The 71,085-nt window shown below is 48.7% G+C and overlaps 2 protein-coding genes across 2 annotated transcripts; both read right to left on the bottom strand.

Moving 5' to 3' along the window:
- Positions 1-1,903: 1,903 nt before the first annotated feature.
- Positions 1,904-21,534, bottom strand: RAB39B (RAB39B, member RAS oncogene family). The gene is made up of 2 exons (XM_031945125.1): positions 21,233-21,534; positions 1,904-8,622 (listed from the first exon to the last, which is right to left on the bottom strand). Exons 1-2 carry the CDS (start codon positions 21,445-21,447, stop codon positions 8,196-8,198), a joined length of 642 nt encoding a protein of 213 aa, XP_031800985.1. The 5' UTR covers positions 21,448-21,534; the 3' UTR covers positions 1,904-8,195.
- Positions 21,535-60,635: 39,101 nt separating this feature from the next.
- On the bottom strand, positions 60,636-64,685 carry LOC116420286 (protein Wiz-like). Its single transcript, XM_031944696.1, has 2 exons — positions 62,935-64,685; positions 60,636-62,392 (listed from the first exon to the last, which is right to left on the bottom strand). The coding sequence occupies exons 1-2, from the start codon at positions 64,406-64,408 to the stop codon at positions 61,152-61,154; spliced, it is 2,715 nt and encodes a 904-aa protein (XP_031800556.1). The 5' UTR covers positions 64,409-64,685; the 3' UTR covers positions 60,636-61,151.
- Positions 64,686-71,085: the final 6,400 nt, after the last annotated feature.

Here is a 71,085-nt window from a genome sequence, read left to right on the forward strand (position 1 = left end):
AAGATTAGCTGAGATTTAACTGGGAAGGTTAACCAAAAAACACTGGCTGATGGGTCCCTCTGTAGCTCCAGTGGTAGAATGAGGGCCAGAGATGTGCAAATTACAGGAAGGCAGACTTCACATCAGCCTAAGGAAGAGTTTTCTAATGTGTAGAAAGGGATGCTTTGTAAGAAAATTAGCTTTTCAGTGTTACTACTGGGATTATATCCCAAAGAGATTATAAAGAAGGGAAAGGGACCTGTATGTGCACGAATGTTTGTGGCAGCCCTTTTTGTAGTGGCTAAAAACTGGAAACTGAATGGATGTCCATCAGTTGGAGAATGGCTGAATAAATTGTGGTATATGAATATTATGGAATATTACTGTTTTGTAAGAAATGACCAACAGGATGATTTCAGAAAGGCCTGGAGAGACTTACACGAACTGAGTGTAATGAACAGGACCAGGAGATCATTATATACTTCAACAACAATACTATATGATGTGATGGACCAGGCCATCCTCAGCAATGAGATCAACTAAATTATTTCCAATGGAGCAGTAATGAACTGAACCAGCTATGCCCAGAAAAAGAACTCTGGGAGATGACAAAAAACCATTGCATTGAATTCCCAATCCCCATATTTTTGCCCACCTGCATTTTTGATTTCCTTCACAAGCTAATTGTACAATATTTCAGAGTCCGATTCTTTTTGTACAGCAAAATAACGTTTTGATCAGGTATACTTATTGTGTATCTAATTTATATTTTAATATATTTAACATCTACTGGTCATCCTGCCATCTAGGGAAGGGGGTGGGGGGTAAGAGGTAAAAAATTGGAACAAGAGGTTTGGCAATTGTTAATGCTGTAAAGTTACCCATGCATATATCCTGTAAATAAAAGGCTATTAAATTAAAATATATATATAAAATGTCAAAAAAAAAAAAGAAAAGAAAAGAAAATTAGCTTTTTAAGTGAAATGAGCAGAATCGGGAGATCATTATACACATGATACCATGATCAATTCTGACGGACGTGGCTCTCTTCAACATTGAAATGATTCAAACCAGTTCCACTTGTACAGTGACAAAGAGAGCCATTGACATCCAGAGAGGCCTGTGGGAACAGAGTGTGGACTCTCTGTTATTTGCTTGCATTTTGGTTTCTTTCTCAGTTTTTCTTTTCCTTCCTTCTTGATCTGATTTTTCTTGTGCAGCAAGATAACTGTATAGGTATGTATACATATATTGGATCGAACATGTATTTCAACATATTTAACATGTATTGGACTACCTGCCAGCTAGGGGAGGGAGTGAGGGGAAAAGTTGGAACAGGTTTTGCAAAGGTCAATGCTGAAAAAATTACCCATGCATATGTTTTGTAAATAGAAAGCTTTAATTAAAAAAGAAAGAAAGAAAATTAGCTTTTGAGTGTTCAAGCAGAGATAGGGCTTAGTATTGGAAGGGATCTTGGAGATCAGCAAGTTTAATTCCTTCACAAATGAGGAAATAGGCTCCAGTGGAAGGGTTGGAAGTGGCAGGGGTAGGCCTGGAGACTTCTGGTCCCAACTCCAGGACCACCCCCCCCCTTCTGATAGGCATGTCACCTCCCAGACCTTTAAATTGCTGACCTCTGAGATCCCTTCCAAGTGGGACCTTTGGGAAAGAGCTCCAAAGAGGGCTGCTTTAAATGTGGAGAACATAGAAGCAGAATAAAAGCACACACACCCCCTTTTTTTAAGCTTTGAGATCTTATTGAATTATGTTATAAACAATGCGCATTGTTTTTTTTATTGGTCTTCTTTATATTGAATTTTTAGGCATGGTGCTGAACATCCATTAACACAGAACTATGACCAGGGGAAAAGAAACAGGGTTTTTGTTGCTGGATTTGTTTGGTTTTTACATGTGGAATCTCACAATCACATCATCAACCAGTTTAATAAATACAGGCATGTTTGGATTCACAGACAACAAAATACAGCATTTTTTTTTCACGTTTCACTACAGTGCATAATAGAAGGCAAGGGAAAGTATATAGTCATGTTTTATTTGGGAGTTTTTGAAATTCAGACCAGGGATCTGTGCTCCAACATGCAGTTTTGAACGTGATCCGTGGGTACCACAAAAGTTAGTTTCTGTTTTTCTTGTGTTCATCCTGACACATCTAGTGAGTCAGTTCATAAAGCTAAGTCCTTAAAAGTCCTTTAACAGCAATTCACGTCTTAGTGTCCAGTTATCAAATCACCGAAAAGTGTGCTTTGTTGAACAACAAAAGTTTCTCTCTAGTCTAGTTAGCAAATAAATTTTACAGTTATACCTGTTGGATCTTAAATGTTCTGTTTGAGTCAGAACTTGATGCGAAAGTGTACACAGAATGGATTTCTCTAGCAAGACTTTAGAGAAATTTTGCCTCTGCCCCATTTCAGAACTGGTCCCCTCTAGTCAAACTCGATTATCCTCTAGATAATCTTACTTTCAAATTTGAGTAGATGACAAAGTCTCAGGTTGGCCCAGTTGTTCCTTTTGACTTTGGTCAGTTCTTCAACCAAAACAATTCATTCTGTCAAGCTAGGGAAAATCTAAAATACAATTCAGTTGACCATGTTAAGTACCCACTATGAGCACCAAGGTTAGGTGCTGGGGATAGAAGTGATAAATGACCCTGGCCCTGTTCCAAAGGACTTGGCAGTCCAGTGAGAACAAGACAATTTATGATAACTAGAACACATTTTCTGATGTGCTAGATGCATAGGAAAATTCTCCCCAAGTGACCTGACACACTTGAGGTGGGAGTGAGAACAGGGAAAGAACCCTTCCTGGAAGGATTTCCTTCTTGATGGATGGAACACACAACCTGGGCCTCCAAGGAAAGCTAGGATCTACTCATTGTCCGCGTGTGCCTTTGTTGGGAACGAGGAGCTGACTGAAGGATTCTAGCCCAGTCTGAGCCATACCTTCCCGCTCCAAAGCTGTGTCCCACGACAAAATCTGAGCTTGGAAGGGACCTCAGGGCCCACTTGGTTCAAGCCTCTCATTTTACTGAGGAGAAAACAGGCCCACCCCTACGGGCCCTTCCCCTGTGGCTTTATTGTTTGGGAATCGATGGCATGCCCACGTTCACATGGGCATTTCAGAATAAATTTAATGCTATTTTGGATTTGGATCGTGCTCCTTTCCTTCAACATGAAAAAGGAAAATTACTAGCAGGGTGATCTTGGACATCACCTGGCCTTCGATTTTCTGATCTGTAGAAGGGGAATGAATAAGACTTGTGAGCTGACCTCACAAATGGGAAGGAGAAGTCAGAGATTAAGTCGTCCAACCCCTTCATTGGAGAGAAGGAGGAAGAATGGACTTGCCCAATGTCACAAAGGGAGTTAGTGTTAGAGCTGAGTTTGGAGGGAAGGTCAAAGGTAAAATGCTTTGTGGGACTAGACCTTCATACTGGGTGACCTCTCTGGGCCTGGCTTCTTTCTCTGTAAAATGGAGGGGGTTGGCTGAGTCCTTTCTAGTTATACAGCTATGATTCGGGGGCCCCTTGGGGAATGCCTTGGAGTTTAGGCAAGTGTGCTCTTCTCCTAATATGCAGGGAATAGTCTAAGAACACTAACATTAGCTGTTCCCTGCTGATGGGCAAGGAAACCAGCATACTTTTATGATATTCTCTTCCCTGCTTCAAAGGACCAGTTTCTTGAAGGCTGGGGTCCTTGGAAAATGGAACTGAGATGTGGAAGGTTTCATGATTATTTCTCGTCTCCCATCACCCACCAGAAGAAGGGCTGGTGGCCTGTTGTGGTAACATGGTGGCAAAGATTGAGAGCTGGCAAGGCTCAAGCCTGGCTATTTCTCCACCCCATTCCCCTACCTCTATTTCACAAAGGAACCGAACCCAGAAAAACAAATCAAGGGAGATGTTGTGGTTCCCCCCAGCCCTACTGAGCCCCATTGTCCTCATTTCTCCGTTACTCCTCATTTCTATGGTCTCTTTCATCACAGACCCAGATCTGGAAGGGACTTCATAGATCATTCAGGCCAATCCTTACCCAGAACCAGAAAACGTGTTATTTTGCTCTCAATTATGACTAACCAGCCTCTACTTGCAGACTGCAGTGAAGGGGAACTCAGTACCTTAAAAGACAGCCATTGCCATTGGTGTTGGGAGAGTACAGAAGAGTTTCTCTCACCTAGAGAGTTTCTACTTCTGCATCTAGGGTAAAGAGATGATGGAAAGACACCGGCCCTTCTTACCAGCCCCTGCCTCCAACCCCAGGCAGAAGGAGGTATGGTGAGCTCTACTTGGGGGCTGGGAAGGTCAGCATCGACCACATTAGGAGACCAGCTTCTTCGAGAAGAACTCATGCTTCACAAACCCTCTTTTACTGGGGGTGGGAGGGAACACTGGGTTCCTGGAGATGCCCAGCTCCCAGAGGTACAAACGTGGGGTAGAGGTCCAAAGGGTGGCAGGTAGCTTAGTGACAGGAGCGGCTGCTAAGGGAAGAAAAGCTCTGAATCTCAAAGATAGCCACTAGGACTCTGCTACTTTCTATCTTCCACCTTTCCATGCTGACTCAGAGATCCAGGGTCAAGTTGCTGTTCCACAGGGAGCCCAGCAGTCACACCACTTCTCATCTTCTGCCTAATCTCTGCAGTGACTTGGCTTTTAAGTTTCTCCTGGAGGACATTTGCTATCTCACTACTTCCCTCCCCACCCTGGACAACCGTATTATTGATTTGTTGACCCAAGTGTAAGTCTTCATTTATCCTCATTAAATTTAACCTAAATCTAAGCGATTGGGTCCTGGTTCTGTTGTCCAAGCTATTAGCTGTCCCTCACAGCCACATGTTGCCTTTGTGCAACTAATCGGGCTTAAAAAACAAAGAGGCCTGGAGCTATGTAACGTGCCATTGGACACATCCCTCCATTTTATCCACAACGATTGAACGGATCACTTTCATGTATCAAGATTTAGAATGAGGAGCTTAGGAGTTTGTAATAGAATCTTCACTTTACAGATGCAAAAACTGAGACCCAGAGAGTTTAAGTGACTTGTCCAAAATCACACAACAAGTGGCAGAGCTGGGGCCGGCACCTTAGGCCTGTTTTCCCAATAGACTTACATCAAAAACAAGGAAATAGGGTTTGTCTAGTTTGTCTAGATTTTTTTGACCCTTCCATATTGGTTCATACGATTATTCTCTTTGCTTAATGCTCCAAAGTGCTACTAAGGATCAAAGCCAAGCTCACTGGCCACTAGTTTTCACGTGACTGATGTGCTTCCTAATTCAATTCAAATGCGGATTCTCTTGTAAAATTGTCCACTGAATTTTAGCAAGCTGGCCTTTATAGGTTTCCTCTCATGAATTAGTTGTCTTCAGTGGCTGAACTCAGTTCCTTTGCCAGTCATTCAGTGATGGAAGTTCTCATGAAAGGGAATCGGGATTAGATTGCAACTAATGAGAGCAAGAACTTGGGGTTTTGGAATAAAAACATGGCCGTTGAATGCCAGGAACCTTTTTTTATAGAGAAACGGTTCAATAGCCTATGGTCAGCAGTCCCAAAACTTGATGGGAGAGCACAAGCTGTGGGGCCGGTCACTCCAACGCCTCTCCCAAAATCTTGTGGCTCACTTGGAAAGCTGAGTTAATTTAAAATTCAGGGTTAGCGAAATCTCAGTGTATTTTTTTTTTTAAACAAAAAGAATGCAATCATTAAGTATTCAATAAATGTTTTATCTTTTAAAAAGAATTCAACTCATTGGGGGTGTACTTTAATGAAATGCCCTGTCAAATATGAAGAAGCAAATGTTGTGATATTTCCCTACCACTTCCCAGTTGTTCAGGGGGGAGAGGCTCTAAGGTCCCTTCCACCCTTGATTGTCAGACCTTCTAGCTAGTGGCAGTGAGGGACAGTGTGATGCGATACACTGGGACCTGGACCGAAATCTCGTCTGTCAGTCTCCAGTTGCTTGATTTCTCTCTGGGGCTAAGTTTGTACCTGGAAATGGGGACGATAGCCCTGCCCGCCTGACCTCACAGAGTTGTTGGGAGAATCAAATGAGGGACAGAGTGCTTTAAAAAGGGGACATCTCGGCAGAAGTTCTGCAGTGTCCAGCAAGAGATGACAAATGTTGGTGTTGTTACGGTGAATCCCTGTTGATTTTGAAGGCAGAATTCTTGCCTGGTTAAGATACCAAACGGAGGGAGAAAGATAGGTTGATTGCTGGTGGAACTGAGCTCTCAAGCCCTCATTTCAGAAGCAACTCACCCAGTTATTTCTTTCTTACACACCAGACACTGGACAACACTGGAGGGTTCCAGCTTGCATTCCAACTGGGGAAGCCAACATAGTATTTTCCAGAGCTCTGACCTGTGCTGTCAGTTTTCTCAATTAAAAAAAAAAATCCATCTCCTTGATCATTAGGTTAGGGGAGGAGTTAATAGCAGCTCTAAGTACTTTAGAAATATGCTCTCATGCCCTCACAACAACCCTTTGAGGTTGGGGCTGTTATCCCCATTTTCCAGATGAGGAGACTGACGCAGTTAGTGATGTGATTTGTTCGGGGTCACTCAGGACTTCTCGACTCCAGGTCTGTGCACCGGGAACCTCCTCCCTATTTTCAATTTCATGCATTCGTTCCATTTTTTTTTCTGGGCAAGGACCTGGCCGGCTACATGTGTGTGTCCTTTCTTAAGGGTCTATTTTTTTATCTGTTAAAATGTGGCTGCTTCTTCCCTCCTCACTAGCCTGGGAAATTTCCTTTCAATAGTCTTTCTTTCTCCCTCTTGCCTAGCACAGCATCTGGCACACACACCAGGAACTTGGTGACTCAATATCCCTTTGGTATCTGCCCCATCCATGGCCCGAGGTCAGTCTGCCACCCCTCAGCACTTGCTCTTATAAAGAGGCCCATGTGTGGCCACACTAAGTAGTTCCCAAAGGTCCTTCCTTCTACTTTGTTCTTCCAGTTCCCAAATTGAATGACTGCCATTCCACGTTCTCAACATGCTAATGCATCTCTGCGCGATTCGGCACAAAACTTCTCGTCGTATCTTTCCCATTGGTGTGAACGACTTAAGAGGAAATGGGGACCGGGACACTCTCCCAGTGCATCTTGAGATGTTCTAATGATCTTACAGAAGCAGAGGAGCTCAGCTACTACTTGGCATCTCCCCGGCTCTCCAGGCTCCCCTGCTGCACAAGGAACAAGAAGGCCTGGATGGAAAGTGGAGACTCAGGCCTCTGGATGTGTAGGCGTATTTTCCAAACCCACAACTAGCAGCTGGAGACAAAGAGTTTAGGACTCTTGATTTGTTCATTTTTGAAAAGGGTAGGATCGGGATGAAGGAAGGACAAACTCTGTGGAAGCCAGTTTACGGCCAGAGTTCCTCTCACAGATGGCTTTAGAAACGATGGGATTTGAATTTTTCTCTTCCACTTATTGGATTAGCAATCTCGACCCACTACAATTTTGAGAGGCGTTGTGATACGGTGGCTAAAGAAAGACCTGGGTTCCAGACCTGCCTCTGACTCATGCTGGCTGTGGAATTCTGGGCAGATTATTTTGCCTCTCAGAGCCCTGAGCATCTATCTCGGAGACACTAAGTTGCACAACAAGGTGTTCGTCTGAATTGGTGGAGGGCGTTTCCGTGCCAAGAGTTGCCTCTATCAACAAAACTCCAGGGGCAGACCTTTGCCCTCCACCTCCCCACCCCCTCGAAAAAGGATCCCATGGCCTTACGTCTATTGGAACTGTACAATTTGGGGGCTTGGAAGGGTCCTTGGGGAGCAACTCGAGCAGCCCTCCACCTCGCTGGAGGAAAAGGTACTCTGAAGCACCAGGGCTGGGGAGAGGAAGCAGAACATGGGAGCGCTAGGGATTCCTGAGCTCAGATACTTCGCCTACAATTCCCCTGGAATCTGACAATTTGGAGGGGTGGGAGGGGGGTTGGTTTTGGTTTGGAGTTTCCTCTCTGCTCCAGCTCCCACAGAGCCTCAACACAAACACCCACCACTGCGCCTGTGTGACAAGGTCTGGATTGCCCATTTGGAAAGAGGGTTATTGGGAATGTGACATCATTCTCATCTGTGGCTAAAGTTACTCTCACCTGCTGGTGAGCACACTAGTATGCTACAACTCTCCGTTACATTTCTGTTCGGTTAGTACAGTATGTTTTATTAATAAAAATTGTGTCTGGCTTACTAGGGTTGGCTAACATAGGCATCTCCTATCTGATTTGACAACCTCTTCTGAGGAGTGAACAACATTTGGCACAAAGCCACTCTTTACCCCTTCCCAGCCTTCCTGGATGGTAATTTCCCCCTTTTTGACCAGCTCATAGATTTCTCGAGTCAGGTCTGTGAAGGCTTTCTCCACATTAATGGCGTCTCGGGCCGAGGTCTCAATGTACTTCATACCATACCCAGCAGCAACTTTCTCTGCCTCGTGTCGGGTCACCTGCCGTTGGGTGTCCAGGTCACACTTGTGACCCACCAAAACAAACACAATCTGGTAGGGCTGGACATGGACTTTGGTCTCTTCTAACCACTTGTGGACATTCTGGAAGGACCTGCGATTGGTGATGTCAAACAAGAGAAGGCCACCTACTGAGTTCCTGTAGTAGGCTCTGGTGATGGACCTAAAAAACATGAAGGAAGGAAAAAATGGCATCAAGAGCTCACAGGCCTCACTCAGCCCCAATATGGAACCAACACACACACACACACACACACACACACACACACACACACACACCACAGACTATCTGTGGGCTTCCAAGTAAGTATTAAATTGGGCAAAACCTCAAAATGTATCAAAATTCATTGATTCTCAGATTCAGCACCAGGAAGATTTCTTGAGAATTCACATAGTCCACCCCCAACTTCAAGACCGAAGTAAATATGGGAAGAACATTGGATTTCAAGTCAATGAATCTGGGTCCAAATTCTGGTTCTCCTTTCCTATGTGTGACTAGACCTCTGGCAGGGGAAAGGAAGGGAAGTTAAGTTCTATTTCCAAAATGAAGAGGTCAGCCTAGAGACCTCCAAGGTCCCTTCCAGGTTTAGATCTATGAACCAATTCATCAGCTGGCATTTATATGGTGCCTATACATGCCAGGGACTACTAGGGTGCACTGCGGTGGATAAAGCCCCACATCTGGAATCCAGAAGCCTCATCCTCTGGAGTGCAAATCCAACCTCAGACACTACTAGTTGTGTGACCCTGGGCAAGTCACTTCACCCTGTCTGCCTCAGTTTCCTCATTTGTAAAATAAGCCAGAGAAGAAAAAAGCAGATCGCTGCAGCATCTTTGCCAAGCAAACCCCAAACGGGCTCACGGAGAGTTGAACACAACTGTACAACAACAGCAACTTTGTGCCAGGCGTCAGGTTAATTAATGGGAATATGAAGATAGCCGTGAGCTAGTCCCTGCCCTCAAGGAGCTGACTGCCATCCTAATGATTAATGAACCTATGGTCTGTTCTGTCTGGCTCTAGGACACCCCAGGAACAATGGGGGGCAGTTGCAAAGAGACATGATTAAGTTGGATGTTAAGAAAACCCATTGGGAGCAATGGGTGTTGTCTCAAAGTAGCAGGGGCCACCTCAAGGGGCGGGAACCTCCCCCTCCATGGAGGTTTGCCACCAGAGGTTGGATGAGCCATCATCAGGTAGGGTAGAGGCAGGATTCCTCACGGGCCAGATGGCTTTGGAAGGGATTCCTTCCAAATCTCTAATCTTACTATCCTGATGATATATTTTCCGTGTTCTTTCTATCAGCCATATTTGCAATAGGTGGTTTTCACGGATGTTATTTTTCATTTTCTCTTAATTCTATTTTTACAATAAGTACAGATGAAATGGAGAACTTGGAAAGTTCTCTATTAAGTACATATGCCCGTAAGTACAGATGAAAGAAAGAACTTTTCTTTGTCTTATAGATTCTCCATAAAAGGCTTATCACAGAGCATCGGCACGGCCCGGAGGTGACCCTTTACTCCTCAAAGCCAGGCTGGCAAAATCTAAGTTCAGGTTGGTTCTGCCATACTGGCTTTCTACGGCCCGACTGAGCTGAGTGTGGAAATCGCCAGAAGCCTCCGCTTTGGCCACGGCAATGGATGCAAATGCAAAAACCCTGCTATAAAAGCCCTCCCCCCCTCCCCCCGCCCCAACGTGGGCCATCTCTCTGCCTTTGCTTTTGCTGGAACAGTGGCCAAGGAGGCTGAGCGTCACGACTTCCAGACTGTCCAAAAATGGGAACTTACCTCTTGGAATTCTATCCCATCCAACAAGCATTTATTAAGCACCCGATATCTGCCAAGCTCTGGGAATAAATACCAAGACAAACCTGACCTTGGAGAGCTCACATTCAACTGTGGAAAAACAACAAGGACAAGTGTGAGATCCTTGTCCGATGACCGAGGAGCCGAACAGACGAGCAGAGAAACTGAATCAGAACACTAGGGAGATTTCTGCTCTAAAGTAAACCAGAATGCAAAAAGAAACTGCCACCAAACAGAGAGAAGGCTCAGAGGAGAACTGGTGCATGTCTTTGTTATGCATTCAAAAGCAACCAGAGACATCCATTCCCAGGGCACTTATTCGGCTTGCAGAGAAGTATTTGCAAAGGGAACAGCCTCAAGAGAACTGCAGCTTATGCATCAATGCCCTCTGGTGCACCAGCTAGAAATGCCCACTCATTAAGGTGCAGAAATTTGATGACAAGTTCTCTATTATCTTCTGAGTTAAATCAAGACAAAGGTGGGCCCATGGAAGTGTGGGAAACAATATGGAAGTAGGAAACAAAAGAGGACAAAGGTTCATGGACTACAGAAAAAGTCCTCTGACTATAAGACACGAGTAGTTTCTTTTGTTGTTGTTGTTGTTGTTTTGTTTTTTGAAGCATTTGGGGTTGAGTGACTTGCCCTCACACAGCTAGGAAGTGTTAAATGTCTGAATTTGAACTCGAGTCCTCCCGAATTCAGGGCAAGCACTCCATCCACTGTGCCATCTAGCCTTTTTGTTTGTTTTTGTTCCCGAGCAGTTTCTTTAAGAAAAGAGATTCGAGGTGTTAAGCATGGGGAACATATATGGCCACATCACAAAAATGGAAAATAATTACATCTTGCCTGAAAACTGGTGGTGGCTGATATGGGAATCATTTCCAAATCTGAGAAAGTATATCCCAAGCCTGATGGAGTATATAGTAAGTCCAGTGACTTGTTGGAACAAAGATTAAAAATTAGAAAGAAATTAAAATGTGAGGATTTTGTTGTTGTTCTGTCGTTTTTCAGTCACGTCCGACTTTTTGTCACCCCATCTGGGGTGTTCTTGGCAAAGATACTGGAGTGGTTTGCCATTTCCTTCTCCGGCTCATCTGACAGATAAGGAAACTGAGGCAAACAGGGGGAAGTGACTTGCCCAGGGTCTCACAGTGCGTGTCTGAGGCTGGATGCGAACTCAGGAAGAGGCAGCTTCCTGACTCCAGGCCCAGCAACCCACCCCCTGTGTAACTGGCCCAAAATGTGGTATGCCTTGCTTAAATAACAGAGCTGGACAAGATCTCAGATGGTATCTAATACAAACTACTCCATTTATGCTTTACAGTCTGTCAGAACAAGAAGTAACCTGTCATCTGAAGCCTCTTTCTTTCTTTTGGTCTATTTTCCCTTCTAAAGAGGCGCTTCGATCTACCACCTCATTTTACATTTTACTCATTTTTCATCCAGGGAGAGAAAGGCCTGAGGGACAAAGGTCACTGAGCACATGACTGTGGGATATACGTTTACTGTCCGTTAACTTTTTGTAACTGTTATTTGGTTTCCTATTATTATAGTAAAACCTCCCTTTCATCTAGCATGGCTAGAATGCCTGGAAATATAGTTACCAGCTTTCTGGTCTGTGGGGGTGGGGGATCTGAACAGCTTGTCATTTATATAACTTAAGTCTCTAAATAGCAACATGTACATCTCTTGGTCACTGTCCAAGGTTAAGTGAGGCCTCCGGTCCAAGAAATTGGTTTTTTTTTTAAATACTCTGAAAGATGATCATTATATAAAGCAGCAACCGTTAAAAATCTTCGCTACTTGTTAAAATGTAAGAGAGAAGAGAAGTTGAACATATTCAGAAGCAACTGAAAACACAAACCCAAGGACATGCACTAGGAGGACTCTCTTTTTGACAAAAACTTCTGAAAAAAAATGGAAGGAGTTTGGCAGGAATTAGGCCAGCATCTTACACCACACTTCACAAATGGGTTTCAAACAGATGCTCAACCTAAATAGAAAAGGTCACATCATTAAAAAAAGTAAAGAATGGAAGTCTTTCACAACTTGGCTAGGCAGAGACTCCTTAGGAGGAAAATTGCAATAAATATCACTGATAAAAACCCGATATTTATGACAGGTCCAGAATTGTTACAAATATACACTGGTATTTCTCTCTCTCCCTCATTACTTTTAGTTTAAACAAAAGCTACATTCCTTCATTAGTCAAAATGCAGATTATTAATGACCATGTGAAAATATGCTCGAAATCACTAATAATAACAATGTCACTTAAAGCAACTTCTTTCATCTCATAGTCTTAAATTCTACTTCCGACTTGTGTGGGAGATTTGGGAAGGGTGGAAAAAAGAGAAAGAATTGATCTGGGTAGCGAACAGTTGGCTACGAAGGTGGTGTCATCACGGGATTTGAATTTCTTGACCACAGCTAAAGATATCAGGATGACAGACTCCTAGCTACAGATGGAGTTAATCTAAAGGACAATGAGTAAAATGTGCTGGCTGGGTAGCTTACAAATCTTACCAGAAGGTTTTAAAGCATGAGGAAAAAAACGACCTATCCTCTCAAGCTTAAAGCGTAGCTTATACATGGGTAGTCATACAAAATACATTAGTCATGGTGTAAAAGAAAATCTAGACCACCACTCCCACCCCCCACCCCACCCCCCCACCCCCCCACCCCCGCCAAGAAAAATAAAGTTAAAACACCATCAGTTCTTTCTCTGGGGATGGGTAGCATCTTTCACCCTATGTCCTTCAAAATTGTCTCAGATGGCTGTATTGCTGAGAATGGTACAGCACCGTATACCGAGAAGCTATGGACATATGAAGAAATCCAGAAGCCAGGAGGGAGAGATGGAGAACATCTGGGCCAAGATCAATATGCAGCCATTCAATCAGCCTTAACTGAAGACTTCTCACCAAGATGGCTTCTCACCACGACTACCCGGATCTCTCCTCCTACATACTGCAGCAAAATCCGGAATTTTCACCTGACTGAATGATGAGCAAGGAATGCAATGAGAAATGGGGCCTTTTCACCCCAGAATCACATCCAAATGTCACCTAGAAGCCCATAAGCAATAGGAAAGGGAGCTGCCAGCAAAGTCCGTTCCAGCAGGTTCCCTCTGCTCTTTTTGATTTTTAGCTAAGGACTGGGAGGAGAGAGGGTTAGCAACACTGGTGCAAAAAAGGGAGGGGAGGTTATTGAAACATTTTTTTGAATATGCAAAAGAAAATAAAGGAATTTAGTTCAGAAAGCAGCACGGACAAGCAGAACAGTTTTGAAAATCATGTGTGGCATGATATGCTTTTAAAAAAAAAAGTGGTACGAAATGGAGATTCTTGGCTTCATATATAATCTTTTTTGTGCTTTGCTATATATAGGGAAATATTCTCTTTTTTGGTATTGAAGGTTAGATAAAAATAAATGAATACCAAAAAAATCAATGGAAAGATAAGTGATTTTTGTCGTAAGTATATACTTCACACCACCTATACAGAAATTGAAAACAGACGCATTTGGGAAGCAAGACAGAACCTAGGACAGAGTAGTGCTGGGACACTTCAATTACCCAGGCACCTGCTGGGTCTCTGTCTGGCTCACGGAGAGAGCTCTCCGTGTCTCTTTCTCTCTGTGTGTCTCTCTGTGTCTCTTTCTCTCTCTGTCTCTCTCAAATGGAGCTAGTAAGTTCTTGACTTCCCTTAGTGAGAATTTCATCCTTCAAGTCAGTAAAAAGAGCAGATGATTCTCACTAACATGGTTGCTAGAGTAGAAGTACAAGAACATTGGGGGAGGCAAGCACTTCCTCCTAGAATCTTTGAGAGAGAGGGCTGGGGGAGGACAGATGGAGGCAACAGAGAGAAATCAAAAGTGCTCAATCCTTAACTCTGCTTGTTTTCTCCCCCAAAGAGAAATGATGGGACAGAAATGTCTCCCAGGAGTTGATCCCCAAGAGAATCTGCCCTTGGTGCCTTCCAACCCTTCATCCCAATGTCAGTGATGTCTGAAGGATCCTGGAGAGCAAGAAAGCCATTACGGCCCTGGAGAAAAACAAATGCCTCATCTACCTAGAAAAGGGGAGAGAAAAGCCTGCCAATCATAGGCCAATGAGCTTGATTTCAGTTCCTGGAAAAGCAGACCATTAAAGAGAAGGTTAGTGGCCACTAAGCAAAGGAAACAAGTGCTAACAAAGCTATCAGGGCACAAGGCTGGGACATACCCGAATGGTCTTATTTCATTTCTTTACTTGATGAGGGAGAGATCGTTTACTTAGATTTTAGCCAAGCCTTTGATAAAGTCTCTCATATGACTCTTGTGGAAAAGGGAGAAGAGACAGAAGTGAGTAATAATAGTTAGGTAGATTGGTTAAATGGTAGAACTCAAAACGTTCTTGTGAATGGTTTAAGGTCATCTCCCGCGGAGAGCCCCAGAGATCAGGGTTGGGCCTAGGGTTGTAGCACACTTTTATCAGGATGGGGATAAAAGCACAAATGATGGATTCATCAGATCTGCTGGTGACACAAAGAAAGGAGAGTCCTCAAACTTTTTAAATAGGAATCAGTTCACTGTCCCTCAGACTGTCGGAGGGCCGGACTAGAGTAAAAACAAAAACTTTGTTTTGTGGGCCTTTAAATCAAGAAACTTCATAGCCCTGGGGGAGGGGGATAAACGTCCTCAGCTGCCGCATCTGGCCCACGGGCCGTAGTTTGAGGACCCCTGGCATAGAACTCTTTCCATGTAATCATGATAGAGGATGGGAAGGGGAATCTTCCTAACATTTAGAGATGGGGGAGGGGAGCTTTTTAACATTCAGAGCTCTCCAATGTCCAGGAGATTTGGTGGCTCCACATCCAACACTAGAAGGGTGAGCCTCAAGCAGGGGTCCAATGAACAGTTCTTGTTGAGGTACGTGTCAGCTGGAGAGGTTCCCTCCAAATCTACAATTCTGTGAGTCTCTAGAATATCGACATAATGATGATTGTCTAATAAGAAATGATGACTACGGGGAATTCAGATCAACACAAGGAGTAAGCAGAACCAGGGACAACAATGTAAATAAAAAGAAACCAAAAGGAAGCCAGTGTGGTTGCACTGGACAATCTTGCTCCTGGAGACCAGATAATAAAGCACGCCTCCATTCTCTTGGCAAAGTCGTGCATTCACTGTCAAGATGCAGATAGTTCATTGGTTGGTTTTCATAACAATAAAGAAGGATTTTATGGGGATGCAGGAGGAGGGGCTACATGTGGCATGACTGATCCCAGAACAAAAGACACTGATAGAAAATGGGAGAGGTGCCACAAGACTGGAAAATGGCAAATATTTACCCAAAGAGCAGAAAGCAAAGTGTGTAAACTTAAGCTGGCTTCCTGGCAAAATTCCAGAGCATATTATTGAAGGGATCATTAAGGAGCATCTTTTTAAGGAACTAATAGTCACAAAGAGCCACCTTCATCAAAAAATCCTGCCAGAATAATTTGGTTTCCCTTCTTTTGGACTAGTGAGCAGGAAAACACCATAGACACAGCAGAGTTGACATTTTGGTGGTACCTTTGCTAACGTCACCGATGGCTAGCATCCTGGACGTGATGAAGACGTGGCCTGAGCCACAGTCCGGGAGATTTGCAACTGGCCAGACTGAGAGAGGAGTTGTTAATGGTTCGGTGTCAGCTTGGCAGCAGCACAAGGCATAAATAGCATGCATATCGAACCTGCAAAGGGACAATGCTGAGAGGGAGACGATGTTGTCATCAGAGAATGATAGGGGCAAACGATTCCGGACAGGTTAGAATTTTAAGCCAAATGTAATAATAAAAAAAAAATTAATAGAAAAATATCAAATCTGATTTTCAAAAAATCATCACCAGTAAAATATGGGGAATGTATACTTAGCAATTTTCGACAAAAGGTTTTGAGTTGTAGAGGTCTGGAGGTTCCACATGAGTCAGCACAGGAGTATCACGACCCAGAAGGCCAATGGGATCCGAGGTGCCCGTTCAGACTAAGGTAATGGGTTAAATAACCATCTGAAGCTCCTCATACAGGAAGGTGGCCTTAGTCTATTGGTCAATATCTTGGAACAGGCCAAGCAGAAGAGGAAAAGGAAGTTTAAACCAAGCAGACTCTGTCTATGATGAATTAAGCTCTATGTTGAAAACTCCTCTATGTATCTGGCCAATAGTTACCATTTGTGGCAAGTTATTTATATATTTCCTCAATGATGCAGACCGTTGATGGTGGTTCTCAGAGTGCAGTTTGGGGACCTCTTGGGCCTGGGCGACTGGGCTTTGGCCAGAACTATTTTCATGACAGTACCGACATTTCAATTCCAAATACGGTAAATAGCGATAGATCTAGCCCCATAATCAAAAACTATCAGAGGCGCCCTCGATGATTTTTGTGTTAAGAAGTCTTGAGACCAAAAGAGTTTGAGAAGCGCGTTCCCAGAACGACATATTAAGAAAGGTCTCCAACAGCTTTCCACATAGTCTTTGACTTGTGCAGGAAAGTGTGTGAGAGACCCTTACTCAGAGAATTGTCGTCACAGATCCCAAATCCAGAGACACTAAGACAATTCTGACGTATTGAGGATATGGTGATGTGTACAATTTCTTTCCCTTTTAACTGATCTCCTAACTTACATCCCCTTCTGTAGTAAAGTGGCTTTAATTTTCAACTAAGTTTGTGAATCCTGATTTTCTTGTGTTACTATAGGGTCCCTCCTGCCTTCTTAGAGGTGGCATGAACAGAATAATAATAATGATGATGACGATAACAATAAAAATAACGTTTATGTAGGGCCTATTTTGTGTCGAGTACTGTGCTAAATGCTTTACAATCCTTATTTCATTGGATCCTTACAATAACATTTGGAGGCAAGGAACCCAGCAAAGTAACCCATTCCCTTTTTGGAGAACTCTTGTTGGGGGGCAGTTTTTTCCTGACTTCAAGCCTCATTCTGTCTCTTTGCACCTCCCTCCGCACTTCTCTGGGTAATCCCCTGTGGGGCTCTGAGAACTCTGCCACCTGAGAGTTCTTCAAAGACTTGAAAGCAGCTATCTCATCTCCCAGAGACCTTTTGACAGATTGGTGGTGAGAGTGAAATAGGATATTTTCACTTTTTTGTTGTTGTTTGTTTGCTTGTCTTTTTCTTTCTCATTTTTTTCTTTGTAATCTGATTTTTCTTGTGCAGCATAATAAATGTGGAAATACGTTTAGAAGACTTGCATTTTAACCTATATTGGATTACTTGCTGTCGAGGGGAGGAAAGGAGGGAAAGAAGAGAGAAACTTTTGGAACACAGGTTTTGAAGGGGTTGAAAACTATCTCTGCATGTTTTTTGAAAATAAAAAGCTATTGTTACAAATTTAACAGAATTAAAAAATAAAAATGCCTCACAAAATTTGAAAATAAAAAGCTGTTGTTAAAAATCGAACACATTTAAAAAAAAGAAAACAATTTTGATTGACATCACTGAATATGGTCCATTTTCTCCCCATTCTGGTGTTGGTCATCCCAGTATTACCTGATTAATGACTTTTGTCTTGATATGCTTCCTTCCCGATAATAATACGGTTGCCTACAGTGGATTTAAAGCTTATCCAAGTTGATAAGTAGCTTATTTCCATAATCACTTCAAGCCACCCCTTTAAAGCCTAGTTACCATTCCTATATATCTGAAGCAAATGGTCTTTTGAAAGCTGTATTCCATTAATCTTCAATCTACATAAATTACAATTCAATTCTACTGAGAAGAAAAATGTAAAGCCCTCAGTTGATGATTTTACTCTTGAACTTGACCCCCTTCCATGAGCCACCTTAGGTACACTACTTAGCTAGTGTGTGAACTTTTAGCCTGTCTAAATGATAGAAACTTACACCTTTTGACCATAACTAGCATTTCTAGAACATTTTAAAGTTTGCAAAGCTCTTTGTCCACATCTTCTTACTTAAATGCCAACTCTGTGCAATGTTTTGCAAACCTGAATGTGCTGAAATTGGGGGGGGGATTCCTAGGCTGAATGTTGCAGAGTCTACACACACACACACACACACACACACACACACACACACACATATCCCCCCTAAGAGAGGGTAGAGGTCCTGGGGACCCCACAGCAAGATTCAGATTTCACAGAACACAGAAGACTTGAGCTGAATCTTAGAGAATGGTTGCCTAAGACTTGGATCAATGCAGGGGAGTAATAAGAAAGGCATTGCCGCATTGTGGGGCAGTGACAAGATTTGGGTTTGGGCTCAGGTTCAAATCAGAGCTTTGCCACCTGTGTGACTTTAGGCAAGCTCTTTTCCTTCCCTGATTTTCATTGCTTCCTTGGATGGACTACATTGAGGATCCTGACCTCAAGGCAAGCCTTCCCTCTGTAGGTGAGAACCTTCGGGGCTTTCCTTGGCCGATACCATTGCCTCCAAAATTTCTATTGGCTTTGTGCCAAGGAATGTTCACTCACTGAGGTACTAGTTTGTAGCCCAGGCAGAACAGAAGCTTCTGGAAGGGAGGGAGGGACAGGTTTGGTTCTAACTTGCTAAACCCTGTACCTAGTCGGTGGCATTGAAAGGGGCCTAATAAAGGCTCGGGAACCTAGCCTTGATTCCAAGTTGTCTCTGACTGTTTTTGTGACCTGGGGGCCTCTCTGGGTCCCAGCACACCCCTGTGTAAAATGGGAGGGTGGGCTGCAGTGCTTTCCAGCTCTAAAAGGGCCAAAGAATTGAAGGTTAATCTTTGTGGTTGTTTTGCTACTCGTCCCCCAGAAGGGGTGACTGTTAAGGAGGGACGGGGAGCTCTCAAGCAGTCCTTGGTCCTATCTTTGGAGTATGAGTGAAAATTCTGTGTCCTGCTAAACAGTTGACAACTTGACACTCAAAATAAAGGGTTGTGAACGGTGAATCTCTGTTTTATATTTCTCATGCCTACACACACAGCAAACTCAAGAATCTAAGTGAGATTGGGGATCTCTGACCCAGAGAATGGGAGGTAAAGGAAAACCACGTGGTGGTGGGCATGTGGCCTGGCAGTTCTGGCCAAGGAGCTGGGCACTGTTGGGCATAAGCTTCCTTGCCAGCCTGAGCCTTACCTACTTTCCATAGGCTCCTCTAACTTGGTTTCAAAAGGACTTTGGGCCTAATTAATACTTACCCTTATTGAACCTTATTATTTAAAGGGGCTCCAACTGACATTAACATTTGTAAAAATCTGCACCTGAGATTATGCCCCTGTGGGGAAGTCCCGATCCAGAAGCCCCTCCACCACCATCTGTTCACATCCTTAAGTTTTAGTCTTTGAAGGTGGCCCGACTTTTCCAGGGTCACAAAGCCAGACGGACCTTGAACTCCAAGGCCAACCCCCCAGCCATTATGTGATGCTGCCTTTTCAAAGGTGGAAGGGACCTCAGTGGTCCAAACCCCCATTTTGCACTAAGGAAACTGTCCAAGGTCACACGGGCAGGGGCGGGGGCTGCCGTTGCAATTCCCTGATGTTTGCCCTGCTCTGGGCTTCACCTATGGAAGGCCTATTCCTGGTCTCCCGGGCCACTGACTGTTCTCTACCCAAAGAAAATAGCTCCCCCCACCCCGGTCCTTCCCCTTCCTCCACCACAGGCCTGTGCGTCCCGGGAGCAGACAGCAGAGGCCCGGGAGAGCGGGCTCCCTTCTCGCTCCCCCTTCTGGCTCCATCAGGATGGGGCTTGAGCATCCTGGGGCCCACACAAGGTCTTTGGGCGTTGGAGCAATCTGGCCCTTTCTCAAGCTCTTCTGTGGGGCCTAGTGGGGGTGGGGTGGGGTCCGAGGCTATCTGCAGGTGCTGATCTATCTAATCCCTCCCTTCCAGGAGCTTTGTTCCAGCAGCCAACGTGGGGGTAGGTTATTCTGTGGAGCCAATGAGGTGCATCAGGGCAGTGTGAGGCAAGGCCAGATGTCTAGGCAGATGTTCTGCTCTTTCCTAGGCATACTTGCCCCTTGAAGAAAAGCTTGGCGAGAGGAGGGAGGTGTGTGTGTGTGTGGGGGGGAGGGATCATGGAGGCTCCGGGGCCTTTGGAGCAGCCTCAGCCGGATTTCCCTGCACGGGCAGCACCATTCCGGCTAGGAAAGGGGAGGCTTCCGGCAGGTGGCAGCCCTCTGCTGTCCCCAAGGCTTTTTGGCAGGGGGGGAGGGGGGGAGCCACCATCAGCACAGCTGCTGCTGCTGGGGGGCGGGGAGACACCTCGCTATTGCCGGAGGCTGGGCCAAGGTCCCTTCCCCTCCGACTGGCCCTTGGCTTAGGCCTGAGAATGGCAGACCCGCCGATGGCCCCAGCGGGCCCCGCAGCAGCAGGCAGGCCCCAGGGCTGTATGTGGAGCACCTGCTTCCCTCCCTCCCCGCCTCTGGGGACGGGAGCACGATGCGTCCATACATGTACACGCGGACGCAGGAGCACACGCGAGCCTGCACGAGGAGGGCCCGGGCACACACGCGTGCACAGATACGGGAGAACCCGCCCGGGACATGGCCTCCCTGCCCCACGGGCTCATTCCAGAAAGCTGCCCAGCTGGCCTCCTCCTCCTCCTCCTCCTCCTCCCCGCCCCCACAAGCCTCTGCAGCATCCGCCAGGCGGGATGCTGATGCTGATGGCCGCCGACACTACGCTGATGCTGATGCCGAGACAAAGCTCCCCGGCAGCCCTGGGCCGCCCGGGGCCCAACAACCACTACTGTGGAGACGAGGCAGAGGAGATAATGAAGCCTCCCCTCCCCCCGCCCCCTCCCCCGCCGCCCCGGGTGGCCCGGCTCCTGGAGGTGCCCACCTTCTCCGGCTCCCAGCTTTTCGGCCGACCCAAAGGCTCGGGGGTGGGGGCTGGGAACCCCAGGGCGCAGCCCCTCCCCGGCAGCGCCCCCACCCTCCCCCCCCACCCCGACAGCGCTCCGCCCCCCTGCTCGCCCCGCCCTCGACCTACGGTCCGCCTGCCCCACCTGAACCTCTCCTGGCCCGCGGTGTCCCAGATCTGGAGCTTGATTCGCTTCCCGGGCTCGATTTCCACCAGCCGGGAGAAGAAATCCACCCCCACGGTGGGGTCGGAGACCTGGGCGAAGCGGCCCTCGGTGAAGCGGCGGATGAGGCAGGACTTGCCCACCGTGGAGTCCCCGATCACGATGAGCCGAAACTGGTAGAGCCAGATGGCCTCCATGCTGGCCGCGCTCAGCCGTCGGCCTCCGAGCCGGAGCAGCGCCAGCGTGGCGGGCCTGGCCGCGGGACCGGGCTGCGGCTCGGGAGGCTGCGGGCGCCCCCGCGCGCGGGGGCTGCGCGGCGGCGGCGGGGGGGGGCGGGGCTAAGCCGGTGGCCGGGCGGCTCGGCCTCCCTCGGCCCGGGGGCAGGGGCCCGCCCCGCGAGGGCCCCGGGGCTCAGGGAGGGGCGCCGCGGACGGGGCGGCCTCGGCAGCGGCGGCGGCTCGAGTCACGGGCCTTCGAGCCGGCCCCTCGCCGCCTCACCTGCGGGCATCGTGCGCGGGGGAGGGGGGGGGCGGGGGCGGGGGCCGAGGCCGGCCAGCCCGAGGCCGCTGCCGGGGCGGGCGTCGCGCTCCGCGAGCCTTTCGACGGGGCCCCCGAGCGGGAGGGGGCGGCGGGATCACTGTTCCCCCGGAGCCTGGACAGGAGCGGGCGGCGGCAGGATGGAGGCGGCGGCGGCGCGAGCAAGAGGACAGGGCTGGAGAGAGCGGACCGGACAGGGGCCCAGAGGGTTCTGGGAGCGCAGCGTCGCTCCGGGGGGTCGGGAAGAGGCTGCCGCTACCTCAGTACCAAACATTCTGACTCATCATTGGCATCAGCCGCTACTGTAATCTCCTGCGTAGAGGGAGCGCTGCAAGCCAGGCGGCTACTTACCGCATTCTCTAGAAGAACCGCTCCCCAGGAAAATGAAACAAAGGCCTTCCTTCTTGCCTCATCCATCTCCAGGCCCGAGGCCGAGAGCGCGTTCTGCTGCCCAGAGCGTGGGAGGCAGAGGGTTGAGCACTTTCAAACCCTGGCCCTGCCACTTGTGCCCATCTGACTGGGGGGGGGGCACTCAGCTTCTCCCAGATGGACAACAAAATGAGATGACATGATCTCAGTCTTCTGGCCCAGACGTTTAGGAGCTGTGTGTCCTTGGACAAGTCACTTCCCCCCCCCCCAGCCTCAATACTCTCATCTTGGAAAAAGGAGAATGGTGCCAATTAGCTCACACTGATATGGCGCCTTTAGCCAGTGCTTTGGTCACAGCCAGGCTGTTGATCTGTACTTGAGCACTTTCAGTCTGCTTCTGTGCATTTTTTAAATTAAAATAATTTTTAAATGCACTCCTGTTGCTTTCTTGGTCAGCCAATAGCTACTCACTCACACCAAGGCAATCAGAACCATTCCTTATAACGAAAAGAAGCCAAAGAAAAAACAAAAGAAAAGAAAAGAAGCCAAGGAAGGCACAAGGAAACCTAACCTGGTTTCTCCTGCAGCTCTTTCTGCTCAAGGCCGTGGGCCACCTGCCTGTGCGGAAAGGGCCTGCAGTCTCACAGTTCTCTGAAAGCCAGGCTGCTCAGTGTGTGGCTCACAGCTCTCAGGTCTTTCAAGGCTGCTTCACTTTCCAATGGTCCCAAAGTCTTAGTGGAGCTCGGGACGGCCCTAAGATCTGGGCCGTCTTGTACGAGTCGGTCCCCAGATTTGGCTCACGTTGTTCTGCATCGGTTCGGACAAGTTCCAGATTTCTCAGTATTCGTCCCTGTCATTTTATTGCATTTCTGTGACATAGATTGTGCTGCCATTCTTTAAGTGAAGGACCCTCCCCTTAAAGCCAGAAGAGCTCCTGTAACTATAGCAAAACAGCATTTACAGCCATTCTTTAGGCCCTGGCTTTCTTGTCATTTCCCCCTCCCCTGCAACCTATAACCACATGGTAAACTAGGAATCCAGACACTCAGTCATGCCCTGGCCACACCGCTGCAAGTGCTGGGTCACTCCTACTTTCCGCCTCTGCAGAGAGGGAACAGGCCTCCCCGAGCTCAGGGCTCTGCCCTGCTAGCGATGGGGTTTGTGGCACTGAGGGGACCTTGCTCTTATTCGGGAGGCCCTTGTTCAGAGTTCTCACAGCTGTCTAAACAAGCCATCAGGGAAGAGAGAAGAAGAAAGATGGGAGAAAGAAAGAGGTAGTGGGGGGGTGAAGGGAGAAATAAAGGGAAAGACAGAGGGAGGGAGGGTAGGAGAAAGAGAGGCAGGAGGGAGGGAAAGAGAGAGAAGGAGGAAGGGAGAAAGGGAAAGGGGAGAGAGAGAGGGAGAGAGGAGAAAGGATGGAAAATAGAGAGGAAGGGAGAAAAAAAGAAAGGGAAGGAGATGGAGGGAGCGAAAGAGGAAAACAGAGGAAGAAAGGGAGAAAGGGAAAGGGGGAGAGGGAGGAGACAGATAAAAGAAGAGGAGAGGAAGATGAGGGTAAGGGAGGATGTGAAAAGATTGCATCCACTTCAAAGGAGTAGGATAAAATGCAAGTCATCTAAAAATAGGACTTCCCTCGGGTTCCAAAGCTGTCGTCATCTAGGGGAGGAAATTGAGGTCCAGAGAATGCATTTGCCCAAGTTTATACAGGGGGTGGACTACCAAAGGTAGAATTTGAACCTAGGTCCTTCGGCTCTCTTTCCATTACATCCTATTTATTCTAACCCCACATCCAGCCATGTCACCCCTTGCTCAGTAAACTCCAGTGGCTCCCTATTCCTCTAAGATCAAAACCAAAATGTTCTGCTTGGCGTTCAAAGCCTTTCACCAATCACCTAGCCCCCTCTTCCTTTTCCAGAAATGTTAAGGCTGCTCCCCTCCCAGACCGATTCTTTGATAAAGGCAAACTGGGCCATCTTTTGCCTCAGTTCTTATGCAGCCTTTAGCTATCGAATGGGTGTTGCCTTGGACAAACTGAGACCCCAGAAAGACCTTGCCTTAAACAGGCTAGTTCTCCCACTACACCTCGGGCCAAGTCTAGTCGTCCTGACCTACGTCTTGCCACTGAGTCCGATGACTCTGGAGCTGCGACGTAGGCTGATGACTTTGCACAGCTCTGCCTCGCTGAAATCCAATTCACTTGCAAGTCAAGGCATCGCCCTCCTGATGTCATTGGTCCTCTTGTAGAACAGAGGACGAACAACAACCTCACACCTCACTCCTGGACAGGTTCTTCAATCCAGTGACACTGGCCTCCTGGCTATTCCGTGAACAAGACGCTCTCCCTCTTGGACGTTTTCTCTGGTCATCCTCCATACCCGTAATACTCTCCCCACTCTGCTCCAACCACTGACCTCCCGGCTTCCTTTTGGTCTCCACTTTGAGGAAAAGCGGAGAAAGCCTGCACTGGGCTTCTGAAGGAGAGGGGTAATACTAAGCTCACGCCAGGCGGCTGGCCTTCTTCGTATTAAACACAAGTTCTGCAAGAATCCACAGATATCGAATGGCAAGTAATCCCATTTATCCAAACAGGTAGCCATTAGAAATTGGAGAAGTGAGACTGATGAAAAGCTCTTTAGACATGAAGGAGATGAGCTCTCACTTCAAACCTAGAGTGCGGCAAGATCTCATATGTGTTTTGTGTTGTGTGTGTGTGTGTGTGTGTGTATGTGTGTAACATGCATATAAAACAAATATACATCATCTACAGTATGCCACATCCACACTCTCACCTCAGAAAAGAAGGCGTCTGGGGGGGGGTAGCTGTTCACTCAGTTTGGGGTATTTTCTTTTCCAGTGTCATAGTCATTTTGTGCATTTTTTTGGCCAGGCACAAGCCTTTGAAAGAAACAAAACCTATAGCAGCGCCAAGGCCAGTGTAGGAAAATGAGCCAACAGCCGGCCGGAAAGACTCCCCCACAGAACACCTAGCTTTTGGAGCTCTGTTGGGAAGGACATCAACAGCAGAGGGCTCCCCGATTTGCAACTAGGCCCAAAGGGTCACCGATCCCTTTGACCCAGCAATATCACTGCTGGGTCTGTATTGCCAAGAGATAAACAGAGGGACCTATCTGTATAAACACATTTTTTGGGTTGGCGGCTAAGAATTGGAAATTGAAGGGCTGCCCATCAATTGGGGAATGGCTAAACAAGTTGTGGTGTATGATTGCTATGATGCAATGTCACCGTGCTATAAGAAATGATGACCAAGCAGATTTCAGAAAACCTTGGAAAGACTTGGACAAATTGATTCAAAGTGAAATGAGCACAACCAGGAAAACAATGTGCACAGTATCAACAACATCAGGTGATGATGAACTAGCAATAACTCAGCTCTTCTCTGCAACACAATGATCCAATTCAAGGATAAAGGACTCATGAAGGAAAAGGCTATCTAAATCCAGATAAGGACTGGATGGACTCCAAATACAGATCAAAGCATACTTTTGTCACTTACTTTATTTTTTACGTTTTTTTTCCTTTTGATCTATTTCTTCTTTTTTCCTTTTCTCCCAAAATAATTTATTTTAAATAATAGCTTTTTATTTTTGAAATGAATACAAAGGTAGTTTTCAACATTCACCCTCGTAAAACCTTGTTTTCCAATTTGTTTCCCTCTGCTAATGAGCAAATAATCCAATATATATTGAACCTTTGCAGTTCTTCCATACGTATTTTCACATTTATCATGCCGCACAAGAAAAATCAGATCCAAAAGGGAAAAAATGAAAAAGAAAAACAAGCAAACAATGAAAAGGTAAAAATACTATGTTGTGATTCACATTCAGTCCCGACAAATCTCTTTCTGGGTGCAGATGGCTCTCTCCATCATAAGTCTATTGGAATTGGCCTGAATCACCTCATTGTTGAAAAGAGCCACGTCCATCAGAGTTTGATCTATTTCTTTTTTTTTTTTTTTTTTTTTACAATTGTAACTAATATGTTTTACACGATTACACATTAGAAACAACATCAAACTACCTACCATTTTTGGAAGAGGGAAGGGAACGAAGAGAGAGGGGAGGGAGAGAGAAAAATTTGGAACTCAAAATCTTGTGAAAATCAATGCAAAAATTCTCTTAACATGTAATTGGGGAAAAAATAAAATCCTACAACCCTTCCCCCCAAAATAAAGCAAAAATACAACTACGAAAAAAGACATGATAAACAGATTGATTTCAGAAAAACTTGGAAAGACTTACACAAACGGATACAAACTGGAGTGAACATTACCCGGAGAACATTATATACAGTAACAATATTGTCCCATGAAAAACTGTGAAAATGACCCAGCTATTGTCAGCAATACAATGATCCAAAATAATTACAAAGGACTAATGGTGAAGCAGACTATCTGTCTCCAGAAAGAGAGTGGATCCTGTTTGAATACAGACTGATGCATGTTATTTTACACTTTCTCTCATTCTTTTTTATTCACGACTTCTTGTACAAAATGACTAATATATAAATGTTTTACATGATTGCACATGCATAATCTATATCTGATTGCTTATCATCTTGAAGGGGGATCAAGGGGGTAGAGAATTTGAAACTCAAAACTGAAAAAAAAATCATCAAATGTTAACATATAATTGGAGAAAGGGGTGTGTGTGTGGAGAAAGGGAGAGAGAGTGAGTAGAGGTCTCAGTGCTTCCAATTTTTTCTGACATCTATCTATGTTAAAAGAGTAGAGGGCTCCCACAAGAAAGCCCCAAGCGGCCCAAGTGATTAGAAACCCCCAGCTGCTTAGACTGGCACACCACAGGCAGGTCTCTGAGTCCCTCTCTTTAATTTTCATAGAAGGCTCCAAAGATTCAGGAAGTAGAGGGCTGCTGACCTGGGTCAATGAACCCACCCCAAAGCACAGGAAGGGGCAGAGTCTGGTCCTGGTACAAAGCCACAATTCAGGAAAGTTGGAAAGATAAGATAATCAAAGACACAAATCAATATAAAGAATTGTTGTACAAGTCTCTCCAGGGCTCTCTGAAATCCTCCTGCTGGTCGTTTCTAACTGAACAATGATATTCCATAACATTCATATACCACAATTTATTCAGCCATTCTCCAACTGATGGGCATCCACTCAGTTTCCAGTTTCTGCCCACTACAAAGAGGGCTGCCACAAACAGTTTTGTCCATGTGGGTCCCTTTCCCTTCTTTAAGATCTCTTTGGGATAGAAGCCCAGTAGAAACACTGCTGGATCAAAGGGTATGGATAGCCCTTTGGGCATAGTTCCAAATTGCTCTCCAGAATGGTTGGATAAATTCACAACTCTACCAACAATATATCAGTGTCCCAGTTTTCCCACGTCCCCTCCAACATTCATCAGTATCTTTTCCTATCATCTCTTAGCCAATCTGACAGGTGTGTAGTGGTATCTCAGAGGATACAACAAAATACTTTCCAGATGTAAAGGAAGACAAATCAGTGGAAAAATTTTGATTGCTCATGTTTGGTCCTTGCTGACACAATAAATGTGAGGGCTTTACCTAAATGAATTTTCTGATCTAGTGTCATACTCATCAAACTGTTATAGAGCTAGACAAAAAAAAATAACAGATCTAAAACAGCAAAAGACCAAGAATCTCAAGGGAAATGAAAAAGGTCAAGTAGTACCAGGTGTCAGATAATAGTAGGAAGCACTGATTCCCCAAAGTCTTTGGTAAGGGAGGAAAGAAATTGAAAAGTTAGCTGATGGAACACATGAGATGAGAGAGATTTAAAGCAATGAGACATGACAGAAACCTGGGGAAAAGTGGCAAGTACCCTGGCAGAAATGATGTAATGACCAACTTACCTGTTTCTGTCCAAGGTGCTATGCTTCTCTTAGTCTCCCTTAACTCTCTGTAACGTCAAATATTTTTTTGGGGGAGGGGGCAAATACGTGCATTTTTATTATGAACTTGACAGTCACCAACAAGCATGAACATTTTCCAGTGTTATTGAATTTTTAAACCCTTTAGCGGCCTGGACCTTCCCTACAATTCATTCTCATTCTTAATTCACTATTCTCCAAAAACTCTAATTCAGCTCCACTGGCCTCCTAGCTATTCCTCTGGCGACACTCCATCTCCTCTGTCCACACCTCTGAACCGTGTGTTCTCCAGGACCAGAATTCTCTTTCTCCAGCTCTCTACACCTTAGGTAGAGATACTTTAAGGTTTGACTCTAAATTGGGCTTTGCTAGATCCAGCTCCCAGAGGCTGGAGGCACTTGGGATATTTTTAGTGTGAACCTTTACCTCTCAGAAAACGGCCAATGTTAAGGATCGGGGCTTCATCGATTGTTTTGCTTATTGTCTAGATTTTAGAAAGTGATGGTGAAAATGTTAATAATCCACATTAAGCTCGAAAGCATGTTGTGTGTACGTTAGTTTTCTCAATGAGCTGGTTGTTAAACATTTCCCAGTGGACCCTACTCCAAGACCTTCTCCTACTAGTTTTCTTCATGCCCTCCCTCCCTTGCCTTTCCCTCTAATGTGGACTTTTCTTACCGAACTGTGAAAGCAGGGACCATTTCGCTTCTCTTTCTATGCCCACTGCATGTAGTTGTCACTGCCAGATGCAGTCAACTCTCATAGACTGACTGACCGAATAATAAACTCTGCCTCAAGGCGTCCCTCCTCTTCCTGCAAGACGCAGTGCAAGTGGCACCTTCCCCATAAAGCATTGCTTGTTTCCCTCCAAAAAAACCGCATTTCATTGTATTTGAATGAAAGAGTAAAACCTCATTTAGTAAACGCTTACTGTATGCCAGTGTTAGGCACTGAGGAGAAGAATGCAAAAGACAGCTTTTGTCCTCAAGGACAAGGATCACTCTTAGAGGAGATGGTAGCTGGGAGAAAAGGTAAGGGCCGAGAAATCCCAGGAGGAGCAGCACAACAAGAGAGCAGTCGCTTGCCAGGCCCTTTCCAGAAGCAATAGAACTCACTGGCGGTTTGAGCAAGTTCTCTGAACAAGAGGTAGAAAGGAATGGCGAGAACTATTTCATATTTCTTTGTATGGAAGGTTCTATGGATCCATGTAAGATATTTCCCGATTAACTATATGTAGGTTGCAAGAAGCTTTGCTAGTGTTATGTCATGGTTCTCTTTAACTGTCCTGACTCAGTTTCCCTGCACTAGTTTCCCTTGTCTCAGTTTCCTTAACTGTTCTGTCTCAATCCCCTAAACTGTAAAACTTCCCCTCTGGCCCATTAAGACTGAGGATCATTTGCTCTAAGGTTATAAATTGTTAATGCGAGCAAGATAAAGAAGAGAGTAGACCTCCTGACTCTTTTCTGTCCTCAAGAATTTACACTATCCCTCTAAAATATTCCAAGATACCCCACTGACATCTTTATTCCTGTGTATTCAGACGTCCTGTCTCTGGGTTTTTAGGATTTATGGTCTCCCCCCATCCTGACAGAAGTTTCAAGCCCCTTTCCCTCTTCTTTGTTTCTAAAAGGTATTTAAGGGTTTGAGATTCTCCCATTCATCGCTGGAGGCTGGAGGCTGGAGGCTGGAGGCTGGAGGCTGGATTCTTTGAGATGACAGTCTCCTCCAGCCCTGGGACCAACATGGATCCCTTGGTCCCAGTATATCTTTATCTCTGTCTGACTGGATAATTTGAGACGAGAGTCCTGTCCAGTCAATTATAGTCTCCAATTAATAAAAATAATAAAAACTCTCTAATCTCTCTCCTGCCTCAGTTTCTCCAGCTAATTCTCACTAGCTAAATTCTAGGCTGTTTTTCTCTCCTTTCCAAGGGAGACTGGTGCTTCTTCCTTGCAGGGAGCAAGAGAAGGGCCATGAGGCAAGGGCTCTCTTCTCTATGCTCTAAGAAAGGGGCTAGATTAGCTTTATATAATTAGAGGTAGAGTTATATATTCTCCCCACAAAATCGGTGGGCCAGGAAAATAAACTGCTTCCCTGGGTGCTAGTTGCTTCAATTATCTGCTTTGGCTCCTTCCCGCCACATGCTGATTATAGAAAAGATAATGAAAACGGTGAATAATAAGTAAATTCATCTATCCAAGCAAAACACCTGACAGAAATTGGATGCACTGTTCTAAATGATACAGCTTAGGAGGAAAATAGATTTCTGAATAAGCTTTTCTGATGGGAGCGAGCTAAGATTTCAAGTGGAACCAAGAGACAAAGAATCCATCTCAGTCCAAGGGAAATAATCTTTTTAAATCTATAGAAATGCAAGCTTGAAATCAGGGACATATTGAAGAACTAGCTTACCCTACACGTCTGCACCTTCCAAAATCTTTCTTCTCCCCCCCCCCCCCCCACCAGGGAGCTAGTCCCAAAGAATGTTTGGAACCATGTGTTTTCTCCCAAGAAGTTCTCGAGCCAACTCCGCCCAGTCACAGCTCCACCAGTCTGTAGAATTCTCTTCGCCAATCAGGAGGCTTATACGTCCGCACTGGCTCTCCCAAAAAAACACCACTAGAGGCCTGAAAACCTGGCTTCTAAATATTAGTTCTCTTTATGTGTAGCCTGTATATACCAAGACATGCTCTTGCTCCCGTTAGAATGCGCGCTGCTAACAGCTTCTAGGAGTGATGGCACTATTCGGCACATATTCCCAAAGAGGGGAAAGTGAGGAAGGGCCCCATGGACAAAAATACTTCTAGTGTTACTTTCTCCCCTGGCAAAGAAATGTAAACTCTAAATAGTGCCCCTCAATGGGGAATGGCAGAACAACGTAAATACAAGAATGGCATGTGAATATATTTTAGGGGCAAATGAAGACAGAGACAGAGAGATGGGGGAAGAAGGAGGGAGGAGGGAAGAGAGAAAAAGAAAGGGGAGGAGGAGAAAGGATACACAGAGAATTAGTGAGACAGGCAGTCACAAAGACACAGACAAAAGCATAGACACAGATTGATAGTGAATCAGAAACAGATGGAGAGACAGACAGACAGGAAGAGGGAGAGAGAGATAGGAAGAGAGGAGACAGGCAGAGAGAGAGAGAGGAGAGAGAGAGAGAGAGAGAGAGAGAGAGAGAGAGAGAGAAATTGAGGAGGAAGCAAAGGGGGAGCATCTCCACTCAGTACACAGGACTCATGAAGTTCATAAACATGACTGTGGGGATTTGAGACAGAAACCATTTTAGGAGCCTGGACAAAGAGAATTAGCAAGAGTAGTAGCTGTTGATCCTCTCGCCCACTTCCAGTTTCCTGGATCTGGGAAGAGACAAGGTGAGTGCATACAAACATGCCTCTAGCTCTCCCATCCTTAAACGAAAAACCTCTTACTTGCCCTTTCTATCCTCACTGTCCCATATCTCTCTGCCTTTTCTGGCTGAACTCCTCAAAAACTTTCACCTTAATAGGTGTCTCCATTTCCTCTCCTCCTATTATCTTCTGAATTCTCCCCCACCAGCCTTCTGCTCCCACCATTCAACCAAAACAATTGTCTACAGAATAGCCAGAGTTCTAAACTGCCAGAACCAAAGGTTCCATCCTCATTCTCTGCAGCCTTGGACACTGAGGGTCACTCTCAGAAGCTGCAGAGTCACTTGCAGAGGCTGTGGGCCACAGTTGCAGACACTAGATCATTGTCTCCTCTCTAGGTTTTCCCAACACTCCTCCCTCCTGGTTCTCCTCCTACCTCTTTGATCCCTTCCCAGACGCCTTTGACGGATCACATCTAACCGGGTTCCAAACCCTAATGTAGAAATCCCCGAGCTCTGTGTCTGCCTCTCTCTTGGTCACTCATCTTGCCCAGTCTTCAGAGGCCTGTGCTCATGTTTCATGCTATACTAGGCCCAGGACAAGCAGGGGATTAGGCCCTCCCCGCTCAGGGGACCTTGGCTTGTCCTTCATAACTGCAGCTTCCCAGGCCGATTGGTGATCGTTTCCAGCATTCTCAATGGCCTCCACAGGAGGCATTCCCAAAGCCTTGGGGCCTTCCTTAACTCAGCCCCTTTCAGGTCTCAAGGACTCCAATGCAGCACATAGCTGCCCAGCCCTTAGCTCTGAGTCTTGCCACTGGAAGGAAGGTGGGTGCACATCCTCGTCAGTCTCTGCCCCCCCCCCCCACTCCCATCCACGTGGCCAGGCAAAAACTGGACCTGGGCTTTGAGAGGATGCCGGGCGATTCCCCTCCCTTTCCAAATGTACCCGGGGACTCATGTGAAAATAAGAATGGAAACATTCCCGGCACATGGCAGAGGAAATGAGGCCCCAAGCTAGCATTTTACCTTGCTCCCTCCTTTGCGGGTCCCAGCAGAAGAGAGCCTGCGGCCCATGCGTTTGGAAGGGCCTTCATGTCTGGCCAAAGAGCAGTGGCGTTCTGAGTAAAACCTAGCTAATCTGGACAGACAGCACAGCCTACACCCAAGGGGAGCAACAACAGGAGAGTAAAGCCGATGGGTTCTCGGGAGCTTTAGCGAGTAGGAGACAGTTCCTAGGAACGGGAATTCTTTTCCCGGAAGATGTCAAGTAATGTAGCCAGAATCGGAAATGACATCCTCTCTAGTGGGTGCATTTTCTTTCAAAGTCTTCAAATCCACTTCACAGTGGGAAAGGCACCGGGCGGCTGGTTAAAATTCAAATGGCAGCAAGTCCACAGTCTGACAGCTGTAGCTAGCAATCCCTTTGCAGGCATAAGAACGCAAGCAGGTGTACACACACGGATGTACATGAGTGTACCTGTATGGATGTGCCCAGCCATGGTGGCGGTATATGTAGAGAGTACACGAATGTGTGCATGCATCCTGGGCGGGGGGGGGGGGGGCACAGGGGAAAACGCTCCAGGTCTGGAGTCAGGAAGACCCGAGTCCCACATGACTTCAGACCCTTATTAGCTGCATGACCCTACCCAAGTCACTGAACCGTGGCCCAGCAGCTAGCGGCTTGATCAGGTGGCAACGGGATACTGGCCAAGCTCCAGCGAAAGCTGGGTCCCCCTACACAAAATAAGTTTCAAACAGATCCGAATCACGGGTTTTCTGATTCCCCCCAGCTCTGTCTCATGGTGTGAGCAGAGCAGTCAAGGAGGTAGATGGTGAGAGAAATTCGGGACTGAAGTGTGGCAAGCTGTGGTCACCCAGGGGACGAGGTGGGGGAGATGCTGGGGAAGGGCTGTGGGAGTTTGACTCACCCAGGGCCGGAGAAAGAAGGAGGAAAACCAGGGAGGGGAGAACCGGGGTTTGGGAAGGAAGGTGGGGAGATGCCCCCGGGGCTTGAAATAGAATGCCAGATCGGCCTAGCTCCAAAAAGGGGAAAAACTGGGGGGCCGGAAAATGGGGGAGTATGTCCACGGTAGCTGGGAACCCCGACATTTAGAAAGAAAGCAATTGGGAGCCTGGGCCCCAGGGCCGAAACTGGTGCCAAGGATATTTTGGCTCATCCAGGGAACGGGAAAACCCCTCGTCCAAAACAATTAGCCATCTCTTGTGGGCCCGAAGTTGGAAACCAGGTTCCCGAAGGGACAGCTGAACCCGGGTGGTTGATGAAGCCATGGAAAGCACCACCTAAGAAAAGGGGAAAGGTTTTTGGATCCACTGAGGGGGAAAGGCCGGAGGAATTGAGTTCCCATTTTCAAGGGGCACAGAAGGAGTGGGCAGGTTGGGAACCATTGACCCAAAAGGGCTTTTTAGATGAATCGTGGCCCAAAAAGGCCGTAAACGGTTTGCCTCGTCCGCCTCCAGGTTGGTCCCTCCGTCCGGTGGAGTGCCTCCCTCCCTTCCGGAACAATTTAGCTGCCCCACCACCTTTCTGATCCCAAGCGCATAAAAAAAGAAGTAAACCCGAATTCAAACCCAATAGAAGCTATGGGAAGGTTAAATGGGGAAGGGATGGGCCAGCCCCGGTAAGATATGAATACCAAGAATGAGCTCTAAGGTCCAAAACAAAAGCAGAGGCCTCCCTTTGGAGGCCGGGCTTTTGCGTTGGGAAACGGCCCGGGGCCCCCAATGCCCCCAAACTCCCTGGCTTGCCCACCCCGCCCACCAGATGGCCCTGCTTGGCCCAGGGAACAGGCCCAATTTCCCTAAAGGCACCTCACGGAGAGGTCTGAGGGACAGGGGCTCGAGAGTTCACAAAGCAACTTTGCCCCACCAAAACAATTTACTTTGGGGCAGTCAGGGTGGCCGCATCAGCCCAGGGGCGGCACAGGTCTCCCCCCCAGCTGACACACCAGAGTGTATCACCCCTGGTCTTGGTCCCAGAGTGACACAGACCACAGCTCATCCCCATTTCACGGGACAGCCCTTCAGGTCTATGTGGACAGAGCTCTTGACACCCCCCCACACCCCCTCCCCCCCCCCCCCGCCAAGCCCTCCCCCTCCAGGCTCAGTGTCCCCAGGCCTTTCCACCGCTGCCTTTGTTGCGGAAGGGCGCACTGAGCAGAGGAACTTTCACCCAGGGTGCTGGGGCAAAGCCTGGAAAAAGTACGGGGCAAAGGGGAGCCCCCATCCCCAACCAAAAGCCCGGGAAGAGGACACAGAAACCCAGGGGGGGTTTGCAGCCGGCGACACGCCCTCGGGCGGCCTCATGCAAACGGACTCCGCCTCGGTCCAGGAGGGCACCCGGGGCACGCCACCAGGCCCAAACCCGGGGTCTGGGAACAGGGCCTTAGGGGCCAGGGGAGCCGGGCATCCCGAGGGGGCCAAAAGGGGAGGGCTGGGGGTCCGGGCCACCGCCACCATCAGCCCCAAGCACCTGGGGGAGTCACTTATGGGGAGAAGGGGGAGGGGGCAATGGCACCATGGTGGGGTGGCCACTGGCCCACAGGCGGGGGCCCAGGAGGGCGGCCCGGGCAGCCAGCAAGGCAGGGGAGAGGAACCAGAGGTCAGGAGGAAATGGGGGATTCACCCCCAGAAAGAAAGGGGCAAGCAAGAGGAAGAGATCCCAGGAAAATTGCCCCCAGGAATAATTGGCCCAAAAATTAGGACCCCCAAGTAATACCAGGACATCCCCGGAAACCAGGCCACCGGGCAATCCTGATCCCTCCAAAAACTTGGCCCCTCCCCAGAGAATTAGGCCTCCAGAGTGTCCTTCAGGGCCCCCCGAGAATATTTGGGCCTCCGGGCAAACTTGGACTGCTCAGAGTTATACTGGTCCCCCTCCAGAGAACCTCAGGCCCCTCCGAGAACCCACGCCAAATCGAAAGGGGGCAAAGGGACAGAAGCCGCCGACCTGGCCGGGCACCAGGGGGGGTGAGAAGGGCGGGAGCCGGTTTCCCACATCTCGAGGGGAAAGGGGGGGGCGGCAAGGTGGGGGCCCCAAGAAGGGGCAAAAGGTGGAAGGAGGAAGGAGAATGGAAGGGAAGGAGGGGAGGGAGGGGGAGGGGAAGGGGAAAAGGAAGGGGGGGTCCTGGGGGCTGAGGGCAGAACTGGGGGGCACCCCCCGGGGGCCCCTGGGGTTGGGAGTCCCTGAGAGGAGGGAGGGAGGAAGGCGAAAGGGGGGGAGAGGGGAGGAAGGAGATGAGGCGGGGGGCTTTCCCTGGGAACATCCCCTAAAGCAACCCGGGCCTCAGAGCTTCTGGGCCTGGGGTCAGGGCCCCCCTTGGGCCAAGGTCATGTTCCCACTGCTTGAGGGCCCTCCCCCCGAAGGACCCTTTTAACACACCCCCCGCCCAAGGACACTTCCGGACAGGGGTTTCCAGAGGGGTTTATTACCGATATCACGCCCAGGGCAGCCGCCGCACCAGAACAAGGACAGGATCACCCCCAGGGGCCGGGGAGGCGGGAAGGGGGGAAGGGGGTCCCGTCCGGGGCCACACTCCGACGGCAGCCTGGGGCCCAGGGAGGGGGGACGGGAGCCCACGCCCCCAGACCGCCAAGGGGCGGCCGGCCTCCCCCGCCCCCGTCCTGGCGCCACCCCAGGGCACCACCTGGCAAGAATGTTTGGGGAGGTGGAGGGAACCCCAGCCCCTCCACCTCCCACCACCACCACCACCCCCGCCCCCCCACTACTAGGGGGCGGCAGCAGGGGCTCGGGTCCAGAGGACCATGCCTCAGCTGACCCGAGCTTGGGGTCCGGGCCCCACAGAAAGATGTTGCTTCCCCAGCAGGGCCGCTTTCGCCTCTTGTTCTAACACCCCCGCCCCCGGGGCCCCTAGGAACGAGTCCGGCTGCCCGGCTGTCCCCCAAGGGGGACGCCCGGGCCCGGACCTGGGAACAGGGGGGGGCTGAGGCCCGGGGAATCCTGGGAATGGCCCCCTGATTTTCAGAGCCTTGGCCCCTTTGTTCCCTGGGAAAGGTCCCTGGCCAGGCTTCCTCGGGAAGGGCCTCAGGGCCCGGAGGCCCCAGTCACTGCCCAACCCTGCAGCCCAATGACCAGGGTCAGGAAGGAGCTGGGGCCCGCCAAGAGGGGAGCCGGGCCCTCGGGGGAGAGGGGGCTGCCACCCGGGACCAGGAGGGCAGCCCCCACTACCGAGGGGGCACAAGGGGAGCCCCTGAGGAGGGAGGGTTTGCCCAGGCACCACCAGGAGGGGAAGGGAAGTTGGGCAATAGGGCCGTCCTGCCCCGGGCAGTGGACAGCAGAGAATTGCTTGGGGAGAAGGAGAGAGCCTGGGTCACGAAGGGCTCCGAGCCCCCCAGCACCACGGGTGTGAAATCCCCACCGACGGGGCACCAGAAGGCCGGCCCATTGCGGGCCCTCCCCCGTGGGGGGGCCCCGGCCAATCGGCCCTCCAGCTCCGGGTCCGGGCCCCCCCCCCTGGAAAAGGCCCAGGGGATGGGGGGAAGGCCCCTGTGTGGGCCTTGGGAGCTGCAGGGCGGGCAACCTGACTTAAAGGCACAAGGTCCCTCCCCTCCCCGCCTGTACGTGGGGCTTTAGGGAAAGAAGGCGGCCCGGGGGGCCAGGTCCGACCTTCCCAGGAGGTGGGGCGCAACCCGGGGGGGTGGGTGGGGGGGCCGGGTTGGGGGGTGCCGGTGCAGGAGCAAACCGGTGGTTTTGGGGTGGGTGGGGTGGGCCGGGGGGGGTTTGGTTTGTTCAAGAACCTTTTGTAAGAAAGGGCCTGGGTTTGGGAGGGGAATTGGGGGCGGGTTTTTCAACAGGGTTGATCCTTTTGGGGGGGGGCCCCCGCCCCGGGGAGGGGGAATGGGCGTTTTAACGGCTGACGCCCTTCTGGGAGGGCCCGCCTGCCCGGGGCCCCTGGGGAAGGCAGGGCCCCCCAGGGATCTGGGACCTTTGGGCCGTTTCTGCCCTTGGGGGTTGGGGCCCAGCCCAGACCCCCACCGCAGAGAGCCTGGGCCCCGGGGGGAGAGGCCAGCCCCCAAAGATGGGAGAGGGGCCCCTCCCGGGGCAGGCCCCTTTGCCCACGAGCCCGCCCGGGCCCAGACAAACCACCAAGCGGCCCTTTTACTGTCCCAAGGGCCTGCCAGCATCCCACCTGGGTGATTCCAAAGCTTGGCAGCAGTACAGCCGGGCCCCCATCAGACTGGGGAGAGGGACAGGACCGCAGGAGGCCCCGAGGAGCCCAGAGGCCTCCCCATTGGCCTTGTTCCTCCCCCACCCCTGAGGCCCCAGGCAGTCCCGGCCCCGGGGGGGCCTCGGACACCACTTTCTCAGGGGCAGAGGCTGGCCCAACTGACACCCCGGCGGGCAGGGTCTGAGCAGCCCCGGGCCTCACCCCAGGATTGGGAGTCTGGCTGCACACAAGACCCCAGGTCACAGGTCGGGCGGGCCCCAATGACCCGAATTCACCGGGCAAGGGGATGGGGGCCAGGCTCGGCCCCCGACCCAGCCGCCCTCTTGGCCCCTCCCCCAGCCAGAGAGGCCCAGACTTTGGGCCCTCTGGGGACCCTACCCAGCACCCCACCGGGGCAGGACCCCAATGGCCAAAAGCATAGGAAAGGGGCCACAAGGAGGGGAAGAGGTGCCCTGGGGGCCCCCAATCTGGAAGCCCTTTATTGTGGACCTTCCCCCCCATTTCTCCCAGCCCAGGGGTCCACACCCGTCTCTGGGAAAGGGGAGGCCTGGGGAGAGTCCAGACCAGGGAGCCGGCCCCCAAGAGCCGGGTCCCCCCCATCCCCGATGGCGCCGCCGGGTACCTGGGCCGAGAAGGGAGTTGGTCTCTGGGGGAAGCAGGCTCCCGCTGCCATGGGGGCGCGCACAGTCCGCACTGGAGGCCCTGGGGCAAGAGCAGGGGCCCCCCGGGCAGGGGGACGCCGGGCCCCGGGCCTGGCCGGGGCCCCGGGCCTCCCCTCCCCCGCCTGGGGAGCCCCAGCGCCTGGCGGCAGCGCAGCCCGGCCTCCCTGAGACTGGGGAAGGGGCATCAGCACCCTGCAGGGCCCGCCCCCGAAGAGCCCCAAGCCCCGCCCCTGCCAGCCCCTCACCCGTCCGGCCCCCTGTCCCAGCCCCACGCCCTTGGGGCCCAAGGCCCCGGGCCAGGCCCCCGGGAGCTGGGAGCAAGCGGACCCACCCCATCAGGTGGCAAACCCCCCTTGCCTGGTCCCTAGCTCCGGGTGAGCCGAACTCCTGGTGAAACCCAGGCTGGGCACAGGAGGACTGGGAGTCTGAGGCCCACCCCCGGACTGGGCCAAAGGAGTCTGGTTGTGACATCATCAATTGTATCCCCAGGGGTCGGCTTGGGCCAATGGCCCTTGAACCCTGGTGGGGAAGGGGAAGGCAGGCTCGGCCCCTCCCCCCAGACCCGTACCCACCCTCTTGGCCCCCCTCCCCCAGCCAGAGCAGGACCCAGATCTCTGGGCCTGGGGGGGGGCACAGACCAGACAATTCCCCGCCACCCCCTCGTGGCAGGACCCCCAGATGGTACACAAAGCACTCTCACAGGAAAGGGGGCGGGCACAAGGAAGCAGGCCTGCCCTGGGGGGGGGGGCTGGACCTGGAAGCCCCTTCAGGGATCAGGCTCAGGAAACAGCCAACCCCCCTTCCCAATGGCATGCAAACCCAGGGGCCCTGGGGAAGGGAGGGGGTTGGGGCTGGTGGGGAAACTGCAGCCCAGGCAGGGAGGGAGGAACCTTTGGAGCCCCCACTTGCCTGAGCCCCCACAAGGTCGGGGAGGACAGCGGGAGCCCCGCCCGCTCCCACCTGCTTTTAGCCTCCAGAGGGGCTCCGGACAGACCCGGGCTGAGACCCCCGTTCTCTGGGCCTTCCCTCCCAGTCCCCCAGGGCCCCCTTCACCACCTGTGGTTGGAAGGTGGGGGGGAGAGTCTAGACCAAGGGTGGGCCTCCCCAAAGAGCCCTTGTCCCTGCCATATCCCCATTCACCACCAGGGGCCCCCATCTGCCGGGAAGGAGGAAAAGGGCAGTGAGTCTTGACCGGCCCTCCCCCAATGAGCCCCTTGTCCCCCACAGCTGAAGTTCTGCCCCCGGGCCCCCCTCTCTGAAGGAGGAAAGTGGGGAGCGAGCTGGACATTTGGGGATGGCCCCACAAGGGCCGCTTTTCCATGGGAGGGCCCGTAGACCCCGCCTCCTCCTTAAGAGATGGGGGGAGATCCTGTGCTGGGACGGGCTGGGAGAAGGCCGCGGGGGGGAACCTGGCCCTATCTTTTGGGGGTTCTGGAACCCCGGCCCTGCCTTCCTTAGCCTTCCTCTTCCCTTGTCAACCTCATCTTCCCTCCCCTCGGGGAATCTCTGCCCTCGTCCAACCCTCTGCCCCCTTTCCCATTCTCCCTTTTCCTTGGTCTTCAGTTCTGTCTTTCATCTTTTCTATCTTAGGCTGTAATTCCCTCTATTTCTGGCGGAAACCCGGAGGTTCCGGACCCGTGTTGACCTGATTCCACGGGAGGGCCCCTCTGATAGGGGTCTGCCCGATCTGCACCTGGGGCCTAGTCTCATTCCATTTGGGCTTTCCCAGGCCAACAGTGGCCCCCCTCCCTGTCCCCATGGGGGCATTTCCAAACATCATCCCATAGGATGACCTTCAGGTGGTCTCTGAACCTGTCCATGGGGCTCCGACCCCCGGGTCTCTGTCCGGAATTCCCATGGTTTCTCTGCCAGGGAACCAAATTCCAACAGGAACTCCATGGAGGTCGCCTCGGCTCCCTAAGGGGACCTGCCCCAGGGGGATTAGACCTGATTCCATGGAGGCCGCCCTTGAAACCATGGACTGCCTGATCTCATGATGGTTCTGATCCGATTTAGAGGGATCTCACCTGATGTCCATGGGGAGTCCACCCCGACTCCAGCAGGGCAGGTGACCAAATAGTCATGGGGCTTGCTTTGATCTCCAGGTAGTTCTGGGACACTTACTGTGATTATCTCCGGGGGGGTTTGCTGACTCCCACAAGGGCTCCGATTCTGACCATGGCGGGGCCTGCCATGGTGTCCTGACTTACCCATTGGGGATCCATTCCCAAGGAGATTGGGAATATGACCCCTTCCTGGGGGCTTTCCCGATCTCCAGGGGTTCCTCAGCCTCCATGGGGTTTTGGCCACCATTCCATGGGCTTCCAACCAACTCCACAGGTGGTCCTGTTCCAATTTTGGAGGGGCCCCCTTCCCCTTATCAGGAGGTCTCACCCTTGATTTCCATAGGGTCTTTGGCCCCGACTACGGCTTTTTCTGTTCTGGATATCTTTGTGGGATTCCCCGACAGAATCCCACCATCTATTCCTTCCTGTTTCTCTTCCTCTAGACCTGATTGTTTTCTGTCATTTCCCTGGGAATCGCCCTTCCACTCCCCACAGTCGCGCCCCTTCTCCCATTTCTTTTTCCTTGGTTTCAGCCAACCCAACTTTTCATCCATCTCACCCCGTAATCTACATGGGGCTTACCTTTGTCCTTGGAGGTTCTTTGTCCCTGGGATATTGTGACCCGATTCCACAGGGGGTTCTAACCCTGATTCCATGGGGATCTGTTCTGATCCAATGGATGGTTTTGCCATTAATTCATGGGGGGTTTGAGTTTGGATTCTATGGGGGGTCTCGAGTTTGATTCTTGGGGGGTCTTATCTGCATCCATTAGGGGTCTCTGCCCGTGAGTGCTTGGAGGTTCTCTAACTTTATTCCACAATGGGTTTTAAACCCCGGGGTCCGCCTGACGACTATGGACAAATTCCCCACTCATAGGGATCTCCGATCTCCTTGGGGGTCTGCCCATGACTCCATGGAGGTTCTGACCCGAACCCGGGGGTCCCCACTTGACATGGAGGATCTATGCCCCTGATCTTCATGGAGCATTGTTAGAGGCCAGAACTCTGAACCTGAAACAAAGGATTCTTACAAGGTGCTGAGTCAGTGGGATTGATGGAGACAATAGCGTTCTCATTTAGCCTGGTTCAGCATGATTGATTGAACCCTACAAGGAGCCGTTATGGGCCGGAACCTGAAAAGAGGCACTAAGTGGGATTGAGGAGACAGTGGTTAAATCTAGTTTAGCACTGATTTAATCCTACCTCAAATAATGGTTTCCTAGTGATAGAATGATTGGTTTGTACTCAGTGTGGGGCATATAAGCAAGAAGCTCTCAGGGCCAAAGGAGACAGGCGCACTAGGAGCTCTCGGGGTAGGAAACAGATTCATTCCATCGTCCACCCTTATAGTGGCTGGAGGCTCAAGCACAAACCTTTGGAGTCGGGGAGATTCAGAGGCCAGAGAAGGCAGGCGGGAGCAGAAACTCTCGGATCCAAGGAGAGAGCTGGGCCTCCAGAAAAACTAGCCAGTCCCCAAGTGAAGGGACAAGACTTTGAAGGAGACAATAAAGGATTTGGACTTTAACCCCTGGCTGCACTTGTGGTGGTTACTGAACTGAAACGAAGGCTGCCTCCAGAGACTCCAAGAAAACCTCAACAGAGAACATTACATTTTAGAGAGAACACTACAGCGCATCTCTGGCCCTGATCTCCATAGGGCTTCTATACCTCTGATCTCCATAAAAGGTCCCTAACCCTGATCTCCACGGGGTGATCTGTCTCTGAACTCAATAGGAAATCTTTGACTCTGATTTCCATGGAGGGTCTCTAACCTTGATCTCCATGGGGTTCTGTGCCCCTGAGCTCCATGGGAGTTTCGATGTCTCTGATGTCTCTGATATTGTGGGATCTTTCTCTCTCTCTCTTTTTTTTTAGATTTTTTGTCTTAGTTCACTTCTTTTTTCCCTTTCTCGTATTTTATTTATTTTTTATTAAAGGTTTTTATTTTCAAAACATATGCATGGATGTTTTTTCAATATTGACCCTTGCAAAACCTTGTGTTCCCAAATTTCCCCTCCTTACCCCTCCCCCTTCCCTAGATGGCAAGTAGTCCAATACATGTTAAATATATGTCAAAACCAATATGTGCATTCACATTTATGCAATTATCACGGCCCACAAGAAAAAAAGCAGAAGCAAAATAAAATGCAAGCAAACAACAAAAAGAGTGAAAATGCTATGTTGAGAACCACACTCAGTTCCCACAGTTCTTTCTGTGTGTAGCTGGCTCTCTTCATCACTAAACCATTGGAAGTAGGCTGAATCATCTCATTGTGAAGAAAGCCATGTCCATCAGAACTGATCATTGTATAATCTTCTTGTTGCCATATATAATGATCTTGTTCTGCTCTTTTCACTCAACATCAGTTCGTGTAAGTCTCCCCAGGCCTCTTTGAAATCATCCTGTTGGTCATTTCTTACAGAACAATAATATTCCATAACATTCATATACCACAATTTATTCAGCCGTTCTCAAATTGATGGGCATCCATTCAATTTCCAGTTTCTAGCCACTACAGAAAGGGCTGCCACAAACTTTTTTGCACATGTGGGTCCCTTTCCTTCCTTTAGGATCTGTTTGGGATATAAGTCCAGTAGAAACACTGCAGGCTCAAAGACTATGCACAGTTTGATAACTTTTTGAGCATAGTTCCAAACTACTCTCCAGAATGGCTGGATCCATTAAGAGCTCCACCAACTATATATCAGTGTCCCAGTTTTCCCACATTCCCTCCAACATTCGTCACTATTTTCTGTCATTTTAGCCAATCTGACAGGTGTGTAGTGGTATCTCAGAGTTGTTTTAACTTGCATTTCTCTGATCGATAATGATTTGGAGCAACTTTTCATATGACTAGATATAGTTTCAATTTCTTCATCTGAAAATTGTCTGTTCATATCCTTTGATCATTTATCAATTGGAGAATGGCTTGATTTCTTATAAATTTGAGTCATTTCCCTATACATTTTAGAAATGAGGCCTTTATCAGAACCTTCGAATGGAAAAATGCTTTCCCAGTTTATTGCTTCCCTTCTAATCTTGTCTGCATTGGTTTTGTTTGTACAAAACCTTTTTAACTTAATATAATGAAAATTTTCCATTTGGTGTTCAATAATGAACAGAGGGGGCAGAGCCAAGATGGCCGAGAGCAGATACGGTTTTGACACTCATCTCCAAAGATGATCTCTGACCTGATCTCCGTGGGGGTTCTCTGACTCTGATTTTCCTGGATGGTCTCTAAATTTGATCTCCATGGGGGTTCTCTGTTTTTGACCCTGAGGCTCTTCTTCATGGGAGCTCTGGCTCTGATTTCTGTGTGTTTGGGTCTGTGTCCCTTGATTGAAGAAGGAGGCCCTGCTCCTGTGGAGTCTTCGACCTTGTTCTCCAAAATTGGTCTCTGACACTGATCTCCATAGGAGATCTCTAACCCTGATGTTCGTAAGGGTTCTCTGACCCTCATTTTTATACTCGGTCTCTGACTTTGATCTCCATGGGGCATCTCTGTCCTTGGAGGGTCTCTAACCCCTGGGGGTCTATGACCCTGATCTCCATGGTGCTTTCTATCCATGATCTCCATAGGTGGTCTGTATCTGATCTGAATTGGGGGTCTTTGTGCTGTTTTCCAAATGATGTCTCTGACCTTGGTCTCCATGTGTGATCTCTGCCTTTGGTCTCCATGGAGGAGGTCTATGTCCCTGACCTTCCTAGGGGGTCTCTGATCTAGCTGTTCACGAGGGGTGTTCCTCTGATCTTTGTGGGAGTCTCTGGCTCTGATTTCCATGAGGGGCTGGGGGACTTCGACATAAATCTCTATGTCTCTGCCCCTGCTATCAACAGGTGAGCTCTGCCCCAGGGAGGAGTGGATTTTGGACCGTGACGCCTATGGGGGATGTCTGACCCCGATCTCCATATTGGGTGTTTGAAACGGTCCTCCCTGTGGGGGTCTGTGACCTTGATTTCTATGGGGGGTCTCTCTGATGATGATCTCTATAGGGATTCTGTTTATGATCTCATTTGGAGGCCTTTGTCCCTGATTTCCAGGAGGGATCTCTTCCCCTGATCTCCAAAGGGGTCTTGAGGTCCTGATCTCCATGGGGGGGGGGCGGTCTCTTCTTTATTATCTATTGGGCAGTTTGCTCTCATCTGCATGGGTATCTCTAGCCCTGATTTGCATGGGGCTCTATGAGTCTGGTCTCCATTGGGAGTCTCTGCCTTTGGTCTCCATGGGGGCCTATGTTTCTGACCTCCATTGAGGTTCTCTAACCGCCATGTCCATAAGGGATCTGCCTCTGAACTTCATCAGGGTTAGAGACCCCTATGGGATTGAGAACACAACCCCATGGATAGTGGAAGCAGAGACCCACCATGGAGATTAGGGTCACATGATCCCTTTGGATCACAGGATCAGATTTCACTTTGGAGATCAGAGGTAGAGAGCCCCCATGGAAATCAGATGCAAAGACCTCCAAATGACATCAGAGACAGATGCCTTATCTGTCTGGGAGATCTGGGAGATCATGGGACCCACATAGAAATCAAAGTCCCCCTGTGAAGACCAAGTTAGAACCAAGGATGCCTTAGAATCAGCCGGAGTCAGGACAATCAAAAGTCCTTGGTCTTTATTCTTGGTCTTTAGGGGTAGAAGTGAAGAGAATGGACACAAGCTCTCCGCAACCTCCCTTCTCCTTGTCTCCCACAAAAGTGACTCTGGCTTATCTTACTTCACCCCCCAATCCCTCCTACAATTCTCTGTATACACCAAAAGATCGAGCCAGCACAGAATAGTGGGAAGGGCCATTTTTGAAGCATATGCTAATAGAGTATTGTTCAATAAGTAATCAGCCTAAAGTGTTGGGTTGCCTAATTCCAGTGCATCTACTCAGAGTTTCAACCTGTTACACCCCACCATGGACATGAAACTGAAAGTCAAAAACAGTGTCCAGAGAGCCCTCATGAAGATAAGAGGCAGACCCTTCATGGACATCTGTGTTGGAGAGCCCTCATGAAGGTCAGGGACACAGAAAACCCATGGAGACCAAAGGTAGAGACCACACATGGAGATCAAGGTCATGTACCCCCCTCCCCTTGGAAATTAGTACAAAAACTGCTAATTAAATCAGAGACAGACCACCTATAGAGATCATGGTTAGAGACCCAACATGGAGATCAGACTCATAGACTCCCTGGAAGGTAGAGACCCCTCATAGACATCAAGGACAAAGATGCCCCATGGATAGGAAATTCAGAGACAGACTATAAAGATCATGGTCAGAGAACTCCCATGGAGGTTAGGATCAGAGAACCCCCATGAATTGTAATGTCCTGGTTAGCTTTCTGGAGGTCTTGAGAAGAGCCTTGTTCTCAGCAGAGTAATAACCATGAGAATAGTCAGAGATAAAGTCCAAAATCTTTCTTATCTCCTTCACAGTTTGTCTCCTTCATCTGGGACTGGGCTAGCTTTCTGGAGGCCCTCAGGAATGGATCTTGGTTTCAGTACAGGAGGCAGGAGAGCCATGAGAGGCAGGAGAGGATGGTCTCTATCTTGAAGTCTGTCTCCATCCTCCAGTCCTCTGTCTTCTCTGTCTATACCCGAGTCTGTCTCCCAGTCTGAACCAGTCTCTCCCAAAGTGCAGGAAGTAGGAGAGCCACCAGGAACATGATCAAAGAGGGAATGAATCTGTTCCAGTTCTTGTGGTCTCTTATATACTCTACATCATCATAGGTGTCAATCTTATAGAATAGGTGTCAACTTGTAGAACTATACTAAGTACTAAGTACATGTAAACTAGAGAATCATTATCTTAATTCCACTGAGTTAACACCTTGTTTCAAGTATACTTCTCCAGAGTTCTGCCCTTTACAATGAATATCAGAGGCAGAGATCCCCATGGAGACCAGAGGCACAGAGATCTACAGAAATCAGGGCTCTCACACTCTCATGTCCCGTGGTGATAATACACATAGGTATGGAAATTTAGAGAACCCCAAGTATATCAGGGTTAGAGACCCCCATGAATATTAGAGTACAATACTCCATGCGGTAGGGCCCTAGTGAGACCAGGGCCAGAGACTCCCCATGAAGATCCAAGGCAGACCTCTCTGGATCAGAGAAGCCCCATAGAGATCAGGGACACAGAGACCACACATGGAGATCATGGTCAGAGACCCACTATAGAGATCAGCAGCAGAGACACCCCATGAACATCAGAATCATAGACACCTCATGAACATCAAGAACAGAAACACCCCATTGATATCAAATTCGGAGATTGACCCTAAAAATCAGGGTGAGAGAACCCCTTTGGAGATGCGGGTAAGAGACCACCCATGGAGTTCAGGGACCCAGACAACCTGTGGAGAGCACACATGGAGATCAAGGTCAGAATCACCCTATGGAAATCAAAGGCAAAACCCCCCCTACTAAGATCAGAGACAGATACAGCATGGAGATCATGGTCAGATAATCCCCATGGAGATCAGTGTCTTAGACCTATTATGGAAATGAGGATCCGGAACCCCTATGGAGAGCAGTGTCAAAAACCCGTCCAGAGTTAGAGATCCCCATGGAGATCACAGGCAAAGACACCCATTGAGATCAGAGACAGATCTGCTATGGAAAAGGCTCAGAAACCACCATAGAGATCAAGGCAAACCCTCCATGGATATCAGTGGCAGAGAACCTTCATGGAAATCAGGGGAAGAGATGACCCAAGAAGGTCGGAGACAGACCCCCAATGAACATTAGGTTCAGAAACTACCCATGGGGGTCAGGGACACAAATGCTCCATGGAGACCAGGAACAGAAATGTGAGACAGACTCCCCGATTGAACTCAAGGTCAGAGAACCACTGGAGATCAAGGCAGACACCCCCACACATGGAAATCAAAGGCAGAGACACTCAATGGAGATCAGGGTCACAAACCACCATGTAGATGAAGGGGTGAGATGGATGAAGAGATGAGGGAGTGAGAGCTGAAGACCAACGAAAGAGAAGAGATGGGGAGAAGAGTGCAGCAGAGGGTGTAGACACGAGGGGCAAAGATTCGCAGGGAAATGACAGAGAAAGCGATCAGGTCATGAGGAAGGGAAGAGAAACATGGAAGGAATACAATGTGCCAGGTTTATTGTGACAGACCTCACCAAGGTGATCAGGAACAGAAAAATCTATGGAGATTAGAGGCACAGAGCCCCATGGAAATCAGGGGTGGAGACCCCCAATGTGATGAGAGGCAGAAGTATTCATGGATAGAAACCCTCTATGAAATTAAGGACAGAGACACCCCCCATGGAGATTAGTGTTGGAGACCCCTCCATGGAGATCTGAGTCAGAGACCCCTATGGAGATTAGTGTCAGACACCAAACCCCTAGGGTTGGAGACCTCCCCGTGGTGATCAGGAGCAAAGACCAGCCCATGAAGATCAAGTGCTTTGACTTGCTATGCAGTTCAGGGTCATAGTCATCCCATGGAAATCTGGGGCAAAGATCCTATGAAGATGAGAGGCAGACCCCCCCCCCCCACATTGGAGATCAGGTTCAGAGACTCTTTATGGAGATCAGGGGTGGAGACCCAACATGGATATTTGGTCACCAAGCCCTGCTGGAGATCATTTCTAGAAACCCTCATTAAGATCAGTGTCAGAAACCCCTCCAGAGATAGTGACCCCCATGAAGATCACCTGCAGACTCCCCTCATGGAAATCAGGGGAATACATACCTCATTGAGATTCAAGGCAGACCAGCTATGGAGATCAGGGTCAGAGACCACCATGGAGATTCATGTTGGAGACTATGGATATCAGTGGCAAAAAGAGACCCCTTGATGTCCATGGGGGGTCCTTGATTTCCATGGAGTTTTTCTACCTCTGATCTCCATAAGGGGTCTCTGCTTCTAATCTCCAAGGAGGGTCTGCTCTCATCGCCATTGTGGTCTCCAGCCCTTGTTTTCCATGTGGGCTTGAGGGTATCTGACCCTTATCTAAATGGGGAGTCTCTACCTTTGCATACCTCTGCCTCTCATCACCATGGGGGTCTCTAACCCTGGTTACATGGGGGCTCTATGACTAGGATCTCCATGGGAGTCTCTGCCCCTGATTTCCTTGGTGGGATTTCTGCAATATTAACCCTGCCACCTTTTAATCCTTGCACATTTCTCTTCCCTTCTTCATGACCTGATCTTTCCCCCCTAATTTCCCTGTGAATCTTTGCCCTGTATCTCCACACACTCTCCTGCCCCCTCCCCCATCTTTTCTTTTTCACTGGTCTTGAGCTCTCTATCCCTTACCTCCCCATCTCATCCCGTGATCTCCATGGAGGTCTCAGTCCTGATGTCCATGTGAGGTCTCTGCCCCTGTTTTCAATATGGGGACTGTGCCCCAGGGGCATTAAACCCTGATCTCCATGAAGGATCTCTGATTCTGATCTCAATAGGGGGCATCTGACCCTCGTTTTTGTGGTTGGTCTCTTCATTTGCCCTCCTTAGGGCATCTCCATCCTTTCTGTCCATGCTGGATCTCTAAGCCTGGGGATCTGTGCCCCTGATCTTCATGGAGTGTCTCTGAATCTGATATCCCTGGGGGGGGGGTCTCCCATAGGATCTCCACAGGGCATCTGTCTCTGATCTCATTAGGTGTCTTTGTCCCCTATTTCCATGAATGCTCTCTATCCCATGGGCGATTTGTTCTCATCTCCCTGGCGGTTTTTAGCCCTGATTTCCATATGTGTTCTGTGGTTTTGAACTCCATGGGGTCTCTGACCCTGATCTACATGGGGAGTTTCTACTCCTGTAAACCTCTACCTCTTATCAGTACAGGATCTCTCACCCTGATTTCCATGGGGGCTCTGTGGCTCTGATCTCCCTGGCTTCTCTGCCTCTGACCTCCTTGATGGGGTCTCACCAACAATAATGCAGCCGCCTAGTATTTCTTACATGTTTCTCTTCTCTTTCTCATGACCTGAACTCCCCCCCCCCGCACCGATTTCCCATGAATCTTTGTCCACACCCACTGCTTTTCCCTTCTACCATTTCTTCTTTTTCGTTGATCTTCTACCCTCTATCCATCATCTGTCAGTGAATCTCACACCATGATCTCCATAGGGGTTCTCGCAGACTTCCATGGGGGACGCTTTCCCTTATGTCCATGGTGTGTCTCTAACCATGAACTCCATAGATCTGATTCTTACCTCACTTGAGAGTCCTTGTGCTGGTTTCTGAGGGGGGATCTCTGACCTTTATCACTGTGTGTGGTCTCTGCCTTTCCTCTCCATGGGTTGTCTGTGTTCTTGAACTCCATGGATGGTCTGGAACCCAGATATTCATGAGAGGTCTGCCTCTGATCTTCATAAGGATCTCTGTCCCAAATTTCCATGGGGTGTCTCTGCTGCTAATCTCCAAGGGGAGTCTGAGCCCTTGGTCTCCATAAGCAGGCTGTGCCCCAGGGAGTCATGCAGTATCTCGGACCATAATCTCCATGGGGGGTCTGTGACCCTGATCTCATCGGGGGCTCTGTCTATGATTTCCATGGACCCTGACGTCCATTGGGAGCCTCTAAATCTCATCTTTATTGGGAGACTACAGCCCTGATCTTCATGGAGTGTCTCTGGGCCTGATCTCATAGCGCTTCTCTGCCCCTTTGGTATCTTGGCTCTGGTGCCATGTGGGGAATTTGACCCCGATCTCCATGGCGGGGGGGGGGGGGGGAATCTCTGCCTCTGATCTTTTTTTAAAAAGGTTACTGCCCCACAGTAACCCTGCCACCTTTATGCCTTACATGTTTCTCTTCTGTTTCTCATGACCTGATCTTTTCCCCTTAATTTCCCTGTGAATCTTTGCCCCTCAGCTCCACACATTCTTCATTCCCTTTCCACCATCTCTTCTTTCTCACTTATCTTTAGCTTTCTATCATCTCTTTGTCCATCTCACCCTGTGATCCACATGGAGGTCTCTGGCCTTGATGGCCATGGAGGGTCTCTTTCCCTAGGGGGGCTTCTGACTCTGATATCCATAAATGTCTTTGGTACCCTGTGGTGTTTCTTTTTCCAAAACACAGCCAGGTGATTAAAGAGTTCAGATCTTTTATTGTGTCCTTCAATATAGCCCGGTTAGCTCAGAGACCTATCTCTCTGCTTGAGCTCTTGCAGCTTTGTCCTTGGCTTCTGCCTCTGCTTTCTTCAGCCTCCAGCCAGCACCAAGGTAGAAGATACGATGAATCTCTCTTGCCTCGAAGATAGGGCTTGTGGGCTTTCTTCCAGAGTGCTGCTCCCCGACTCCTGGGAATGCTCCCAAGAAAAACTCTCTCCAGCTCTAAGAGCTTCCTGTATATATATGATCTCCCAAAGGTTAACTCCGCCTTCTGGAGGGAGAGGGATTCTGGGTTATCTCCCAGAGTGCTTTCTGGCCCTAAGGGAGGTGTGAATTCGGATATCTCTTTCTAAACCCTGAACTCTCCCAAACGTGTGAACTCCATTGAGTACTTAGATACTTATGAGCTCGCTAAAGGGGTGAACACAAGCATTGTTTCCATCAGTTGTACTTAGTACCTTGTTTCAAGTTCTGGCCCAAAATATCTCCTTCTAAGATCAAATCAATCATATTGAACCAGGCCAAATTAGATAATTATTGTCTCTATCAACTCCAATGGCTTAACACTTTGTAAAGATTCCAACAGTACCCGATCTTCATGGTGGATCTCTAATCATGATCTCCATAGGAAGTCTATCTTTGATCTCAATTGGGAGTCTTTGCTATTTTCCAAGGGCAATCTCTAACCTTGATTTCCTTGTGTGATCTCTGCCTTTGGTCTCCATGGCTTTTCTGTATCCCAGATCTCCATGGGGGTCTCACACCCAAATGTCCATGAAAGGTCTGTCTCTGATTTTCACTGGGCATCTTTGGCCTGGTTTCCATGGGATGAGCCTGCCACTGAAATCCATGGAGGGACTCTATCCCTGATCTCCATGAGGGGTTTCTGGGGGAGTCTGCTCTCATCCTTATTGAGGTCTCTAGTTCTGATCTCCATGGGGGTCTCTGAACCTTATTTATATGGGGGTCTACCCCTGCATACCTCTACCTCCAACTCTTTGGGGTCTCTGACCCTGATTTTCGTGGGAGGTCTTTGAATTTGATCTCCATTGGGGCTTTTCTGTTTTTGACTCTAAGTTTCATGACCATGGTGGGGGCGAGTCTGTGTCCCTGGTCTGCCTAAGTTGGCTCTGCTCCAAGAGGGTTTTGGACTCTGATCTCTGTGAGGGAACTCTGACCTTGATCTTTGTAACTGGTTTCTGACAGAGATCTCGATTGAGGGGTCTGATCCTGAACTCCATGGGGGAATCTCTGACCCTCATTGTTATGATAGGTCTCTGAATTTTATCTCCATGGAGCATCTCTGTCCTTGATGTCCAGGGAAGGTCTCTAAGCCCTGGATGTTTCTGTCCCTGATCTCTATGGGGGGGTCTCTTACCATGATCTCAATAGGAGGCCTGTTTTTGATGTCAATGGGGAGTCTTTGTGCAGATTTCCAAGGAAGGTCGCTGACCCTAATCTCCATGTGTAGTCTCAGCCTTTGGTCTCCATGGGCTGTCTGTGTCCCTGATCTCCATAGGAGTTTCTGACCCAGATTTCCATGAGAGTTCTGCTTCTGATCTTTATGGGTGGTCTCTGGCCCTCTTTTCCATTTAGGGTCTCAATCCCTGATGCACATGGGACTTTTCTACTCCCAGTCTCTAAAGGGATCCTGTAACCCTGATCTCTATGGGGTTCTCTGCCTCTGATCTCCTTTGTGGAGTCTTTGCTAAATTAACCCTGATATCTTTTATTCCTTACAGGTTTCCCTTTCCTTCTTCCTGACCTGATCTTTCCCCCCTAATTTTCCTGTGAATCTTTTCCCCTCACCTTCACACACTCTGCTTCCCCCTTTTTTGGTGGCCTACAGCTCTCTATCCATCATCTGTTAGTGAATCTCATTCTGTGACCTCCATGGGGGTCTCTGTCATTGATTTCCATGGAGATTTTCAGCCCTTGGGGGATCTGTAACCCTGATCTCCATTGGAGGTCTCTTTACCAGGCTGGTGCTTTCTGACACTGATCGCCATAGGAAGTTTCTGACACAGATCTGCATGGGGATTCTCTGATCCTGGTTCCTATGGTTGGTCTCTGACTTTGCTCTCCATGGGGGTCTCTGTTTTTGACTCTGACTCATGGCCATGATAGTCTTTGTCCTTGGTCTACATAAAAGGGCTCTGCCGCTGGAGCATCTTGGACCCTGATGTCTCTGGGAGACCTCTGACCGTGATCTCCATGGAAGTTCTCTGACTCTGATTTTTATGCTCGATCTCTGAATTTGACCTTCATGAGGCACTCTGTCCTTGATGTCCATGAGGGATCTGTACCCCCTGGGGATCTCTGCCCCGATCTTCATGGGGGGGTCTCTAACCATGCTCTCTATAGGTGGTCTGTCTTTGAATTGAATTGGGAGTTTTGGGGCTGATTTTTTTTTTATTTAATAGCCTTTTATTTACAGGATATATGCATGGGTAACTTTACAGCGTTAACAATTGCCAAACCTCTTGTTCCAATTTTTCACCTCTTACCCCCCCACACCCCCTCCCCTAGATGACAGGATGACCAGTAGATGTTAAATATATTAAAATATAAATTAGATACACAGTAAGTATACATGACCAAAACGTTATTTTGCTGTACAAAAAGGATCAGACTCAGAAATATTGTACAATTAGCTTGTGAAGGAAATCAAAAATGCAGGTGGGCATAAATAGAGGGATTGGGAATTGAATGTAATGGTTTTTAGTCATCTCCCAGAGTTCTTTTTCTGGGCGTAGCTGGTTCAGTTCATTACTGCTCCATTGGAAATGATTTGGTTGATCTCGTTGCTGAGGATGGCCTGGTCCATCAGAACTGGTCATCATAGAGTATTGTTGTTGAAGTATATAATGATCTCCTGGTCCTGCTCATTTCACTCAGCATCAGTTCGTGTCAGTCTCTCCAGGCCTTTCTGAAATCACCCTGTTGGTCATTTCTTACAGAACAGTAATATTCCATAATATTCATATACCACAATTTATTCAGCCATTCTCCAACTGATGGGCATCCATTCAGCTTCCAGTTTTTAGCCACTACAAAAAGGGCTGCCACAAACATTCGTGCACATACAGGTCCCTTTCCCTTCTTTATAATCTCTTTGGGATATAATCTTTGGGGCTGATTTTTATGGGGGATTTCTGACCCTGATCTCCATGTGTGGTCTCTGCCTCCCTCTGATCTTCATAGAAGGCCTCTGGCCCTGATTTCCAAGGACGGTCGCTGTCTCTGATCTTCATGGGGGAACTCCAACACTAATCTCCACGTGAGGTCTTTGCCCCTGGTTTCTCCAAGGGTGCTCTGCTGTCAGGGTTATAGACATTGATCCCCATGGAGGAGGTTCTCTATCCTTGATGTCCATGGAGGGTCTCTGCCCCCTGTGGTGCCTGTGACCCTGATTTCCATCTGTGTCTCGGTCGCTGATCTCCATGAGGGTCTGTGTCCCTGGTCTCCATAACGGGAATCTGCCCTGGGAGATCTTGCACCATAATCTTGATGCAGTAATATTTATTGTTGTAGAACCTCACCAAAAGCCATCAGGAACAGAGAATCCCAGGGAGATCACAGGTACAGAGCCTCTATGGAAATCAGGCCTAAAGGCCTCCATAGGCATGAGAGGTAGAGGTGTTCAGGGGGAGAGACCCTCCATGAAATCTGGGACAGAGAACCTCTATGAAGATGAATGTTAGAGACCCCTTAATGGAGATCAGAGCAGAGACTCATTATAGAGATAGAGTGAGACTAGCCATAGAAATCAAGGTCAAAGAACCCCCATGGAAATCAGGGTCAGAGACCCCTATGGAGATTAGTGTCAGAAATCCCCCCAGGAATGGAGACTCCCCATGAAGATCATGGTGTGAGATCGACTGAGAGATAAGGCAGAAAGAGCTGAACACTAACGAAAAAGGAAAGGTGGTGGAAGGGGGCAGCAGAGTGTGTTGAGATGAGGGGCAAAGATTTATGGGGAAATTTGGTAGAAAAGAACAGGTCATGAGAAAGGGAAGAGAAACATGTAAGGAATAAAGGATGGCAGGGTTATTGTGGTAGAGAACCCCACCGAAGGGATCAGTGGCACAGACACCCCACAGAGGTGAGCAACAGAGATCCCACATGGAGATCTGTGTCACAGAACCATTCTAGAAATCTGCATCAGAGAACCCCATGGAGATCTGGATCCATGACCACCCACGGGCAAAGAACCCCATGGAGATCAGGGCCAGAGACACACCATGAAGATCAGGGGTATAGCCCTCCCATGAAGATCAATTGTAGAGACCCGCCCCATGGAAATCATGGGCAAAGATCCCCATGGAAATCAGGAACAGAGCCCCCATGGAGAACTGTGTCAGAGGTCTATTGTGGAGATCTATGTCAGAGATGCCCCATGGAGATCGGCGGCAACAGCCCCGCCATGCACGTTCGGTCACACCTTCTGGAGGTTAAGGGTAGGGACCCCTCATGGATATTATGTATAGAGACCCCACATAGAGATCAAAGTCAGAAACGCCTCATGGAAAGCAAAGGTAAGTGCCCCATTCAGATCAGAGACAAACCCAGAAAGGATATCAGGGTCCCAGATGCCCTGGGGGGCAGAGACCCTCCATGGACCTCAAGGTTAGAGAACCCTAGGAGATTACAGAGTAAGATGGATAAAGAGATGAGCAACTGAGCACCGAAGACCAATGAGAAAGAAGAGATGAGAGGAACAGGGCAGCAGAGTGTGTGGAGATAAGGGGCAAAGATTCACAGGTTAATTATGGGGGAAAGATCAGGTCATGAGGAAGGGAAGAGAAACAAGTAAGGAACAGAAGGTTCCATGGTTATTGTTGCATAGACTCCATCAAGAAGATCAGGAACAGAGAAAGCCATGGAGATCAGAGGCAGAGTCCATAATCGATGTATGCATAAGGTGAAGATTGGAAACTACGAAATTGTAGCTATTTGAAGGGAGGACTAAAAACAGAGTAAGAGAGGTAAATAGTTGAACACAGGGGCTCTCTGACCTATTGAACCTGTGGGAAAACTAGGCATGTTTCTAAAAATTGTGTCAGCAGAAGAAAGAAAACTCATTATTAGCAAGTTTGCTTTCATGGAGTTAGAGAACAGAGAGTTTAAGGAGGCTAAACTGGGTAATTGTTTGTCTGCAACATTTGATTAAGAGTTTGGGGAACTTACTATATTTTAAAGAAGTACTATAATTTGGAAATAATTTGGAAATAATTTTACTGTTGCCTTGCACATGTTAGATTTATTCTGAGTGTGAAATCTTAAGAATGGTTTGAATATTGTGGCCTTTGCAACTGAAGAGAAAAACTTTTCTTTTTCTCTTATTTGGTTGGACTTCAAATTAAAAATATAGCCTATTAAACAAATGCCAGTAGCTTACCTTGGGGGGGGGGTTGTGTTTGTCTCTCCCTGCTTCAATGGTATGTTGCTTTTTAAAGTATTGGGTAATTTGAAACCATATTATAAGTTTTGTAAATTTGGTTCAAAATTAATTGTGAATCTTGAAGTTTAAATTTTTTTTAAAAAGATGAATTAAAGACAAGGGAAAAGAGAGATTGATTTTTAAAGGCAATTAATAGTTTAAATGGAGCATCTAGTCAGAAGGGGTATTGGTTTGGGAGTGTTTAAAGTATGCTGGAGAAAGTTTGCACAAGTAGGCATTGGGGGGAGAGAGAGAGACAGAGATGGGACAGGAGAATGACGGTGATTTAAGGAGGATTGATTAGTAGGAGCAGATGATTTCAAGAAGAAATCAGTGGGAAGAAGAAGAGACTGGTTGGAAAGGGTAGTCACAGAGACACGCTGTGAGACCGGATGTGTTTTTTGGGGGGGAGAGCAGCAGAGCAGCAGTGGAAAGCTGTGGCAGCTTTTGGCCGAAGGAAGCCAACGGTGATTTAAAGGGACAGGCTGCTCTTACAAGATGTTAATTGATTGAACGTTTGTTTCATACATAATGGTTATGAAAATTGAAGAAGATGATCAGAAATGTGATCTACAGTTTGAAAGGGTTATTTCAAAAAAGTTTAACTGATATTTTCAAGAACTTTTCAGATTCTTTTACATGAAAATAGGAAGTTTTTTTTTATTTTTTATTTAATAGCCTTTTATTTACAGTTTATATGCATGGGTAACTTTACAGCATTAACAATTGCCAAACCTCTTGTTCCAATTTTTCACCTCTTACCCCCCACCCCCTCCCCTAGATGGCAGGATGACCAGTAGATGTTAAATATATTAAAATATAAATTAGATACACAATAAGTATACCTGACCAAAACGTTATTTTGCTGTACAAAAAGAATCAGACTCTGAAATATTGTACAATTAGCTTGTGAAGGAAATCAAAAATGCAGGTGGGCATAAATATAGGGATTGGGAATTCAATGTAATGGTTTTTAGTCATCTCCCAGAGTTCTTTCTCTGGGCGTAGCTGGTTCAGTTCATTCCTGCTCCATTGGAAATGATTTGGTTGATCTCGTTGCTGAGGATGGCCTGGTCCATCAGAACTGGTCATCATAGAGTATTGTTGTTGAAGTATATAATGATCTCCTGGTCCTGCTCATTTCACTCAGCATCAGTTCGTGTCAGTCTCTCCAGGCCTTTCTGAAATCATCCTGTTGGTCATTTCTTACAGAACAGTAATATTCCATAATTTTCATATACCACAATTTATTCAGCCATTCTCCAACTGATGGACATCCATTCAGTTTCCAGTTTTTAGCCACTACAAAAAGGGCTGCCACAAACATTCGTGCACATACAGGTCCCTTTCCCTTCTTTATAATCTCTTTGGGATATAATCCCAGGAGTAACACTGCTGGATCAAAGGGTATGCACAGTTTGAGAAAATAGGAAGTTTTAATTAACTGTATCGATGCCAATTATCTGAAAGGGACTCCAAGGATAAGACTTTTTGCCTTCTTCCTTTTGACAATGTTTTTGTTATGAATGACATGAAGTTTGGGATTTTTCTGTGTATTTGGGTATTTTAAAAGCAAAATGATTGGTATAATATTCAACTTATTCAAGATTCAACATTTACTTGGTATGTAAGAAGTGTGTGAATTTTCTGAGATAATTTTCTTACCGTTACCGCTATAAGGTTAGGGTAAATATTTGTTTAGGATATGTCTGAAACTTGGTTAATAGAAGTTGTTATTCGAAGTAGAATTCTTTGGGCTTATAGTTAATGCTATTTGGGAGTTTTAAAGCTCCGCTCTCTGATGTGCTGAAGGTTGAGTTTTAACTGCTTATATTATGTTATAGTTATGTCCCTGCATTTCTTTCCTCCTTTGACTGATTTCTAGGATCAGAACAATAGTTCATAAGAACTGTTAATGCAATTCAAATATGTCATACCTTGCTGCTTCCAATCTGGTTCTATGTAATCATTATATCCTAAATACTTGGGCAAATGAGGCTTTACCCTGCTCATCTCTCTCTTACTGGATATTTGTGTCTGTGGATATTTATGTTTTTTAAAAATGTTTCTAAATGATAAGAGGACAATGAACAATGGTCTGTGAAGCCTAACTGCTATTTATTGGGACTATAACTGTCTGCTTGTCCCGTGAAGCAAACTTGCTCCTTGACATAGGAACTGCTGGCCAATCTATACTGGCCTCCCCACATGTTGTTGCAGTTCCAGACTGTTCTAACCTTTATCTGTTAAATTTGTTTTTTTTTTTGTTCCAGATTTTGGTCACATTACAGCAATATTGCCCTGCTTTTGGGACCTGGATCAGCCCATTGATCGTTGTCAGAACACCATACCCATCCCCCTGCTTGGACTGAGAGCCAGTTCTCCCCCCTTATCAGCATGAAGCAGTTCTTTGAATGAGAGACCTTTGTCCTTGCTCCTGATGTGATTTGGACTGATGTGGGGGACTTGGGAATGGTTGATGAATGACTGTTAAACCCTGCTTGGTCATCTATTACTGTGTATTTGGATGGCAATTTTAAAAATTGGTAACTATTGCTGTTAAGGAAGTTATAATATGTTTATAAGATCTATGTTCACGTCAGCATATGTCATTGTTTGAGGGATTTTTTTAGGACTCTCCTCTTGTACTAGTCTGTTTTGTATAGGAACTTTAATTTACTCTTGGGATTTATGTATGGAATGGTTCTTTGACTATTTACTTTTTTTTCTTTGAGTGATTCCTTTCCATGAGAAAAAAGGAGAAGAAGAGACAGGGAACTAGGGAAACTGGGGCATTTTTCTCAAAATACCTAAAAGAGTGGGAACCCTTAGTTTTTTGTTCACTTTGCCTTAGGTACTTCTGGCCCACCCCCATCTCACCAGTTTAGATCGAATTGGAAGTCCTTAAGCAGTCCTTTTGGTTTTTACTATGCTTTAGCTCTCTGTAAACCCCTTATTCTGTGGAATTGCCCTGGCAGACTCAGCTTTGGGGACTATTTTATTTTTAGGAAATCTCCAAGATGGACACCTGTCTTGGAATGGCGGTCTCTAGCCCTGTAACCTCAGGTCCTTAATCGGTATCTCAGCATTTTCAAAGGACATTGCAGTTTAGAGATCAAGCCTCTAAAGTTTGGGGTTTACCGGCCTTCATGGTCTAACTGTGCATATTCTGCTCAGAAATCCTTTGTGGATCCTAGTAGCAGCTCCTGTTCTATCAGAGGGGACATGTGGAGCTACTCCAGGCCCCACTGTTTCCCTCCTTTGGAGTCCCTGACAGACTTGGGATGCATGGGCAGCACGACTGTCTCGAGCCCTGCTACTCCCTATAGAAGCAGAAGCTGAGTTAAGTGCACAAATGACTGCAGACCACCTGACAGTGAACCGTCCATCTCACACTGGATTCTCTGGCTGAGATGAGGGCCTTTGTCCTGCTGATGACTCTGGGGTTGTCAGGAAGAGACTTGCCCTTGCCATCAGTCCTTGCATTTTCTAGTTTCATTTTGATTTATTTGCCTCACATTGGCTTGGCCAAAATTATGGTGCTGAGACCTCCCAGGTATCTAGAGGAGGCGATTCAATAATGCAAATATTCAGGAGGAGAGTGTGTCATGTTGTGCCTCAGTTTCCCTAGATGGTCATCTTTGTTAATTTTTCTTTGTGTTTTTATATCTGCCAAATGCCAATCTGTCCTGTGATAACTGTTTCCAAGACAGTTGGTGGAAGCAATTTTTATGGTATGAACTTATTGCAATCAGTGGTATTACCCTGCGGCCACTATGTCTGCCCTGTATAATTACATGAGTCACCAGAACAGTTCAACGGTCCCTATCAAAATATTGCATACAGAAGACGCTATGAAAATGATGATGCTTCAGAGAAAAGGCAGGAATGTATTAGAATGGGATGGTCTCCATGGTGAACTTGATAAACAGGGTATAGATATGTTAATTGATTTTGAACAGTGTAAATGTTCTTCATAGAAATATGATAAAAAGCATTTACCTATTACAAGGGGGGAGTTGTGGGGAATAGAGATAAGGTGAAGAACTTACAGGAATGGGTGAATTCTTTTTCTGTATTTTATTTTCATTATTTCTGTGTTTCCCCTCTGACCTGTATAATACGTGCAGGCTCATATCTACTTGAGCCTGGGCCAGCTATAACCATATGTACTTAACCTGAGCTGAGGACATTTATCAGTATTTGACATATATTGATATTTATTCTATTAGCCCGACCACTATCTGCTTGATTAAGCCTGAAGGCCTGACTTTGTTTCCTAGAAAGCAGGAGATTTGGGGGAAAGAGAAACCTTCCATTCCAATCTCTGCCAATAGCAACAACCAATTAGAGGCCTCCCCCTCCCCTTCTCAATGCTCTCTTACCTGTGGTTAATTTCTTGTATAAAAGCTATGTATCTTTACTACTTCTTTAGCCCTCCTACCCTGAGCTTTCTCTTTCTTATCCTGCGATGGGACGGCTCATCCTCCGGAGGTTTTCAATAAGCAACCTTCCTGTTTTCTACTGAATGATCTTGGAGTAGTCATTTTGGGTAAGGGTCTTCCACATCCCTCACATAGAGAACAGGGTTCCAGATCACTCATGGAGATCTAGCACGGGAGCCACCTGTAGAGATGGCTGGGATCTAATTTTGAGCAGCAGAACAGCTTGAGTCATGCCAAGAGGACGAGAAAATACAAGGAGACTGAGAGGCAATTGCAGTAAAGATCTTTTAGCTCTGATTTATTTCATCTCTACACAGAACATCTATTTTCCAAATACAGCAGGATTATTATTGGGTTTTGAAAAAAAAATTTTTTTTTTTTTACATTTTTTTCCCAACCAGAATATGGCCACTGAAAAAAGCTAAAAGGTCAATGGCTTCCGGGCTTTACTCACCCCAGGAGTCCAAAATCAAAATCAACGCTCTTTCTTCTCTAACAAAACTAGTGTGAACAAGTATAAGTTCTGGGGAGTTATGCATAAAAGGAACAGTGAAAGGGGGATGAGATGGGGAGAAATAGACCCCTGGCAGGGGAGGGGGAGGGGATGGCGAGGGGCTTCTAAAGTACCCCGTGCTGCCCTCTGGGGCCTTGACTTGGAGGGAGAAAGCTGTCTGCTCTGAGCTGAATTGTTTTCAGGGGAAACAGCAAAAAGGAAGGCAGAGCTCCCTGTGACACAAGATGCCCAGGAAGTGTGGGGAAAGGGGGCTGTGACTGGCTCCTTTGGAAACACACCTGAGGGGGAGGGAAAGGGCAAAAGCCCCCCAGAGAGGGGAAGAGAGCTGGCTCGGAGGGCTTCCCTGCAGCTCCATTACTGGGCCTCGGGGGCCTCAGGCGCCACAGGCCCGGGCTCTGCCCTGGAGGAGCTCCTTTCCAGGATGTGCCTCTGGAGATGGTGAATCCACTCCTTCTGGATGGAGAGGGGACCCTGGAACTGCACTTTGCGGAACCTGCATTTCAGGGTGTACCACGGGCCCCTCAAACGTGAAAGAACGCTTGGGGGGAGCAGGGAGTTGGTAGGCAGTGCTCTGGGAGGTGGCTGTCGCCTGGGGACCAGTGTCTGCTGAGAGTCAGTGGCCGCCTCCCCACGAGAAGGCCAGGCTTGTTGGCCCCCACCGTGATGGACATTGTGACACTGGTTTTCCTCTGCCTTCACCACAGCTGGAGGTGAGGCGACCAGGGGTCCTGTGCCCCCATCTCCCGCCCGGCCCCCTTCCCCCGGCCCGGATTCACTCCCCAGGGGCTTATCGGTTAGCGTGAGGCGATTGGGAGCCCAGGTGAGGGGCACTCGTTTGTCCCCATCTCGTTTGGGGCGGGAATGGTGGCTCATCCCCAGGGGGGGGCGGCCACCTGGAATGTGGCTGCGGTAGGCCCTCCCCTTCTGGGGGTTCCGCTTGATCCACTCCCTCAGGGTCTCAATTGGGGAGCCCTTCAAACGCCATCCTGTCACCCCAAGTTGCCGCAGGTGAGCTTGAGCGTGGCTGGCCAGTGCCTGGCGATTCTCAAAATGGAGCCTGCACAGCTCACACCGGGCTTCCCTGGGAGCGTGGGAGCTTTGGCTGGGAATGGGCTCCGTCTTGATGGGCGGCTCCCGGCATGTACAGGTCTTGGTCTTCTTCTCCCCATGGAGAAGTTGGTCATCGGGCGGCGGCCGTTTTGTCCTCAAGGGAGTGAGGAAACCGGCAATTGGGTCAGAGAGAAGAGGCGAGAGGGTCATTTTCTGGCCTCTGTTGGCAGAGTCAGGCCTGGGTTTGTCAGGATTGCGGGGCAATGGGGTTAAAGACAGGGCCAGAGGCCCTTTCCCAGGGGATTTGGGCCCATCCTCCCCCCGGGGACAGGGCAGCTCGGTGGGGGTGGGCTTCTTCTTAATGAGCCCCACGTTGGCCCTCTTCTCCAGGATCTCTTGGAGCTTGTCAATGGGCGAGCCGTACCACTCGGTCACCCCCATGCGCCGCAGGTGGAAGCGCGCGTGGCAGGAGAGGCCCCTTCGGTCCCTAAAGAACTCGCCACAGAGCTGACAGCGGATGTCCTGGACCGGCTCAGCCCAGGAAGCTGCAGAGACAGGAAGAGGAAGATGGAAGGGGGAAGGGGCCCAGGCACGGGGTGCCAAGCACCCCTAATGGTGGGTGGGAAAACTGGGCTCCCTCCTCTAGGCCAGCCCCCCGGACAGGCTGGTGCTGATCTAGTGCCCTTCCCAAAACAACCTTCTTCCGGGTCTGACTTACCTGCCTCGGACCTAAACCAGGCCCGGTTTCCGGTCCTTTGCAGGCCCCAAAGAGCCTCCACGGGCCCGTCGAGGCAAGTGTGGGCCCAAGCCCATCCAGCTCCTTGTGGCAGAACTTGTGGGCGTGACTGCAATCACCGTCAGTTACTAACCCCCACCGGGCCCGGCTCCGTCAGCCAGATGTAGGGAGCAGGGACTTAGCAGCTCCATCTCAGGGGGAACAGGACCCTTGCCTTGGCTCTCCTGGGCATCCAGGTGGGCCCCGGGCACTTCCATCCCTGGCCTAGTCCCAGGTTTCTGAGTGTCTCTGGCCATTGTGGACCTGAGTACACGGTTTGGCTCCTCCCCCCTTCCCTCAGGGGACACTTACCTAGGTTCTGGGGTGCCTTGTCCTCGCGAGGTGACCCGGGCCCATCAGATGGGCGTCCTTTATCCTGCAGGCCTACAACCAACGTCTCCTGTTTGATCTCCACTCTCCTCGGTTCGGACTTGAGTTTCTCCTGAAGGGAGTGAAGTGACCGACCCGGGAACTTCCTCCGAGCAGTTGAGTGAGAAGAGGTGGTTAGTGAGAGGCCCAGGGGGTCGCTAGATGGGTCCCACTTCCTGGCAGGGGGCGGGACGTGCGGTTCCGCAGCACTTGGAGCCTCCAGGGAGTCACCAGGGCCCCCCCCCATTGCCTCGGCCCCTGCCTTTGGGCCCGGGGAGGTTGGGTCAGGAGGCCCCCCGGCCTGAGCCTGGGTCTGGCTCTTCAGGATTTCGGCCAGGGTGTCAATAGGCGAGTTGTTGACGTGCCACTCCCTCACCCCCATCTCCTGCAGATGGGAGTTCGCGTGGCTTGCCAGACCATGTGCATTATCAAAAAGCTGCCCACAGAGCTCACAGCCGATGTGCTGGGCTGGTCCTGTGTCTGATGAGAGACTGAGAAGAGCCAGTTCCATGACTGGGGCCCAGAATGCATTGGCAGGGAGATCCCACTTCCCCGGAAGGCCGGCCTCCCCCGACACCCTGGGCTTGGGCTTCTTGGCCAGTGGGGGGGAGAGCAGCAAGGGGGCCATGGCCGGGGGCCAGCGGGCCGAAAACTCAGGCCGCCCGGGCTCTGCCTGCCCCTCCCGCTGCGCTGGGAGGCGGGTGTGGAATCCCGAGTCTATAGGGGATCCCTTGGCCTCCGGGTGGCTCATCCCTGGCTGGGGCAGGTGGGCTCTGGCCTGAGGGGATGGGTCCTTTGTGGTCTCAAAGTGGGCTCTGGACAAGAGGCCATCAAGCTCTCTGCCCAAATCACCGTCTAAAGACAGGTTTAGGGGGCCTTCATCTTCTGGCTGTGGGCACTGCGCCTTCGAGGAGCCCGGCAGGGGGCTCCTGTCCTCAGAGTTTTTGGGTGGGGGAGGCCCCGAGAAAGCAGGCGGCCCCTTTTTGAGGAGAGGGGAGCCTGGGGGGTGGGAAAGGCCCGTGGTTGAGCAGCCGGGGAGTGACTTGACGGCCTTACTGGTGCGGGTCTCCGGGGGTCTTTCAACCGCCTTGCTGAGGGTCAACGGGCCTGGGCGGGGAGAGGCAGCTGCCCCCTTTGAGGAGACCGATTTCTTGGCCCGGGGATGGGACAGGGGCCGGGGGCCGCTCCGTTTTCCCTTCTGCTGCCTCCTTTCAGGGGGCTGGTCGGTGGGAGCCTCGCCGCTCTCAGCCTCGGACGGCTCGGGGTGCGACGCGAGGAAGCGCGAATGGCGGGAGAGGACATGGCGGCAAAGGTCTGTTTGGGCCTCAAAACTAGCCCCGCACAGCGTACACAACGGTCTCTGGGCTTTGGGGGCCGGGGGCCCTGGTTTGCTCTGGCGGGGACCCTCCGAGGACATCTCGTTACCCGAGGCGCAGGTGGCCCGGCCCAGTGGCCTGGGGAGTGATGGGGGGGGAGAGTCTCGTGTGGGAGAGGGGGCGAGGCGGCTCCTCAGCCACCGAATCTTTTTCCTCGGGGGCTAGAACCGGGGCGGCCCCCGGCCCATCCTACCCCGCTCCGGCTCCGGCTCGGCTCCGGCTCTGGCTCCGGCTCCGGCTCCGACCGTCCCTCGGTGGTGCGGGAGCAGCAAGGAACGAGAGGCGGAAGTGTGTCGGCTGAAGCAGCGTGGCGGCTGAGAAGCGTGGGCGGCGACGTCGGCGTCGGGGTCGGGGCTGCGTCTGTGTATGTGCGCGCTCCCGCCGCCCCCCCCCCCGCCGCCGCGCCCCCCCCCCCCCCCCCCGCCCCCTTTTGTGTGCCTGGGTAATTTTTCAGCATCGACAATTGCCAAACCTTTGGTTCAATGTTCCCCTCCTCCTCCCCCCCCCCCATGGCAGGATGTTAATTAAATACATGTGAAACAGGCTAAAATATAAGTTCAATGCGACGTAAGCGCACGTGCCCTAACGCTTGTTTTGCTGCACGACAAGAATCGGGCTCTGACATAGCGCCCCATGAGCCTGTGGGGGATCAGAAGGGCGGGCGGGCACACACGGAGGGACTGGGCATCCCTCCGAGTGCTGAGGCCTGCGGTTGTTTACAGAAACGCGCACGTTGCCCCGCGAGCACCGTCTGCAGCGCGGGCGGCGGGTCTGTGGCCCTGAGGCCGATTTCTGCTCCTCTGAGTTCTGCCCGCCTGGCCTCGGGCCTCTTAGCTCTCCTCAGGGCGAGGCGGCACCGACGTCACAAAGCGCCCCTTCAGTCTCCGCGGGGCGCCGGGCGCCCCGCTGTGGCGGGGTGGGAGAAGCAGGGCCCCGAGGGTCACGTGGACACTGTTACACGCTCTCGGGGCTTCCCCCCTTAGCCAGGTCCTCAATCGCCCCCCCCGAGGGCGCCCCCTTGTGGAGACCAAGGACAGAGAACACACGGGGAGGTGGTTGTTGGAGACTCCCAAGGGACAGAAGGGTCAGAGAACCGTCATGGCGGGCAAGAATCCAGACCCCTCCCCATAGCGATGGGTCACAGACCCCCCCCCCCCACGGAGATCAGGGACAGGACCCCTCTGTGCGTGCGTGTGTGTGTAGTGGAAGGACTTCCAGCAGGTGTACGTAGTAAAGATAAGGTGAAGAACTTCCGGCAGCTGAACCTCCAAGCACGTTTAACTTCCTCTTCTGTATTTTCATTTCTTGAGGTCTCTGTGAGCTGGGAGTATGTTGAGCGGTAGCCAACATGTACTTAGAGTTTAGACCTAAGACCAACGCCCCGAGGCAGAGATGCTCAGGGAGAAGCGGAATCGAAGACAAATAGGAGAAAGAGTCCTGACGGCGCCGGCGGCGGGGGCGGGGGGGGGGCGGGGGCGGCGGTCTGAAAAGTCACACGTGTTCCCGAGGTGAGCTTGGAAAGTCTGGGCTCTATTGGCTGGGTCAAGGGAGGCCGCGGGACTAGCCCTCCTAGAAGCTGCTTTGGCGGCGGCTACTGACCCAGCGGGAAAGCGCTTTCTAAGGAGACTCTCTGGGGGGGAGGGGGGGTTAACGAAGGGCCTCCGCTAATAACTTGGTTTGAGACCAGGTTGTAAAATGGGGCAGGAGCGTCCAAAGACGTATGTGGGGACGTTAGCTAGGAACCTCAAGAAGAACAGAGCCCCGGGTCTGTGTGTGTGTGTCTGTTCGCCTGCTCTGCGTTCTCTCCCGTGTCACAAGTTAGCGAGCGCATCGGAGATGAGAGCCCAGCCTCTGGGTTGCAGGCAGTGGGTTAGGCAGGAAAGGTTGGCACAACCTTGCTCTCTCTGCCTCTCCCTCTAGCGAACAGCTTCAGCTTTGGGGGGAGAAGGGGCAGGAGGGAGAGAAGGAAAAAACGTTCAAGGTCGAGCAAGGATTCGGCGCTTAACTGCTGGCTCACTAAAGGAAAGAAGATGGAATGGAAGATCTAGGCAGATCTCAGGAAATCTCACGAACTAAAGTATGGGTTGATTTTAAAGTAATTCTAAGTTGGTATGTTGGGAACAAGAAGCTGCAGGTATTGGAAGCGAGGAATAAAATAGATTGAGAGGTAAAATACTGCACACGGGGCTCTCTGACCTGTTGGACCTGTGGGAAAACTAAGCGTGTTTCTAAAAATTGTGCCAGGAGAAGAAAGAAAAATCATTAGTAGCAAGTTTGCCTTCTTGGAGTTAGAGAACAGAGAGTTTAAGGAGGCTAAACTGGGTAATTGTTTGCCTGCAACATTTGATTAAGAGTTCTGGGAACTTACTATATTTTAAAGAGGTTCTATCATTTTGAAATTGAAATAAAATTGAAATTGGGGGAAATAATTTTACTGTGGCCTTGCACAGGTTAGATTTATTCTGGGTCAAAAAGCTTAAGAATTGTTTGAATATTGTGGCCTTCACAACTGAAGAGAAAAACTTTTCTTTTGTTATTATTTGGTTGGACTTCAAATTGAAATTCAAAAGTATTGTTACTAAACAAAATGCCAGTACTTTACCTGGGGGGGGTCATGTTTCCATCTCCCTATTTCAATGGTATATTGCTTTGTAAAAGTGTTGGGTAATTGGTAAACTATATTGTAACTTTTATGAAATTTGGTTCAAAATTAATTGTGAATCTTAAAGTTTAAAGTTTTAAAAAAAAGTGATTTAAAGACAACAGAAAAGAGACATTGATTTGCAAAAGCAATTAATACTTTAAATGCAGCATCTAGTCAGAAGGGTCACAGAGAGATGGGATGTGTTTTTGCAGGGGGAGAGAGCAGTGGAAAGCTTCAGCCCCTTTTGGCTAAAGAAAGTAAGCTGATTTAAAGGGGACACACTGCCCTTACAAGATGTTAATTGATTGAGCATTTCTTTCTTTAGATACATAATGGTTTTTGTGTTTAAAGAATATAATCAGAAATGTGATAGATACTTTGAAATGGTTATTTCAAAAAGGTTTAATTGATGTTTTTAAGAACTTTTCAGATTCTTTTATATAAAAATAGGAAGGTTAATTAACTGTATTGATGCCAGTTATTTAAAAGGGACTCCAAGGATAACAGTTTTTGCCTCTGTCCTTTTGAAAATGTTTTTGTTATGGACAATATGTAGTTTGGGATTTTTCTATGTATTGGATATTTTTTAAAAATGTTTGCTATAATATTCAATTTATGGACCATCTACTTGGCTATATAAGAATTGTGTGAGCATTCTGGGATCAATCTCTTATTGTTAAAAGTCTTACAATATATACATGATCCTCTTGTGGCAGGGAAGAAAGGAGTGACCTTGTCCGAGTCACTATCAGTTTGTTAAATTATTTAGGGACACGGGGACTGAGAACTTCTTAAGACAAATTGCAATTTGTGAAACGTGAGGTAAAATATTTAAGTAAAGAGAAAAAGAGAGTAGACTCTGTATGGGTGGAGGGGATTCTTGGAATTCCTAAGGCTAGGACAAAAAACAGCCTCTGGAAATTTCTAGGATTGCTGGGATACTGTAGAACCTGGACTGATGAAAATGCATTATTAACAAGTCTTTAGATACTCATTTGTTAGAAGAGAAACCAGATATAGTGCAATGGGATCCAGAAGGAGAACAGAGTTTTGAACAACTCAAACGGGCATTGATTTCAGCCCCTGTATTACTTTTGCCATCGTTAGAAAAGCCTTTTCATTTAAAACAGGGTGCCTTTGGGAGTATTGGCACAATTAAGGGGAGGGCAGCGACACCCAGTAGCCTTTCTGTCAAAAATGTTAGACCCAGTGGCAAAGGGATGGCCTGTTTGTATTCAAGCAGTGGCAGCCACGGCACTTTTCGTAGAAGAAAGTCGGAAGTTAACCTTTGGGGGCGGTTTAATAGTGAGTGTCCCCACACCAAGGTCGATCAATTCTGAATCATAGGGCCGGGAGGTTGGCTAAGGATTTTAAAATATGAAGCAATTTTACTGGAAAGAGATGATTTGGTTCTCTCACCAGACCATGACCTTAATCCAGCCATGTTCTTATCTGCTTCCCCTGAGGAACACGTGTCCCTTGAACATGATTGTCTAAATGTGACTGATTACCAAACTAAGCTTAGGGAAGATTTCCAGGAGGCCCCTTTGTTAGAAGGCGCTCAATGGTTCATAGATGGCTCCTCACAAGTAGTTAATGGGGAAAAGGAAAAATGGATATGCTATTGTTTTTTAATTATTATTATAATAACTTTTTATTGACAGAGCCCAGGCCAGGGTAATTTTTTTTACAACATTATCCCTTGCACTCACTTCTGTTCCGACTTTTCCCTCCCATCTTCCACCCCCTCCCCTAGATGGCAAGCAGTCCTATACATGTTGAATATGTCGTACTTCGATATGCTATTGTTGATGGGGAGGACTTGGCTCTGGTTCAAGCTGGATCCTTGCCAAAAGAGTGCTCAGCTCAAACTTGTGAATTATATGCATTAAATAAGCCCTAAAATTGCTTGAAGAAAAGAATGGAATCGTGTATATATATGGATTCAAAAGATGCCTGGGGAATTGTTCATCTATTGGGGAAAATATGGGAGGAAAGGGGAATGGTAAATAGCAAAGGGAAGGGATTGGCACACAGGGCATTGGTCAATGAAATTCTAACTAACCTTATGTTACTAAGAACGTTGCAGTGATTTGTGTGCAGGGGCACCAAGAGGAGATTCATTTGAGACAAGGGGAAACTGCTTTGCCGATGAGGAGGGGAAACGGGCTGGAGAAGAGGAATCTGTAAGTATGGAGGGGATGATGGTGCTAATTCTAGCATTACTGCCTCCAAAGCCTCTACCTTCCCTTACCCAGAAGAGAAGCAGGAAACCCAGAACCTTGACACTCAGGAGGATAAAGAGGAGCGCTGGCTCCTCCCTGACGGCAAAGAGGTACTGGACCACAGCAGGTATGAGACATGTACTCCCACATTTACATGAGGGAAGTCATTGGGGTGTTTAAGGCCTTGTGATGTGGTGCTGACTAAGTTGGTAGCACCGGCTTGTACACAATAGCAGGCAACTGGCCAGCGGGTGTCCTGTTTGTCAGAGGACAAAAAGGGCGGCCCAATGACAAGTCCAGAAAGGAGGAAGGCCCCCTGGTATCAGGCCTTTCCAAAGCTTCAGGTGAACTTTACTGAACTGCCACTAGTGGGGCTTCTCAAATACCTGTTGGTCATAGTGGACCATCTGACCTCATGGGTGGAAGCCCTCCCTCTTGCCCGGGCAACTGCCTCGGCAGTCGTAAAAGTCCTCCTTGAGCATATATCATTCCAGGGTATGGGATGGTGGAGCGGGTAGATTTGGAACAAGGCACCCATGTCACAGTTAAAATCCTCTAATCTGTGGCCTGAGCTCTAGAAATATCCTGGGACTTACACACCCCATGGCCTCCACCCTCATCAGGTAAAGTGGAAAGGATGGATAAGGAAATTAAACAGCAACTGACTAAATTGGCTGAGACACAATTGCCCTGGACCAAGTGCCTTCCCCTTGCCTTCTTAAAAATTAGAACAAAACTCAGGAGGGATGTGGGATTATCACCCTATGAGTATTGTATGGTCACCCTTATCCAAAAGGGATTCAAAATTCTTCCTTGGATCCAATATTTGAGACCAAGGATTTGTTTTTAAGGAAATATGTCAGGTCTGTACTGCAACATCTGAAAACTTTACAACTAAAAGGGCTTATTGCTCAGACTCCTCCCTTAGGATTCACAGCACATAACTTCTAGCCTGGAGACTGGGTCCTGGTTCGGACGTGGAAGGAGGACAAGCTGAGCTGAGAAGGACCTTTCCAGATCCTGTTGACTTCAGATACGGCGATACGCACCAAAGAGAGAGGTTGGACACATCACACTCGAGTCAATGGTCCCGTGGACGCGCCAAAGAAGTGGGCAGTAGAGACTGATCCAGGAACCTTGAAAGTGCGGCTGAAATTACAGGAAACTTAGCAAAGACTGATGAATTTTGCATGTAAAATCTTTTTGACTCGTCTCATTTGGGGAGCTCTCTTGGGACTTTTCTTGTTTGTATTACATATTACATTTTGCTGAACTGTATTGTTAGGAATTGGGGATATTATATACCTTTAGGAAGAATGGGGGTGTGAACCAAACCCAAGGGGTTGGAGACTGTGTCTTGTATATGCATGTATGATTTTATGCGGGCACACCTTTTGTACTGGTACCTCAAGAGCAGTGAGGTATGAAAATACCTTTCAAATCCTAATCCAAACAGTAGCCACTAGCTTAAACTTGACTGACTGCTGGATATGTAGGGGACCCAAACAACTCACACAATGGCCCTGGGTACCTGTCCCTTTATTTCCAGCCTGTGTATTGAGTAATAGATCAGTTGTACATGATGGAACAGGATTTTGGTCAGATCAGGAGGAACATCAGTGGAAACTAACTAATGCTGTCCCAGGAGGACATGGTTTAAATCAAACAGGCACAGGGCCTTGGATGGGAGGAAGTGAATGCAAATGGACTTTTACCCACTGCTAAGGTAGAAGGTGGATATTGAATAAAACAAGTATTGTTTGTGGCGATGGGTCAGTGATTAAATGTACTCATCCACATGCAGTAGAAGGTAGTAAAGAATGCTTGAGGGAATTTAGAAAGAAACCAA

This window comes from Sarcophilus harrisii, chromosome X (assembly GCF_902635505.1).
Source record: "Sarcophilus harrisii chromosome X, mSarHar1.11, whole genome shotgun sequence".
NCBI lineage: Eukaryota > Metazoa > Chordata > Mammalia > Dasyuromorphia > Dasyuridae > Sarcophilus > Sarcophilus harrisii.

Excerpts from the sequence above, each read along its gene's own strand:
- RAB39B (XM_031945125.1), bottom strand. The coding sequence starts at position 21,447 with ATGGAGGCCATCTGGCTCTACCAGTTTCGGCTCATCGTGATCGGGGAC. Across the intron at positions 8,623-21,232 it reads GCGGGCCAGGAGAGGTTCAG|GTCCATCACCAGAGCCTACT; the intron begins GTGGGGCAGGCG and ends CATGTTTTTTAG.
- LOC116420286 (XM_031944696.1), bottom strand. The coding sequence starts at position 64,408 with ATGTCCTCGGAGGGTCCCCGCCAGAGCAAACCAGGGCCCCCGGCCCCC. Across the intron at positions 62,393-62,934 it reads CAAGGCACCCCAGAACCTAG|CTTCCTGGGCTGAGCCGGTC; the intron begins GTAAGTGTCCCC and ends CTGTCTCTGCAG.